The 72,089-nt window shown below is 39.7% G+C and overlaps 1 long non-coding RNA gene across 1 annotated transcript; it reads right to left on the bottom strand.

The window, feature by feature from the left end:
* Positions 1–36,132: 36,132 nt before the first annotated feature.
* LOC309834578 lies at positions 36,133–54,655 on the bottom strand. Its single transcript, XR_014297871.1, has 3 exons — positions 54,577–54,655; positions 54,284–54,379; positions 36,133–36,223 (listed from the first exon to the last, which is right to left on the bottom strand). It is a non-coding gene; the product is annotated as an uncharacterized lncRNA (long non-coding RNA).
* Positions 54,656–72,089: the final 17,434 nt, after the last annotated feature.

Here is a 72,089-nt window from a genome sequence, read left to right as displayed (position 1 = left end):
CCTTTGTTGGAAAATGGTATTTAGAAACCAAGGTCTGGTTGCCAGGTGTGCTCATTGCTTCTGGAGTGTCACTGCTTAGAGACCATCTTAGTAGGTAGAGCTAGGAAATACATGTTTGTACAGTAAACCATGTATATACACATTTACATTTAATTTTGTGTCTACTTATCTGTGGCTTAAAAAGTCCTCAAGTCCATATTGATACCTCTGACTCCAACCCAGCACTGCCACATTCATTCTAGTCCTTGTCATTATCTTATTTGTCACAATTTTCTTTGATAGTGAGAAACCTGGCTCTCATTATCTATCATTACTTAATTGTTCAACACTGGTATTCACGTAAGTAGTTTCAGAAATTCTAACAGTAACCCTGTGAGAAAGTAATTTATCAACTAGAGTACAGTGTTTGTGTTTAGTTCTTTTTAGCTTTAGCCTTACAGTATTTGAGCAAAGTATTATTTTCCAAAGTTACCTGGGTCAACGCCTTCCTTCCCCCTGCTTCATTGTGTTTGTTTGAGTCTGTTGTAATACAGTTCGATTCATTTGTCACCATTGTCTGCATTCTTGCTTTCTAGGACCTTTTCTACAATCTGGTTGATTGTTATTAAAAAATTACCTATATTAAAATTCACTTTGTGCAGTGCAAATTTCTATGGGTTTCGACAAATGCATGGAGTTGTACGTTCACCACCATGGTTGTATCGCCTGTAAAGTTCTGGCTACCCTTTTACAGATAGCTCCTCCCCTCAACAGCAGCCCCTGGGGACTACTAAGCAGTTTCTACCTTATACTTTTCTTTTTCTAAATCATCAAATAGATGGAATCATACAATGTATATAGCCTTTTGGGTCTGGCTTCTTTACTTCGTCAAATGCATTTGTTTCATTCCTGTTGTTAAGTGAACCAATAATTCATTCCTTTTTATTGCTTAGTAGTATTCCATTGCATGGACATATCACCACTTATTTATCTATTTACTGGTTGCAGGGCAAAGCAAGGTTACTTTTGGCTAATACATATAAAGCATCAGTAAACATTCATATACAGGGCTTTGAGTGAAATAAATTTTCAGTTCTCTTAAGTAGATACCTAGGAGTGAGATTGCTTAGGTTATAGGGTAGGTATACGTTTCACTTTATAAGAAACTTCCAAACTGTTTTCCACATGGGTATACCATTTTGCATTCCCACCAACAATATATAAAAATTCCATTTGCTTTGCATTCTTGTCGACACTTGTCATTGCCAGTTTTTTTTTTTTTTTAGATATTCTGATATCTCACTGTGGTTTGAATTTGTATTTCCCTGTTGACTAATGATGTTGAATATCTTATTAGTTGCTTTTTAAAATTTTCTAACCTTGTATCTTTTTTGCTGAAGTATATAGATCTTTGGCTTATTTTTAAACTGAGCTGTTTGTTTTCTTACTGTTGAATTTTGAGCATTCTCAGAATGTTCTAGATACAAGTCCTTTGTCAGATGTGTGATTCACAAATATTTTCTCCTGGTCCATGGCTTTTCTTTTCATTCTCTTAGTAATGTCTCTCACAGCAGGATTTTTTGGAGGTAAATATTGATAATCTAATTCTATTTTTTTAAGTGCAGAAATACAGAGTAATGAGAGTAGCCAAAATAATTTTTAAAAAGAAGAACAAAGTTGGAGGACTTGATTTCAAGACTTATAGTTAAAACAATGTGGCATCAGCAAAAAGATAGACACACAAACAAAATGGAATCGAGAGAGTGGAAATAAGGCCACACGAATATAGTCAACTGATTTTTGGCCAAGGAGCAAAAGCAATTCAATAGTGAGCAACCTTTTTTTAAAAATGGCACTGAAAGACATCTACAGATAATCCTGTCAGGATTTTGATTGGCATTGTATTGAACCTATGAGTTAAGTTGGGGAGAACTGTATTTGAACATTATTGAGTCTTCCAATCCATGAACATGGCATATCTTTCCATTGACTTGGGTCTTCTTTGATTTTTTTGATTAGTGTTGTGTAGTTTTCAACATACAGAACCTGCAGATATTTTGTTAGATTTATAACTGTTTCATTTGCTGTTGTAGATGGTATTTAAAATTTTTTTAAATAATAATTTTTCCAGTTATTCATTAATAGCATGTAGAAATACAATTGGTTTTTGTATGTCAAATTAATAAGTTGCTGAACTCATCTATTATTTCTAGGAGCTTTTTTGTAGATTCTTTGTGTTTTTTGTCCTGTTTTTTTTTTTTTTTTTTACATAGACAATCATGCCATCTCTGAATATAGACAGTTTTTTCCATTTCATCTGGTCCTTTTATTTCTTTTGCTTGCCTTATTGCACTCAGTTTTCCAGGACAGTGTTGAACAAGAGTGGTGAGAGAGAACATCCTTTTCTTGTTTCCTTGGAAGCGTTTCAGTTTTTTACCGTGTTCTCTGGAGGGTTTGTTTGTTTGTTTTTAGATGCTCAGATGCTCTTTATTAGTTTAAGGAAGTGCTCTTTTATAACTAGTTTGCTGAGAGTATTTACCAGGAATATATGTTGCATTTTTTCAAGTGCTTTTTTTTGCATCCATTGAGATGACTGTAGGCGAACTAATCACATTGTTTGCAGTCTTTTATCCTGATTAAGCCTTAATCTTAGATGTGCCCCATGTCCGTGGGTCTCAGGAGTGTGGCTTTCTTGATTCTCCTCCCTCTCTGCTGTAATTGTGGCCACACTGTGTGATCCTGTCCCTCCCTCAGGAGTGGGTTTTTTTCTCATTTCTTTCCCTAACTGCAGATTTTTCACCAATGTCACCGGGGCAGCTTATGCCCCTCCCCAGAAGAATTAAAACTGTTCCTAGTGGAAAAAGAAGAGAAAGATCCTGGAGGAGTTTCTTGTCCCTTTGCATTTCTGCTGTGCTCTTGCCCCAGGTTTGCACCCAGTAGGCATTTTAAAGAGCTTGTTGAGTTCTTTATGTGTGAAGAAAGAGCCTATGAGAAGCTGTGTACACCCTGACACACCATGCAGCCCCCCAGAACTGTCACACTCTTCCACCAGTCTGTGCAAAGACCTCCACCAATCTGTCCCCACAGTGTGGTGGCCCAGGGGGCGGGGTCAGGTTAGCACCTCTTCACTCCCTGCAGACGCTATGCCATCTTAGGTTTTAGCCCAGTACTTGCTCTGTGACCTCTGCTTTCTGATGGGTTCAAAAAGCTTGTGGATTTGAAGTTAGACTGTCTCTTTTTTGTTGAAAGGGTGAGAACAACGTTCCTTCCAGCTCTCTCCAACTCAGGGCAGAAGCTGCAGGTCTCTTTGATTAGAGGTTTTTTTTTTTAAATTATGAATTCATGTAAAATTTTGTCAAATACTTTTTCTGCATCTCTTGAAATAATCATATTCTTTTCTTCTTTATTTTGTTTATGTGATGAATAACACACACAGACACACCAAGAAGTATTGTGTGTTTTTTACCACATAAACAAAGTAAAGGAGAAAATAACATGAGATATATATGTATGTATTTATAATATATTTATCTAAAATTTTGGAACAATTTTGAAACAGTAACAAACACAGAAAACTTGGAAGTAGAGTAAAAGAACTTGCTTTTTCTAAGCCATTTGAGAGTAAGTGGCTGACATGTTCCTCCATCATTCCTGTTTTTAGGGTACATTTCTTTTTTTTTTTTAACATCTTTATTGGAGTATAATTGCTTTACAATGATGTGTTAGTTTCTGCTTTACAATTTAGGGTGTATTTCTATAACAAGGACATTCTTCTATGTAACCGTCCAAATCAAGATACCTGCATTGATACATGATACCATCTAATCCTCAAATCCTATTCAGGGTTTCCCAGTTGTTTCAGCAATACCTTTGTAGCAAAGATTCCTTTCAGAATCACATGCTGCATTTACTGGCCTGTCTCTTTATCATCTCCTTTGGTCTAGAGAGTCCCTGGTCTTCCCTGGACTACATGACTTTGATACTTTTGAAGAGTACCCGCCATTTGTTTTGTGGAGTGTCCTCCAACCTGGATTTGTCTGTTTTCTTACAATTAGATTGAGGTTCTGTCCTTCACACGAGTACTGCTGCGATCTTGTGTTCCATCAGGCAACACATAATTCCAATTTGTTTCATAATTAATGATGTTTACTCTGACTACTTGATTAAGGTGGTGTCTGCCAGGTTTCTCCACTGTAAACTTACTAACTTCTCCTTTGTAATTAACAAGCATTTTTGTGGGGAGGTACTTTGGAACTATGTATATCTTGTTCTCCGTCGAGTTTTACATGAATTCCTTAATTAGTTTCTGAAAGGACTCATGGTTTTTCTACTACTCTCAATGGACCATAATCTGTTATCATCATTATTCACCTCAGTGCTCAAATTGTACCCAGTCTACCCAGTGAGAGCTCACTTACTCTGGCTTGGGTGTCCGTTGGCATGGCCCCTCTTCTCTGAGCACTTTCTTGCCTTCTGGCACAGTGGTTTCAGGCTCACTGTGTGCTTTTCCTGCTCAAGCCGTTTCTCCAGGGACTTCTGGTTTCTCTTAGTGGCAAGTGGTATTTAGAAGCTAAGGTCCGTGGCTTGGTGTGCTCACTGCCGTTGGTGTGTGGCCGCTCCCAGGCCCTCTCAGGCAGAGCTAGGTGACAAATGTATATTGAAGATACATGCACGGGTGTGTGATGTGTGTGTACACACACAAGTATATGTAGATACGTTCATCTGCATTTCTATTTATTTTAATCCGTCTACCTATCCATCATCTATCACCTATATGTCTAATATCTATTGAGCGCCACTGGTTCACACTGGTACCTCCCATTCCAGTCCAACATCACAGTGTTTTGTTTTCTCCACTTCCGTATTTGTAACTCTCTTCTCCAACCCTGTGAGAACCCTTCTTTTTGTTACCCTTATATGCTTCTTCATTTGGTCAATAGGATATAATTGATCTCCCATCTCTGTCACCACTCCCTCCCCTGCATGGATACACCCCTTGCCCTGCCTACACTCCAGGCTGGCCCTCTGTGCAGATCCTCCTCTGACACCCCTGTCTAGCGCACGGCAGGACCCCCTGGCTTCCACCATAGGTGCCCTCCCTGCTCTACCTAATACCTGTAGGACAGAATTGGTCGGGAAGGGAGAGGGGAAGCAGAAGCAGAAACATATCTATTGACTTTAAATCCATGCATTCCTTGAATAGGCCCAAGTTAGACTTCATGCAGTTTCCTTTTGGCATTTTACTGGGTTATTTGTGCTAATATTTTGTTTAGTATTTTTGTGTCTATGTTCATGGGAACCGTTGACCAGTAGTTTTTGTTTCTTATAATGTCTTTGTCAGGTTTTGGTATCAAGGTCAAAGTGGTCTTATAGGATGAGTTGGGAAGTGTTTCATCTTTTCCAGCCTCTGGAAAAACGTCTCTAAGATTGGTGCCATTATACTCCAAAATATTAAAGAGAATTCATTAATGAAACCATCTGGGCCTGGAGATTTTTTTGGGGGGGATTTAAATTAAAAATTAAAAGTGTTTAAATAAATGTAAGACTATTCACATTTCTGTTTCTTTTTTAAAAATCAGTTTCTAAATTGTGTTTTTTAAAGGAATTTTTCTATTTCATAACTTACAAATTGATCTCCATAAAATTATTTATAATATCCTCTCATTCTCTTTTTAACATCTGTAGACTGGGTGGTGATGTTCCATTTTTAATTCTTCATTTTGATAACTGGGCTTCTCTCTCTCTCTCTCTCTCTCTTTTTTCCTAAAGCAATTCTTTTAAAGAGTTTCAGTGTACTTAGATTTTAAAAGAACCATTTTGGCTTTGATTTTTCTCTCCTGTCCATTTGTTTTACATTTTATTTTATTGAAGTATAGTGGGTTTACAATACTATATTAGTTTCAGGTGTACAGCATAGTGATTCAGTGTTTTTTATAGATTATACTCCATTAAAAGTTATTTCAAAATAATGGCCATAGTTCCCTGTGCTGTATAATATATCCTTTTACTTATCCATCTCTTAATTCCCTACCTGTATCTTGTTCCTCCCCATTTCTCTCTCCCTAGTGGTAAACAGTAGTTTGTTTTTCCCCAGTGGTAACTGTGAGTCTGTTTCTGTTTTGTTATATACATTTGTTTGTTTTATTTTTTAGATTCCACATATAAGTGATATCATACAGTTTTTGTCTTTCTCTCTGTGACTTACTTCACTAAGTATAATTCTGTCTAGGTCCCTCCATGTTGTTGCAAATGGCAGAATTTCATTCTTTTTCATGCCCGAGTAATATTCCACTATATATTTATATAGTGGAAAAAATATATATATGACATATTCCGTACCCATTCATCTGTTTGCTGGACACTTGGGTTGTTTCCATATCTTGGCTATTGTAAATAAAACTGCTATGAACATTGGGATGCATGTACCTTTTTGAATTAGTGTTTTCATTTTTGGGGGATATATACCCAGGAATGGAATGGCTGGATCATATGGTAGTCCTATTTTTAGTTTTCTGAGGAAACTTCATACTGTTTTTCATAGTGATTCCACCAATTTACATTCCCACCAACAATGCACAAGTGTTCCCTTTCCTTCACATCTACTCCAACATTTGCCATTTGCAGACTTTTTGAAGATAGGCATTCTGATAGGTATGACAACAATTCTGATAGTGACAACAATTTCATTGTTGTTTTGATTTACATATCTCTAATAATAAGCAATGTTGAGCATCTTTTCACATGCCTGTTAGCCATTGGTATGTCTTGTTTGGAAAAATGTCTATTCAGGTCTTCTGCCCATTTTTTCAGATTGGGTTGTTTGTTTTTGTGATATTGAGTTGTATGAGCTGTTTATATATTTTTGGACATTAACCCCTTATCTTTCATATCATTTGCAAATATTTTCTCCCATTCAGTAAGCTGGGATGTATGCTGAGGCTGTCACAGGAAGCCTCTCTCTGCCCTGCCTTGGGGGCAAGTGAGCATGCTTCCTCCTCACAGGTGGAGTTCAGGCTGCCCACAGCCCTCCTGTTAGTCTCGTGGTCCTCCAAACTGTCCATGGGGGCTTGTCTCTCCCTTCTAGGACTCCAGGACAGGGATGCCCAGTCTGTGTCTGTCACTGCTCACTCAGTTCTCTGCCTGTGTAATTTCCCTCTTCCTCTTATCCCCTCCCAGGGGCACAGGTCCCGACTGGTCACTTTTCTTTCCTTCCTACCAGATTACCTGTGGATCTTTCTAACAGCCTTGATTGTACAGGAGTCTTTCTGCCAGTTTCCAGTGAGAATTGTTCCACATGTAGATGTATTTTTAATGTGTTTGTGGGGTGAGGTGAGTTCCACATCCTCCTATTCCACCATCTTGATTGATGTATCCATTTGTTTTACATTTTAAAGCATTTTTCTTAATTTCTTTTATTTTACTTGGGTTTAATTTACTCTTCTTTTTCTAACTTTCTAAACTAGATAATTCAGTCTTGGATTTTAAGGCTTTTTTATTTCCTTATATAAGCATTTAAGGCTATTAATTTCCTTCTAAGCACGCCTTTAGCTGCATCCCATAAATTGTGTTTTACTGCATTTTTGTTATCCTTTAATAAAAATATTTTATAATTGCCATTATAATTTGTTTTTTGATCCATTGGTTATTTAGAAGTGTATTGCTGAATTTCCAAATACTTGAGGACTTTTTGGTTATATTTTTGTTATTTATTTCTGGTTTACTTTTTCCTATAGTCAGAGAAATCTTTCAGAGTATGATAGTCAGAGTATGAAATCATTCATACTCTGAATGATTCCAATCCTTGTAACTTCGTTGAGATTTGCTTTATTTTCCAGGATATGACCAATCACTGTGTTGCTTATATTTGACTATTTTGGAATTTTAGTTGTGAATGTTGGCTCTTTATTCTCTTGTCTTTATAACTATAGTTTTCTCTGTCATCCTTTTGTTTGTCGTCATCCTTTTCCTCTATTTCTTGTGGAGCTTCTCCAATTTATCCTCCATGATATTCTTCAAATTTTATGCACATTCTGTGCGATTTTTACAGCCTCTAAAGCACCTTTAAATTGAGCTGTTGAATTTTTATTATTTTATTCTCATATCTAGCTCCTTTTTCATTTTCCCATGCTTCCCCCTTTCCTAGCCTGTTGTCTTATCTTGTATATGCCTGTGAAGAATATGAGTGATTTTATTCTAGTTTTCCTAAGTTTTCACATACCTTGTTCTGCACTCAGTCAAAGAAATAGCAATCCTTTTGTGGTTTCTAGATATTTAAAAAATAGAATACATATGAAAGTGCTATAGATAGTAAAGCACTGTTAGTTTTAATGTGATGTTATTAGTAATAATGGTGCTCTGCTGCAAATACTGATTCTTGAACATCTGCAGAATCATGGGAAACTAGCAAAGACTCTAAAACTACAGATGATATATTGCTTTTCTCAGAGACACAAGTATGTCTTACAATAGTACAGATTTTTATACATATTTGCTATTTCAAGAGAGAAACAGAGGGGACTTGAAAAGTTCAGGCTTAAAAATCTAGGTCTTGCTTCCCAGAGTTTAGCGAAGTGGCGTGCTAGGTCACTGGGTAAAGCAGAGGTCGGCACTCCCTCTGAAGGGAGCCTCACTTCTTCCTTTTGTTGTTGTCTTTTCATGGAAAAGTGACTGACAATTGCACAGTTAATTAACACGGGCCAGCAAGATTTCATCATTTTCTGATGGTAAATGCACGCTTACGCTCTTAGGCTGTCTGGTATGTCAGGAGTGCTTACACCTAGAGATAAATGAGTGATTGAAGCAAGAAAGGCGTTGATCTCACAGCTATGAGGTGTTGAAGTGGGGGCTCTACCTTTGCTGGTTTAGCCCAGTGCCACCAGTAAACCCTAATCGTTCTTTCTTTTTGCCCCCCACTCTCAGTGCCCTCCTTACTTAGTGACCTGTGGTTGTTGAGTGGCTGACAGAGGTCCTGGAATCACTTTTGCTTCCAAGGTGGGAAGAGCTGGGGTGGGGCTATCCCAGCAACTACCTGCTTCTCTTATCTGAAAGCAAAATATTTCTCGGTGCCCCTCTCCCTGTCCCTGGCAGCAGCCTTCCTCTACAACTCCTGGCCCATGGGTCTCGAAGACCCCTGCCTGATTGCAAGGGGAGGCTAGCTGTTGGTTGATAGCTGTTCATTAGGGAAACACCACTAGTGGTGGTAAGTTCCTGCTTTCCACGCTTGGTTGGGACCCTTGCTTGTTTGGGTGATTAGTAGGACGCATCTGGTTCATTGTGCTATCGAGTGAAAAGTCGAAGGTCTGACCTCCAAGGGAAAGCTGCCTTCTTGAAAAGGCACACACGGCTGTGCATGTAGTGGATCTTCTGCTCCAGGTGATGGGCGTGGACCCTGCCCTCCGTGCCTGCTTCACAGCCTGCTGCTCTGCACCCTCCATGACAGCTCCCGAGAGGGGGTGCTGGCCAGGCTCTGTGCTCTTACCCATTGCTCCACGCTGCCTCGAAGGTGAAGCGGAGAGGCGGGGGAAGAAAGATTTGGGGTTGTGCCGCCTGCAGCCCCTAACTTCACATGAGAGATGGTGCCCCACCAGACTGGGCGGGAATCAAAGGTCCTGGGGTCTCATGATTTCAACCCCAGCTGGACATCGCAGGAGACCCTTTCAACTTACAGCAATGAAAATTTTTGATTGTTTTCCTCTTATTTCAATCAGTTACATAAAACTCTCCCTTTTAACTGTATTTTCTCCCCAGATTTTCTCATAAAAAATAATACCGTGTCCATTGTCCTGATTACAAAGAAAATTAGGTTGTCAATAAATAAATAAGAGCCCTTGTCATATTGTGTGCAGTTGTCTGATGACCCTTTTCATTATATGATCTAAAACTCTCCTTTCTAAAACTGTTTTGTTTTATGTTTTCTCAATTACTTTCTATTTAAATAAAATCATGTGGATTATCAAGGTCACAAGCAAGGGTAGGTGTTGAATAAATCAGGAAGAATCCTTGTCACATCCTGAGCAGTTGTCTGGTTGTCTCCCTCCCTCCGTCTGGGGAGAAGGACAGAGCTGGAGAGCTGCCATTTCTTATGTACGTCTTGGTCCCCAACATGGAACCTGAGCCTCACACAGTAACTATGTCCAGGCAGCTCTGTGGCGAGGACGTTTGATCAGGCTTTGCCGTATCTCGGGCATTGCATTGTTCCTGCATCCATCCCAGCTTCCCAGAAGTAGGGAAGGTTGGAAAGGAACATGACTGGCACATTTGCCTTCTTTGCTTACACAAGAAACAACGTGGAGACAAACTTTCTTCATGCTTGGAGTGAAACGCTCACTGCACGTTCTCAAACAGGGCCCTACGGCATTTTTGAGTTTGGGAATTAGCAGGAGAAACTGGATAAAGAAGGATTGGGCTGCGCCTTTTACTTCCAAAAACGCCCAGTATTGTCACTAAGAAAGATTCTGGAAGAAGAGCCCCTTTTGAGGTTGTAGCCTTCTGTTGATTCCCAGCTGTCCACTTACAGTCATGGCTGAGTGCTACACTTGAAGCTTTATTGCTTGGCCAGTGACCAGTGATTGTTATGAAATATAAAGGGAAGAGTGGAATGTGATGTCTCACAGAATGAATGGACTGTGATGCCCCAGGCTAGCCCTGGTTAAGATGGGAGCCCTTTGGCTTTCTCGGGCTCACCCCCTGGTTGCCTGTTTGGACTTCTTTCTCTCTAGTGCCTTTCTCTCAACGTGTTGTTCAAATGGAGATTTAACCGATTAATTCCCTTAAACACTTACATGCTTTAAAATATAGCATTTTTTCCAGCGTTATGTATTTTAATGGAGGATAGAAAGTTCTCACATTTCTTAACACTCAAAGGAGTGACTATCAAATGGTGGAATCTCAGGTGGATGGAGTAGAGATTTGGGGGTCATTATTCAATTCCAAACACAAAGCTGTCTAATTCAATCAGGAACCTTCCTTGGGAAAAAAAAAAGCTCATGCCACTTTAGGAATGTGCTTTAGGAACGACGTACATGTGATTTGCTTATTCATTCATGTTTCTACATGAAACATGGATGTGGTTATCATGTAAATGGTTCGAGTTCCTCCTTCAGGAGTTGCCACCAGGGCCCTGGGCTTCTGCAGTGTTTGCAACAGTGGGAATGTCATTTCTGGTGGTGGTTTTAGCTTATGTGTGGAATAGGAGTGGAACTCTCTTTGTCAGAAAATAAGACATCTCACTTCTATATATGTGATACATATTTCAGTCCAACTAGATCCCACAAAGGGGAGGAATCACACTTCTTTTCTTTGGTGTATTCCTCAGGGCAAAGTACAGGGCTTGGCACAGAGGAGATGATAAACCTGTGTGCTCCACCCCTAGACATTATAATTAACATTTATTCTCTTTTTCCCTTGTCTTTTTTTTTGGCTGCACTGCACAGCTTGCGGGATCTTCGTTCCCTGAACCAGGGAAGGAAGCCTGTGCCCTCTGCAGTGGAAGCGCGGAGTCCTAACTACTGGACTGCCAGGGAATTCCCTCCCCTGGTCTTTTTATTAAAGGGATGACTCTGGTTGTATTGTCTCCCTTCCTTCCTTCTTTCCTTCCGTCCTCCCTTCCCTCCTTCCTTCCTTCCTTCCACTCACTCATTCATTCACTTCTTTAATGTATTTGTTACCACTTGATCCTGGGGCCAGTTCCTAGGTTTACTTCCTACTAATTGTGCGCTCATTGGTAAAATAGCTGATAAGAATAGTGGCTACTTTTTAAGCGATAATTATGTACGAGACAGTGAGGTAAATGCTAAACTTGGTTTTTCGATCTTTCAGGCTGTGAGGATAAAATAAAGTGAGCTACATAAAGTGCTTAGCACAGAGCTTAGAACACGGGGAGTGTTTAATAAAAAAGCAGTTATCAAGTTTCACCAAAATCTGAGGGTCTGCTCTGTGCCCAGTACTGTACCCGTATCGCCACCAGGCAGAACTGTCAGTGGGTGTTTTTGATTAAGTTGGCCTGGATCTGGTTCATGGGATGGGAGAATTAATCCATCGCTGTCAGAGTACTACTGAAATCTTCTTCAGAAATGTGTTAAGAAGCTTCTTAGCACCAGGTAATTTCCCCAAGTTGTTGCCAGGGAGTTATAATTTTTCCCCTCTCTTTTTGAAATGAGAAATATACTTGAACTTAATATTCGGCTCTGACCATTAGACAGATTTCCAAGGTGTAGAGAAATTGGTCTGTCTATAAAACGATACTTTTGCCTCCTTGGGTAGGTTTATTCCTAGGTATTTTTTATTTTTAGTATTAGGTATTTGTATCTTTATTTATTTTTTAACATCTTTATTGGAGTATAATTGCCTTACAATGGTGTGTCAGTTTCTGCTGTATAACAAAGTGAATCAGCTATACATATTCATATATCCCCATATCCCCTCCCTCTTGCATTTCCCTCCCACCCTCCCTATCCCACCCCTCTAAGTGGTCACAAAGCACCGAGCTGATCTCCCTGTGCTATGTGGCTGCTTCCCACTAGCTATCTATTTTACGTTTGGTAGTGTATATATGTCCATGCCAATCTCTCACTTCATCCCAGCTTACCCTTCCCTGTCCCCGTTTCCTCAAGTCCATTCTCTATGTCTGCGTCTTTATTCCTGTCCTGCCCCTAGGTTCTTTAGAACCACTTTTTTTTCTTTTTTAGATTCCATATATATGTGTTAGCATACGATATTTGTTTTTCTTTTTCTGACTTACTTCACTCTGTAAGACAGTCTCTAGGTCCATCCACCTCATTACAAATAACTCAATTTCATTTCTTTTTATGGCTGAGTAATATTCCATTGTATATATGTGCCATATCTTCTTTATCCATTCATTGGTCAATGGACAGTTAGGTTGCTTCCATGCCCTAGCTATTGTAAATAGAGCTGCAGTGAACATTGTGGTACATGACTCCTTTTGAATTATGGTTTTCTCAGGGTATATGCCCCGTAGTGGGATTGCTGGGTCATATGGTAGTTCTATTTTTAGTTTTTTAAGGAACCTCCATACTGTTCTCCACAGTGGCTGTATCAATATACATTCTCACCAGCAGTGCAGGAGGATTCCCTTTTCACACCCTCTCCAGCATTTATTGTTTGTAGATTTTTTGATGATGGCCATTCTGACCGGTGTTAGGTGATACCTCATTGCAGTTTTGATTTTCATTTCTCTAATGATTAGTGATGTTGAGCATTCTTTCATGTGTTTGTTGGCCGTCTGTATAGCTTCTTTGGAGAAGTGTCTGTTTAGGTCTTCTGCTCATTTTTGGATTGGGTTGTTTGTTTTTTTGATATTGAGCTGCATGAGCTGCTTGAATATTTTGGAGATTAATCCTTTGTCAGTTGCTCTGTTTGCAAATATTTTCTCCCATTCTAAGGGTAGTCTTTTTATCTTGTTTATGGGTTCCTTTGCTGTGCAAAAGCTTTTAAGTTTCATTAGGTCCCATTTGTTTATTTTTTATTTTATTTCCATTACTCTAGGAGGTGGGTCAAAAAGGATGTTGCTATGATTTATGTCATGGAGTGTGCTGCCTATGTTGTCCTCTAAGAGTGTTATAGTGTCTGGCCTTACATTTAGGTCTTTAATACATTTTGAGTTTATTTTTGTGTATGGTGTTAGGAAGTGTTCTAATTACATTCTTTTACATGTAGCTGTCCAGTTTTCCCAGCACCACTTCTTGAAGAAGCTGTCTTTTCTCCATTGTATATTCTTGCCTCCTTTGTCAAAGATAAGGTGACCATATGTGTGTGGGTTTATCTCTGGGCTTTCTATCCTGTTCCACTGATCTATATTTCTGTTTTTGTGCCAGTCCCATACTGTCTTGATTACTGTGGCTTTGTAGCATAGTCTGAAGTCCGGGAGCCTGATTCCTCCAGCTCTGTTTTTCTTTCTCAAGATTGCTTTAGCTATTTGGGGTCTTTTGTGTTTCCATACAAATTGTGAAAATTTTTGTTCTAGTTCTATGAAAAATACCACTGGTAGCTTGATAGAGATTGCATTGAATCTGTAGATTGCTTTGGGTAGTATAGTCATTTTCACAATGTTGATTCTTCCATTCCAAGAACATGGTATATCTCTCCATCTGTTGGTATCATCTTTAATTTCTTTCATCAGTGTCTTATAGTTTTCTAGATACAGGTCTTTTGTCTCCTTAGGTAGGTTTATTCCTAGGTATTATATTCTTTTTGTTGCAGCGGTAAATGGGAGTGTTTCTTTAATTTCTCTTTCAGATTTTTCATCATTAGTGTATAGGAATGCAAAAGATTTCTGTGCATTAATTTTGCATCCTGCTGCTTTACCAAATTCATTGATTAGCTCTAGTAGTTTTCTGGTAGCCTCTTTAGGATTCTCTATGTATAGTATCATGTCATCTGCAAACAGTGACAGTTTTACTTCTTCTTTTCTGATGTGGATTCCTTTTATTTCTTTTTCTTCTCTGACTGCTGTGGCTAAAACTTCCAAAACTTTGTTGAATAATAGTGGTGAGAGTGGGCACCCTTGTCTTACTCCTGATCTTAGAGGAAATTCTTTCAGTTTTTCACCATTGAGAATGATGTTGACTATTGGTTTGTCATATATGGCTTTTACTGTGTTGAGGTAGATTCCCTCTATGTCCACTTTCTGGAGATTTTTTATCATAAATGGTGTTGAATTTTATCAAAAGCTTTTTCTGCATTTATTGAGATTATCATATAGTTTTTATTCTTCAGTGTGTTAATATGGTGTATCACACTGATTGATTTGCATATACTGAAGAATACTTGCATTCCTGGGATAAACCCCACTTGATCATGGTGTATGATCCTTTCAATGTACTGTTGGATTCTGTTTGCTACCATTTTGTTGAGGATTTTTGCATCTATGTTCATCAGTGATATTGGCCTGAAACTATAAGACACTGATGAAAGAAATCAAAGATGATACAAACAAATGGAAAGATATACCATGTTCTTGGATTGGAAGAATCCACCTTGTGAAAATGACTATACTACCCAAAGCAGTCTACAGGTTAATTGCAATCCCTATCAAACTACCAATGGTATTTTTCCCAGAACTAGAATAAAAAATTGTGCAATTTGTATGGAAACACAAAAGACTCCAAATAGCCAAAGCAATCTTGAGAAAGAAAAATGGAGCTGGAGGAATCAGGCTCCCTGACTTCAGACTATACTACAAAGCTACAGTAATCAAGACAGTATGGGACTGGCACAAAAACAGAAATATAGATCAGTGGAACAGGATAGAAAGCCCAGAGATAAACCCACACACATATGGTCACCTTATCTTTGACAAAGGAGGCAAGAATATACAATGGAGAAAAGACAGCTTCTTCAATAGGCAGTGCTGGGAAAACTGGAACTACATGAAAAAGAATGAAATTAGAACACTTCCTAACACCATACATAAAAATAAACTCAGAATGGATCAAAGACTTAAATGTAAGGCCAGACACTATAAAACTCTTAGAGGACAACATAGGCAGAACACTCCATGACATAAATCACAGCAAGATCCTTTCTGACCCACCTCCTAGAGTAATGGAAATAAAATAAAAAATAAACAAATGGGACCTAATGAAACTTAAAAGCTTTTGCACAGCAAAGGAAACCATAAACAAGATAAAAAGACTACCCTCAGAATGGGAGAAAATATTTGCAAACGGAGCAACTGACAAAGGATTAATCTCCAAAATATTCAAGCAGCTCATGCAGCTCAATATCAAAAAAAACAAACAACCCAATCCGAAAATGGGCAGAAGACCTAAATAGACATTTCTCCAAAGAAGACATACAGATGGCCAACAAACACACGAAAAGATGCTCAACATCACTAATCATTAGAGAAATGCAAATCAAAACCACAATGAGGGATCACCTCACACCAGTCAGAATGGCCATCATCAAAATATCTACAAACAATAAATGCTGGAGAGGGTGTGGAGAAAACGGAACCTTCCTGCACTGTTGGTGGGAATGTAAATTGATACAGCCACTATGGAGAACAGTATGGAGGTTCCTTAAAGAACTAAAAATAGAGCTACCATACAACCCAGCAATCCCACTACAGGGAATATACCCTGAGAAAACCATAATTCAAAAGGAGTCATGTACCACAATGTTCATTGCAGCTCTATTTACAATAGCCAGGACATGGAAGCAACCTAAATGTCCATGGACAGAAGAATGGATAAAGAAGATGTGGCACATGTATAATGGAATATTACTCAGCCATAAAAAGAAATGGAATTGAGTTATTTGTAACGAGGTGGATGGACCCAGAGTCTGTCATACAGAGTGAAGTAAGTCAGAAAGAGAAAAACAAATACCGGATGCTAACGCACATATATGGAATCTAAAAAACCGGTGCTGATGAACCTAGTGGCAGGACAGGAATAAAGACACAGGTGTAGAGAACGGACTTGAGGACATGGCAGGGGATGAGTGAGCTGGGATGAAGTGCGAGAGTGGCATGGACATATATACATTGCCAAATGTAAAATGGATGGCTGGTGAGAATCTGCTGCATAGCACAGGGAGATCAGCTCAGTGCTTTGTGAGGACATAGAGGGGTGGGATAGAGGGGGTGGGAGGGAGGCTCAAGAGGGAGGGCATATGGGGATATATGTATACATATAGCTGATTCACTTTATTGTACTGCAGAAACTAACACAACATTGTAAAGCAATTATACTCCAATAAAGATACATAAAGATAAGAAACTACAAAAAAAAAACCCAAAAATGATTCTTTCTTAATTTTATATGAGATGGAAGAAACATTTGAAATCCCTGAGTAAGTGCCGTTTTGAGCCAGTTGAAGGCAAATGCCCATACTTAATTCTCACGTTTAAGGTTTTCCTGATAGTAATCCTTGTTTTTCTAAATGCTTGTTACTAATGATTTCTTGTTGTGTGAAATCAGAGTTGGACCTTTCTCTGGTCCTTTTTCAAAATCACAATAAAAAATAAGTAAATAGGAGAGAAAATTCTAAGATGTCTGTGAAATAAAGGGCGACTAGCTCAGGGATACCCAGAATTTTTTTTTTTTATTTTTATCATCGTCATTATCTTCAAAACACCTGATTGCTTTGGTCTTTAGATTCCAAAAGGTCTGGCATGCTTCTGAGTCATGTGGCTGTATCGTGATCCTTCTGTAGACTCATGCGGTCTTAAGTCTGATTTATGTCAATCATCCATCCATGATTTGACTCCGCAGCAACAGTTCTGCCCAAGTGCCTCATAGCAGCAGAATGATTACGAACATGGCCACCGGAGCTGGACCGTCCAGGTGGCTTGCTAGTTGGGTGCCTTTAGGAACTTTGCATGATCTCTGTGTGTTTAATTTTTCTCATCTGTAAAATGGGGTCATAAAAGGGTCCTCACCTCGTATGGCTTTATAAAAATTAAGTACATTAATGTTTGTAAAGAACCAGGACAATGCTTGAGAAACACCATGTGCTGTGTCCAGCCTTCATCTGAACGTCTCCATCTGCAAACGCCTGCTCTCTTGAAAGGAAATCTTGGATGCTAGAAATTTCCCTTTGGTACTCAACAAAAGGGTCTTTGCTTTTATTTCTCCTCATTTGCCCTGGTTCTACTCTATGAGGCCACAGATCAAATTTAGTTGGTCTTCTCCATGCCAACCTTTTTTTCATATAAAGATGAAACAGGTATGAAGATAGGAAGCTTCCCTTTAAGCACATGGATCACATTCTCAGGTGCCTTCAGTTTGTGACGGTCCTAATGGGTGGTGCTGGTTGCAACATGGTCCTGGAGATGCAGTCTGATGGGGGTAGCACAGAATAGAGCCATCCCCACCCTCATCCTGCCCTCTGGCTTTCTTTAGGGTAGCTTTACAGCACATTAGTTTTGCAGCACTACAGTTTTTTTTTTTTTTCTTCATCAGACTTTCCATTTATTCATTTTATCATAGGTCTCATGGGGTGCTCTTTTTCTAGAATGAGAAGCACAGTGAACAGTTAGAACAAAGCAAATATTTCACCATCATATATTTTAAAGATTATTTTTACCGTCATCATCTGTGAGATGATTTCTTACGGAATCCCTGAGAATCATCACCCTATTTTCCTTTTGTCCTCCATTTTCCAATCTCAAATATTACACACTGATAAAAACATCAAAATTAAAAAAATTGAATTATAGTTGATTTACAATATTGTGCTGGTTTTAGGTGTACAGCAGAGTGATTCATATATATATATATATATATATGTATATATAGATATGTATGTATGCTTTTTCAGATTCTTTTCCATTATATGTATTATAAGATGTTGAGTATAGTTCCCTGCATTGTACAGTAGGTCCTTGTTGGTTATCTATTTTATATATAATAGTTTGTATCTGTTAATCCCATACTCCTAATTTATCCCTTCCCCCCTTCCCTTTTGATAAACATAAATTTGTTTTCTATGTCAAAAAAAAAAGAATTATGAGACAATAGTTTAAACTGCATGAGTTCACGTCTCTTAAATTCTTTACCAGTTATCTACCTATACATATATTTATAATTATGTATGTATATATACAATTAACTACATTTATTAGTTATATACTTATTTTATAATTCTATGTTTACAACTATCACTGAAATAAAGCACAAATTATATTACTTACTTTGAGTTAAGGTTCAGTTCAATCCTAAGTAGATTTGCAGAGTTGTGGATTATAAGGAGTTAAGACCCTGAGCTGAAAAGAATTTGCTTAAGGACGGGGACTGGGCAATGTGGTCTATCCACCTCGTCATCAAGGCCTGCCTGCCCTGGCTTTCTAGAATGTCGTGGATCCATTCCTCCGGTTCCATGTTACTGCTTTCATCCTAGTTAGGGTCCTCATTCCTTCCTTCTTAATAACTGTCAGCTCACATGCCACCTCTTTCATGCAACTGTCCCTTGTGGTCCAGATGGGATTAATCTCTCTTGGCTTTTTGTATTTCTTTAGTATTTTGTTTCTCTATTGTATTAGATTTCTTTTTCTGCTTTGTTATAGTTATTACCATCTGTTCGCCCCAGTTGGGTGGTAAGATTCTTGGAGATGGGAACAAAGTCCCCTTGTTCTTTCTGTGTCCCCTCCCGGCTCCTGGCACAATGACTGCTCAGTGAGGGAACAGTTGAAGGGACTCCAGGAGGCCCCAGGTCCAGCCCTGCCTTTGGGTATCAGGGGTGCGATTCATAGATGAGCCACCTGAGCCGCTCTGAGAAGCTGAGTGACCTGCCCGTTGCAGGGTTAACAAGCAGTAGGACCGTGGGCAAGTTTAGAGTAACCTCATTTATCTTCTATTTGCACATTTTAAGCTAATTTTCAATTATCAAGTCTCTGTGGCTCCCAGATGTTAGAGCTGCCGCCATGTAGACCTACTGCTTGTGCATCTGGTAAAAAAAAATGACGTGTACTTGGTGTTGGACTTCTCATCTATAATAACTCACTGGGACACAACAGCATAATCACCGTGGACCCAACGTGAATGACAGCAGCATTGGGAATGTTGTCGCCAGTGGTGGGTGAAGATACCTGTGGTCTTGCTGATTATTAACTTGTGTTTGACACACTTGAAAAATAAGAGCTCCCAGTTTGTACTCCCTTCAACCATCGAGGCTGTAATTCCATCATTTCAGGCCTCTTCTCGGCGAGGATATTCTTGGTACGTCACTCCTAGTCACTCAGGCGCTCTCATTAGCGCATGACTGCCACCAGGCCTTCTGGGAGGACCCATTGCCTTGTCTGCTGTGCTCTTTTCTTTCTTCTGATGGCTTTGATCATGGCACGTGTCACCTGTCCAGGAATGTGCAGACATTCTGATAGTTCAGACCATATCACGTACTGCTGGGCAAGGGCCGTGTAGACCCCAACGGCCCAGCTGTGTGCGTAGCTCTCTTTTCTGTGAGGAGCTTTCTGGGATGAGTGGTAGATCTGGAAATTGCAGTAATGACTCATTTTGGTGAAGTCCGTTCTGGCTCCAGCCCTCTTTGCTTTGGCCACGTTATCTGTAGCTTCAGAACTCCCACGAAAGGAGCAGAATTATCTAAATTTCCATTTGACATTTTCCTTTACAATTGTTTTGACATCTCCATTTATAAATTTCTTTTCTTGTTAAAGCTAGATTGGAAAAGCGGATTTCTAAGCAAGGCTTGCCTGGCTCGAAGCCTGAGGGTGGGTGCTCAGCTCGTTTAATTGGGGAGCATCTAATCCAGTTATCATCCATCAGTAAGGACAACCCAATGTTTTCTGTATTCCAAAGGGCTCTCTCCCAGGCTCCAGAGTCCTTCTCTGCTGATTTCCCTGGGTGACCAGGTTAGGTCATACGCCTGAGTTCCACATGGTCCTAAACTCCCCTCTCCCCTCAAGACTCAGGGAAAACTTCTGTTTGTGTGATGAGCACTCACTTACAGGGCAGGTCAGAAACACCCACGTGTCTACACGGGGCACAAGGGGGGGCGCTCTGTTTACGTACCAGGGACAGAAAAAAATCAATGCACTTCTGTCCAGGTCACAGAGACCTTGATTCCAATGAGCAACTAGTAACAACTTTATCTCCTGGTTTAATTTTCTTCCAGTGAATCAATTACATTTAAGACTTGCTGATACCACCTGGGCGACTGGTTTACTCTTTGTATTGTGTAGCTTGGAGGCTGTTTTGCTTCATTTTAAGTGTGTTCTCCTCTGCTATGATAGGATAATTGTATTCTCCTAAAAAATTGTTCTTATAAAAATTTACATTACAGGAATAAATATTTCGGCTTACAGTGACAAAATTCTATTTCCTGCAGGAATTTTAACAATAAAATTGATTCCTATTGCTGTAAGTATATTTAGACAAAACAAAGGTAAAAAAGGGCTTATTTTTTTCAATCTTAACATGTGAAAGTCTCCCATTTTCCTCTATCAGCTTATAAATTTGCTTGCAGCTAGCACGGTCTGGAGCCATTCCTTAATGATTCTTTAAAGCCCTGAATTACTCAGAAGAAACAATTGTGTGCTTTTGTGTTTCCAGAGGTTTTTGTTGGCTGCCTGCTGATCGTTTATCTTCAGGTAATAATACATTATATCCCTAATTAATAATATTGAGTCTGCCTGCTCCCTGACTTCAGACTATACTACAAAGATACAGTAATCGAAACAGCATGGTACTGGCACCAAAACAGACACATAGATCAATGGAACAGAATAGAGAGCCCAGAAATAAACCCACTCACCTATGATTAATTAGTCTAACAAAGGAGGCAAGAATATAAAATAGGGAAAAGACAGTCTCTTCAATAAGTGGTGCTGGGAAAACTGGACAGCTACATGTAAAACAATGAGATTAGAACTTTCCCTCACACCATATACAAACAAACAGATGGATTAAACAAATGGATTAAAGACTTAAATTTAAGATCTGTAAAACTCCTAGAAGAGAACATAGGCAGAACATCTTTGACATAAATTGTAGCTATATTTTATGGATCTGTCTCCAAAATAAGTAAAATAAATAAAAGCAAAAAATAAACAAATGAGACATAATTAAATTTGAAAGCTTTTGCACAGCAATGGAAACCATTAACAATAACAAAAAAGACAACCTACTGAGTGGGAGAACATACTTGCAAATGATATGACAGATACGGGGTTAATAACCAAAATATATAAACAGCTGATACGACTCAACATCAAACAAACAAACAAAAAAACAAAAAACAAAGAAACAAACAATCCCCCCCCAAACAACCCAATCCAAAAAAATGGGCAGAAGACCTGAATAGACATTTTTCCAAACAAGACATACAGATGGCTAACAGGCATGTGAAAAGATGATCAACACTGCTTATTATTAGAGAATGCAAATCAAAATCACAATGAGATATCACCTCACACCTGTCAGAGTGGCTAATCAAAAAGTCTACAAGTAACAAATGTTGGAGAGAATGTGGAGAAAAGGGAAAGGGAACCCTTGCACACTGTTGTTGGAAATGTAAATTGGTGCAGCCACTGTGGAAAACCTCCATATGGAGGTTCCTTAAAAAACTTAAAATAAAACTATCATATGATCCAGCAATTCCACTGCTGGAAATATATCTGAAGAAAATGAAAGCACTAATTCAAAAAGATACATTCACCCCAATGTTGATAGCCAAGATATGGAAGCAACCCAAGTGTCCAGCAAAAGATAAATGGATAAAGAAGATGTAGCATACACACACACACACACACACACACACACACACAGAGGAATATTGCTCAGCCATAAAAAAGAATGAAATTCTGCTATTTGCAACAATGTGGATGGGTCTAGACAGCATTATGCTTTGTGAAATAAATCAGAGAAAGACAAATACTGTATGTTATCACTTATATATGGGACAACAACAACAAAAGAAACGAATGTATAATGAAACAGTAACAGACTCACAGATATAGGTAACAAACTAGCGGTTACCCATTGGGAGAGGGGAGGGAGAAGGGGCAAAATAGGGGAAGGGGATGAAGAGATGCAAACTACTATGTATAAAGTAGATAAGAAACAAGGATATATTGTACAGCACAGGGAAATATAGCCATTATTTCATAATAACTTTAAAGGGAGTATAACTGATAAAAATATTGAATCACTATGCTGTATACCTGAAACTAATGTGATATTGTAAAACAACTGTATTTCGATAAAATAAAAAAATAATATTGAGTCTTCCCCTAACATGTGCAGTTGCTTCAATGGATTCTCTAATTTTCACAATAATTGTGTGTGGTAGGCGCTATGATTTTTTCTAATTTGACAGGTGAGGGAATTACTTAGAGTAACTGGTACCCCCAAGGACAGTGGCAGAGCCAGAACTTGAACCCTTTCCCCCAGGTCCCCAGTTACTAGGACACATGACACCAAGACCTGTGCCATGACCCTGACTCTTCTCTGCTAATTATAGGAGTGCGCATGTTTGCTCTATGTTGTATATGTGTCTCTATATACATAATCATGTGTGGTGTGGTAATCTTCCAAGAAGTATCTTGCTGGGTGACTTACCAACTGGTTTTAAAAGTTTCAAATGCTTTTTATTATTTTTGCGGTACGTGAGCCTCTCACTGTTGTGGCCTCCCCCGCTGCGGAGCACAGGCTCCGGACGCGCAGGCCTAGCGGCCATGGCTCATGGGCCCAGCCGCTCCGCGGCATGTGGGATCCTTCCGGACCGGGGCACAAACCCGCGTCCCCTGCATCGGCAGGTGGACTCCCAACCACTGCTCCCCCAGGGAAGGGAAGCCCTCAAATTCTTTTTAAAATCTCTAACATTATCCCTGGACTATTATAAGATAATTATTTTGAAAGCCAACCTGAATTTTTTCTTAATAGTTTTTAATTTAGTGGAAAATTCCAAATACATGTAAACAGAATAATACAATGGACTTTGACATACCCATCACCCACCTTCAATGATTATGAACTTTCTGCCATTCTTTTTTCACCCATACCTCTATTCGCTCCCTAACCTTACTTTATTCTTTTCATTATTTACCGTTCTTCCCCGCCCCCAGCTTTAATGAGATATGATTGACATTTAACATTGTATAAGTTTAAGGTGTACAATGTGATCATTTGATACATGTACATATTGTGAACTGTTTACCACAATAGGGTTAGTTAACACATCCTTCATCTCATCTAATTACCATTTTGTGGTTACAGCGAGAACATTTTTGATCTACTCTCACAGCAGCTTTTAAGTACACAGTACAGTATTGTTAACTATAGTCACCATGCTGTATACTATCCAACTTATAACTGAGTATTTGTACCCTTTGACCAACATCTCCACAGTTCCTCCCCCCACAGCCCCTGGTAACCATCAAATCTACTCTCCGTTTCCACGACTTCATCCTTTTTAGATTCTCTGTGGGAGGATGGAGGCTGGGGTCTCCTACCCCACCATCTTGGTGACCTCCAAATCTTATATTTCTTTTTTAAGTTGACATTTACACACATTGAAACACACACACAAACACTAACTGTACAATTTTGACAAAGGGATGCAGTCATGTAATTCACATCCCTGTCACCATAGAGAACATTTCAGTCCCCTCTCTTCCCAGTCAGTTCCTACTCTGCCACCATCCCACACTCCTGCCCAGAACACCACTCTTTTGACTTTTTCCATCTTATATTAGTTTCGTCTGTTCTAGAACTTCCTGTAAATGAAACCTCAGGGTGTGAATTTCTTTGTGTCTGGCTCCTTTCACTCAGTGTTTCATCTGGGAGATGTATCCACGTGCAGGAGTCAGTAGCTCCTTTCTCTCTACTGCTGCCTAGTGTCCCATGTCACACATTGTTCATTCATGCTCCCAGTGATAGACAGTTGGGGGTTGAAGCTGCTATGAATACTCTTCTGCACTTTTTGGGGACATATATTTTAATTTCTCTGAGACAAATACACAGCGTAGGTTTAACTTTAAATGAAACTGTTAAAACTTTTCCAAAGTGGTTGTAACATTTTATGTTTCATCCAGAGCTACATGAGAGTTCATGTTGCTCCATTTCCTTGCCAACATTTGGTTTTGTCAATCTTATTAATTTTCGCCATTCTAGGGTGTGTAGTGATATCACACTGTGGTTTTAATTTGCATTTCCTTGACAACAAGGGATGCTGAGTACTGGTTTGTGTGGTTATTGATCATTCATGCTGCTTCATTTGTGAAATGTCTGTTCAATTATTATTGCCCATATTTTAATTTAGTTGGGCTGTCTTTCTATTATTGAATTGTAGGAGTCACTGTATAATTTGAATATGTCCCTTGTCAGGCAAATGTTTTGTAAATATTTGCGGTTTGCTTATTCATTTTAATGGTGTCTTTTGATGAGCATGGGTTTTCAATTTAGGTAAGTCTAATTCACCATTTTTTCGTCATGGTTATTGCTTTTTGGGTTCTGTCTAATAACTCTTTGCCTGTAGGTTGCAACAATATTATCTTATATTTTCTTCTAAAAGCTTTATAGATCTGTGATTTATAAAGATATATAGATCTATGATTCCTTTTGAATTTTTTTTTTGGTATGATGTGCAGAAGTATGGGGGTCCAAAATTACTTTTTTCCATGTGGATGTCAGTTGTTCCAGTAAAATTTGCTGAATTCAGTTTTCCTTTTGAATTGTTTGGTGTGTTTGTGAAAAGTTTATTGACCGTATAAGTGTCAGTCTATCTCTGTATCCTATTCCCTCAATCTGTTTGTCTACTCTTGTGCCGGTACTACACTGTCAGGGTTCCTGAAACTTCACAGTAAATCTAGAACTCAGATAGTGAAGCCCTGAGCTTGGTTTTGCTTTTTCAACGTTGTTTTGACTTTTCTAGGCCCTTTGCATTTCCATACACATTTTAGAATCAGCTTGTCAACTTCTATAAAAAAGACTAGGAGAACATGAATCGGATTGCATTGAATCTGTAAATGAATTTGCAGAGAATATATGTCTTAATGATATCGATTCTTCTCATCCGTGACCATGATGTATTTTACTAATTATTTGGGTCTTTAAAAAATTCCTCACAGCAGAATTTTGTAGTTTTAAGTATGTCTTTTGTTAAACTTACTCCTAAATATTAAGTATTTTTGAGGTTATTGTAAATGGAATTATATTTTTAAGTTTCAGTTGCTAATTGTTCCTGCTAAAATGTAGAAATAGTTAATTGATTGAAAAACTTTATGGAGTTGTAAATGACATATATCATACTGCTTATATTGAAATTTGAAAACTTTTGACACACGTATACTGCTGTGAAGCCAGCACCCATCATAATCAAGATAACGAGCACACCCATCATTCCCAAGGGTTTCGTTGTGCACATTTGTAACTCTTTCTTCCTCCTTGCTGCTCCTGGACTTACACATCCCTACCCCGTCTCAGGCAACGAGTGATCTGCTTTCTGTCACTATACCTTAGTAGGCATTTCCTAAAATTTTATATATATGGACTAATAGGTGCCTATACTTTTTTTGTGTGTTCTCTCACAGCATACTTATTTTGAGATTCATCCATATTGTTATGTATAGCAATGGTTTGTTCCTTTAAATTGCTGAGTAGTTCCCCACAGTACAGGTATCTCAGTGTTTCCTTATCTACTCACCTGTTGATAGACATCTGTGTTGTTTCCAATGTTTGGCTTTTACAAATATCGCTGTTATAAACCTTTATTCAGAAATCTTTCTGTGGACATACATTTGCATTTCTTTTGGGTCAACAATTATGAGTGGATTGACTGAGCCATATGGTAGGTGTATGCTTACTTTTTGAAGAAATGACAAACTCTTTTTCCATGCCGTACCATTTGACATTTCCACCAGCTGTGAGAGTCCAGTTGTTTCCAGAACTTTGCCAACATTTGAATGCTCGGTCGTTTAACCGTTTTAGGAGGCGGGTAACAGTGTATCACCATAGTTTTAATTTATGTTTCCCTAATGCCAAACGATGTTGAACATCTTTTAATGTGTTTAATTGCGCCCTCTATATTTTCTTTGGTGAAATGTCTGTTAAAATCTTTTGTCCATTTTTTACTGGGTTGTTTGTTTTCTTATGATTGAGTTTTGAGAGTCCTTTATTTATTCTCGATATAGGTCCATCATTAGATAGGTGATTTGAAAATGTTTTCTCCCAGCATGTGGCTTGGGTTATCACCATCTTAACAATGTCACTCACAGAACAAAATTTTTTCATATTTGAAGTCTGAGTTATCAATTTTTTTTTCTTCCAGGGATCTTGATTTTGGTCTTGCATATAAGAAATCTTTACCTAACCCAAGGCCACAAAGATTTTCTTCTATTTTTTTCCCGTTTTATAGTTTTAGGATTTTTTTTAGGTCTATGATCCATTTTGAGTTAATTTTTGTATATAATAAGAGATATAGATCAAAGTTTATTTTTTGATTCTGGGTAGCCAATTGTTTCAGCACCATTTGCAAAGTTTCTTTGGCTATATTAAGGCCTTTACATTTCCATGTGAATTTTAAAATTGGCTTGTTAATTTCCACAGAAAAGCATTCTGGGGTTTGGATTGGGATTTGCTTTGAATCTAAAGATCCGTTTAGGAAGAATGGACATATTAACAATATGGAGGTTTCTAAACTAGGAACATGGTATACTTATCTGCTTATTTAGGTTAATTTTCTTTGTAAACTATTAGTAGTTCTTATTGTGCATGTCTTGTGTATCTTTTGTTAAAATTTTCACTAAGTATTTCATTTGTTCTTATACTATTGTTTTATACTTCTAATTTGCAATGGTTTGTCACTAATATATAGAGTAAAACTGATTTTCATATATTGATCTTATATACTGAAACTTTGTTAAATAAAATTATTAGTTCTAGTATCTTTTTAAAATTGGTATTTTTAATGAGGTCTTCTAAATAAACAATTATATCATGTATGATTAATATAGCTTTATTCTTACCTTTGTAATCTGCATGCCTTTAATTCTTTATTTCTGGTCTGATTTCACTGGTTAGAAAATCCTACAAAACATTGAATAGAATTGATAAGAATGAACATTCTTGTGTCATTTCTGATCTTAGCAGGAAAACATTCAGTTTTTCATCAGTAAGTATGATGTAAGGTTTATGTTTTTCATAGATGTCTTTTTTCAATTGAGAAAGTTTTCTTCTATTCCTTGTTGCCAAAAGTTTTAATCACAAATATAAGGTGGATTTTGTCAAATGTTTTTCTGCATCCTTGAGATGATTATAATTTTTATTTTAGTCTGTTATTATAGTTAATTACATTTTAATATCGATTTCTAAATGTTAAACCAACCTTCCCTTTCTGGGATAAACTCCATTAGGTCATAATACAGTATTCATTTATGTAATATTATATTCGACTTGCTAAAATTTTAAGAACTTCTCCTATTTATTAATGAGGGATATTGGCTCATAATTTACTTTGTGATGTCTTTGTCTCATTTTCTTTTTAGGGAGTTTTATTAATATGAATTCAATTTCTTTGATTGAAACAGATGCTTCAGAATTTCTGTTTCATTTAGTGTCAGTTTAAGTATTGGCAAAAAAGTTGTTTATACCATTTCCTTATTATTCCTTTAATGTCTGCAGAATTTTTATCATGTTGCTTCTTTTTATTACTGATAAGGCTAAGCAGTTTTCTCTTTTTTCTTTCCTTGATCAATCTTGTGATGGGTTTATAAATATTACTAACCTTTTCAAAGAATCAACTTTTGTTAGTTCTCTTCGTTGTTTTTTCTGTTTTCCATTTTATTGATTTCTGCTCTTTCGATTTTTTTTCTTTTAACTTATTTAATTTCAGGTTACTCAACTTTTGGTAGCTTTTTAACATAGAAACTTGATTTAAATCCTATTTAAATTTTTTCTAATATCAACATTTAAAGCTAGAAATGGGTTTCTTATTTCTGCCTTGGCTATAAACCACAAATTTGATATGTTGCATTTTCATTATCATTTAGTTTGAAATATGTTCTAATTTTCTCTTTGATTTCTTCCTTTCTCCTTCCTGTCTTCCTTTTGTAAAACCTGTTACACAGGTTTTGTAAAAGTATACTGTTCAATTTCCACATATTTGAGGCTTTGAAGAGATGTATTAATGTTACACTTTTTGAATGTAATTCCACTGTGTTTAAACAATATACGATATGTGGTTTCTGTCTTTTCATATGTGTCAAGACTTGTTTGTACCCTAGTGTGTGGTCTCTCTTGATGAGCATTCTATATGCAGTTGAAAAACTTACTGTTCATAGATGTCATTCTATAGTCTAAGCTTGTGACATCTATTATTTACTGACATTTTGTTTAGCTGTTCTGTGGATCACTGATAGGAGGTTATTGATATCTTCAACGGCGATTGTTGACTTGCCTATTTTTCTCTTTTTTCTGTCAGTTTTTGTTTAATGTATTTTAAAGTGCTGTCATTGGGAGCATACAAATTTTTTTCTTTTCTTTTTTGCGGTACGTGGGCCTCTCACTGTTGTGGCCTCTCCCGTTGCGGAGCACAGGCTCTGGACACGCAGGCTCAGCGGCCATGGCTCACGGGCCCAGTGGCTCTGCTGCATGTGGGATCTTCCCGGACTGGGGCACGAACCCGTGTCCCCTGCATCAGCAGGCGGACTCTCAACCACTGCGCCACCAGGGAAGCCCGGGAGCATACAAATTTATAATTGTTATGTCTTCCTGATATGCTGACACTTTTATCATTATAAAATGTTCTCCTGGGCTTCCCTGGTGGTGCAGTGGTTAAGAATCTGCCTGCCAATGGAGGGGACTCGGGTTTGAGCCCTGGTCTGGGAAGATCCCACATGCCGCGGAGCAACTAAACCCGTGCGCCACAACTACTGAGCCTGTGCTCTAGAGCCCACAAGCCACAACTACTGAGCCCATATGCCACAACTACTGAAGCTTGTGTGCCTAGATCCCATGCTCCGCAACAAGAGAAGCCACCACAATGAGAAGCCCACACATGCTGCAACCAGAGAAAGCCTGCGTGCAGCAACAAAGACCCAAGGCAGCCAAAAAAAAAAAAAAAAGTTCTCCTTAGTCTCTGGTAATATTACTTTTCTTAAAGTCTATTTGCTGATGTTACTAAGTAACATATAGTAAAAGATATTTTGTCTTATATAGTTGGTTCATCTTTTTTATGTTTTACTATCGTATGGTTTATGTTTTCCTATTTTTTCTTTTAGTTACTTGTATCTTTATATTTATAGCACATCTATTCTAGATATAATATAGTTGAGTCTTGGTGCTTTTTCATCCCCAGTCTTTTTTTTTAAAATTAATTAATTAATTTATGGCTGCATTGGGACTTTGTTGCTGCGCACGGGCTTTTTTTCTAGTTGTGGCGAGTGGGGGCTCCTCTTCGTTGCGGTGCATGGGCTTCTCATTGCAGTGGCTTCTCTTGTTGCAGACCATAGTCTCTAGGCACGCGGGCTTCAGCAGTTGTGGCTCGTGGGCTGTAGAGTGCAGGCTCGGTATTTGTGGCACATGGTCTCAATTGCTCCATGGCATGTGGGATCTTTCCGGACCAGGGAATGAACCTGTGTCCCCTGCATTGACAGGCGGATTCCTAACCACTGTGCGACCAGGGAAATCCCCATCCCCAGTCTTACAGTATCTGCTTTTTAGTTGGAGTTTTCAGTCCATTTACATTTATTGTAACTATTATGTGGTTGGATTTAGGTCTGCCATTATGCTATTTTTTTTCCTGTTTGTTCTATTTGTTTTGAGGAACAGGTGGGTGCAAATGTTTACTGGATTATAAGAGTGGTGGTGGGAAGGTGACAGAGTTGGTTTTGGCTCCTGTATTTTCCATGAAGCATGTGGTAAGGTCATCAGGGGAGGGAGACAGTGGAGGAAAAAAATGTCAGAAGCTTGAAGAGAGAAAAGAAGGTATGAAATTTATTGTGATGAGTGAGAAAGTGAGCCTTCTAGAGGACAAAGTAGGTTGTGGGATATATTTATTGCCCATTCATTTATTCTTTTGTCATGCATTAATTCAATAAATATTTGCGTGTCTCCTTTGTGGGGAAAAATGGGCATGACCATACTCCTGTGAGACTTTTGGTGTCAATACATATTGGTGAAATAATTTCAGTAATATATGGAATAAGATTGTAAGCTAAAAACAAGTGCAGTGAGATAATAGAAATGATTGATTCTACAGGACGGTATAGCAGAAGAACTTGACCTTGAGTAGGTGTAAGGAATAGTTTGTTAGAGCCAGTGGCCCTTGAGTTGAGATCTAAAGTCAGTGTAGGTTAAACCAGGCAGTGGCTGGGGGTGGCGTGATCAGGCGAAGAAGCAGTGCTGGCTGGTCCTCTGTCAGGGGAGAGAGAATGAGTGTTGAAGGAGCTGACTGTGCCGGCACGGCTAGAGTGTAGAGAGCAGGATAGGGCATGGAGGTGGGGGGAGAGAGGGGCAGCTCGGGGCCACACGTGCCAAGGCCCTACATGTTGTGATTAAGGTGCCGTCTAACAGGAATGACTTTGAAATGATACCAGTCAGCTTGTTCTGTGATGTGTTTCTCCTTAAATCATCAAAACTTTATTTGATACAAGTTAAATAGAACTGATGAGATTGGGCTAAAATGAATTATCAGAGCAATATACAAAATGAGTCATTGCCAAGTTTTCTTACACTCCATTTTGTTCCTATTTGAGGGGGAAAAAGTTAATTACAGAACATCAGGCATTGCTTCCAGGTTCCAAAGTGGCTTCCATCCAGCCATGGGAAGGCTCACAGCAGAAAACCAGATGTTCAAATAAAGACCTAAGTGGACAAATATGGACCATGTGCATTACACAAATACATGATGGAAATCTTTCATGGTGTTTAGGCTTCAAAGTATTTGTATGAGTCCCTCCATTCTTCCAGAAGCACTGAAGGGAGGAGTTTAAATGCATTTGTTAGGCCTGTTTGTACCTTCCTACCTAATGTTAGCCAATGCATGTGGAAAATTAGAATAATGGGATTATTGACTCAAGACATTTGCTGAGTGCCTTCCAGGGGTACCCATTGTACTTGGTACCACAGACTTGGCAGTGAGGGATGTGGAGATGAAGCCAACAAAGAAGCTCCCCTCTGTGCAGGAAGGTCAGACTTCATAACAGGCAATATTGATGCTGGTGAGAAGGTGTGGGAGCCAGCAGGGACGTTCAGGTAGACTGTGGGCAACAGGGAGAGAAAAGTGCTTCTTAGGGGCTGGGGATTTCTACTTCCTCTCTTTTCTTTCCATAATTAAAATTTCTTTTTAAAATGTGTTTGTGTTTTTCTTATGAACAAGAAAATTCGATTAATTCTAAAAGGCAAGCACACAACAGAAGATTTACCCTCTTCACAAAGTTTTTAGTATACGATATCATGTTATCTCCAAATAACATTAAATACCTACAGCTTTTTTACGTCAATCATACCTCAGTAAAGCAGTGAAAAAAATGGCAAGCACAACTTGTTATCTCTGGCTCTTATATGTTTTTGGTTCAACAAATATTTTTTGAACTTCTATTATGTGCAGTGTCCTGTCCTACAGGATGGCGCTCATTCCTGTTAACGGGAAGGAACAGGTCATGGAGATTTGGGGGAAAGAAAATTGTGCCCATCGCAGTTGTTTCCGTTGTTTTGAATCATCTCAGAGAAAAACCTGAGTGCAGTGCCCTTGGACACACGATCCACTTCTTTGCTCAGAGACTGCCACAGAAACACGGCTATCTCCCAGAGCCCGTTCTGTTTGGATTTCTTTGTTAAGAGTTAAAACTTGGAGGAGCAGTCCATGCCTGGGAAACTCTGCAGATGAATTCTTAAGTTGGAAATGCATATTACTGAATTCTTTAATACAAAACCATAATGCTTTAAGTTGTACTTTGGACATGATGTCCACTTTTTTGGCTCAACAAACAAACCCGAAATTGTTTTTAGCTTTCTGCTCTGGCATTCACAAAGTTTTGCCTAAAACCCTTGGAGATTTGCTGAAAAAAGATTTATTTATGTGCGTTCTGAGGAGCGTGCCAAAATTCTGCTGCTTCGTGTTTTTCAAGATTCTTCTAAATTAAAAAGTGAGTGCGTGCATGAGGGTAAAACACGGGTTTAGTTCGTGTGCTAAGTAAACGGGTTTCTTCCAGGAGGAGGGGAGAGGTGGTGTGACAAGGTGTGTGCTCGTCAGTGAGATCTGCTCTGCACGGTGGAGACGTTCATTTGACTTCGTGTAAAGTCACTGTCTTTATTTAATGAAAGACCATACAGACATAAGAATCCATCAGTTTGGGTGCTGCCTTTAATTGATTTTTGCACTAAATCCTATCAGTTGATTAAAAATAGCCCAAACCACCTAACTCAGCCACAAGTGAAACACTGAAATCACACACACACACACACACACACACACACACACACACACACACACACACACACACACACACACACACACAAAAGGGACGCCTTATTCATGAAGGAACTTCCAGATATTTTGCCGTGCAGCTGAATACTCAGGATCAAAAGAGTGAATGTTTGCTCAGAAACATTAAAAAACACACTAAAAGCCTTAAGTGCTGGTTTTTTTTAGAAGAAACATGTTCATTAAAATAAAATTTACACAGACATACAACACAATATATACATCTTTAGGCATTGTTTACAGATTAAAATACTATTTATACTGTGATACAGATTAGCATTAAATACCTATACTGCATTTGGGTCTAGAAAAAACTTATATAAATAATTTTCTAAAGTGCGGACAAAAAGAAAAAAATAATAACTTTTGTTTAGTTTCATTGTAATCCCAGCGACAGATCCTTGGACTGTTTTGCATCCACATTTGCTTCCAGCAAAGTTGAAATCCCTCGTACCCTCCCCAGAGCCCTGAGCTGATGCCCCACCACCATGACTCATATAAGTTCCTTTGGTAACAAAATTTCCCTCGTGTTTATCTGATATAACCACTCGCCTCATCACAGCACTTTATTTATTTATTTACATGTGCTTATGAATATATATCACAGCTGAATGAAATGGGTGGAAGAAAAAGAAGTTTTCAGAGTGTGGAGAAACCAACAACTGCTTGTTTTCCTTCTTTGTTTTGATCTTTGCCCTGTGGCAGGCGAATAGGAGCCCGTGGGCTAAGGATCAGTGGCAGGACCAGAGGCAGTGCCAGAAGCATAGGATGTTTTCCTTGAGTTACTGTATCAACTGAGGTAGTGCATTTAAAGGCTTCTTACAAAGTGTGATGCAAACAACGTAGTAAACCAGAACAGGCTGGCTCAGTGGTAAAATGACTCTGAATATTTAAAGTGGCCAAAGAGTTGGGAACAGGTGAAAATGACTCTCTGAAAAACCTTCTCTGCGGCTGTTACGTATCCCTGACCCCATAATAAGAGCATTAATACGCATCCTTCCCATCCAAGGCTCTGGGTCAAATCTTTTCTACTTTCTCAGTAAAAGCACATACTTAATCCTTCCTTTTTGTTTCTTCAACCCTCTCTACTAGATCCTTCCCATCAATACTCAAACACACTCTATTTCCTCCCATTTAAAAGACTGCCTCTCCCATCCATACATCCACGTATTAAAACAAAACAAAATAACCCTTCTTGAACCCTGCATCCTTTTCCTGCCCTCTTTGCAGCCAGTCTTGGGACCTCTCACACATTCCAATCTTTTTTTCCCTTTTCTTTAAACCATTTTTAAAAATGGAAGTATATTTGACTTACAATGTTGTGTTAGTTTCAGGAGTACAGCAAAGTGATTTAGTTATCTATCTATCATCCACCTATCTATCTATCTATGTATCTATCTATCTAATCTAACTATCAGCTATCTATTCTTTTCAGATTCTTTTCCATGATAGGTTATTATGACATATTGAGTAGAGTTCCCTGTGCTGTACAGTAGGTCCTTGTGGTTTATCTATTTTATATATAGTAGTGTGGATATGTTAATCCCAAACTCCTAATATAACTCTCCCCCTCCCCCTCCCGCCTCCCCCCATCCCTTTTGGTAACCATAAGTTTGTTTCCTATGTCTGTGAGTCAGTTTTGTAAATAAGTTTATTTATATCATTTTTTAGATGCCACATATAAGTGATATCATATGGTATTTGTCTTTCTCTATCTGACTTACTTCACTTAGTATGATCATCTCTAGGTCCATCCATGTTGCTGCACGTGGCATTATTTTGTTCTTTTTTATGGCTGAGTAGTATTCCATGGCTGGTACGTGTATGTACGTAGCACGTCTTCTTTATTTATCTACTTGTCTGTTGAAGGACACGTAGGTTGCTTCCACGTCTTTACACATTCCAATCTGATTCCCACCTCCACCCCTCCCTGGCTGTCCCTCCCGGGGAGTCCTCAGTCTCTCTTGCTGACTCAAGTGGACAGCCAGTGGACATCCTCAGCTCCACTCTTCTCCAACACTCTGCCTCCGAGCCTCTTTCCTGGACCTTCCCTAACTCTCTCAGTCTCTTTACTAGATCACTAAAGGTGCTCAGGCCTGTTTCCTCTTTCCTCTCTACAAATGTTCGCAAGTGACCTCACCCAAGCCCAGGGCTTCATTTGTCTACAAGCCTTGGCCCCCACTTCAGCGTCCAAGACTCAGACTGGCATGTCAGCATCCCACCCGCCTTGCCTGGCGATGCCTCACAGATGCTTGAAGATGTCAGGACAGAACTCATGACCTTCCCCAGCCAACTTGGTTTCTCCTGAGTCCCTCGTCTCAGCTCAGGTTCACCCTCTTCCTGGGAATCACACTTGCCACATTCTGCTGCCTCCCCAGGCAGTGAGAGGCTGAAAGGCTGAACGCCTCCACCCCCAGCATGTTTCCAGGCGTCTGCATTTTGCCTGCCCCGTTGCCGTCACGCTCACCCGGGCCACCAGCACCTGTCACCTCCTGACTGCCGCCCACGTGAGCTGTCCTTGTGACAGCTTGGCCACACTCCTGTCTTCTCAAAATGCCTCTTATGCCCTGACATGGTTCCCATCTGTACTGGTAACTACCAGTAGCTCCTTTTATCTTGAATGCCTTTCTCACTTGCCCTTAGTTCCAGGTTCATTTCTACCCACTCTTTATATATCTGACCCTCCTCCCCACAAAAAAGGAGGTGACGCTTCCCATCACACAACTTCCGGTGTTTTTCCTTGTAGAGCTGATCACATTTATCACTTAATAATTTATTTAAATCAGATTTACCTTTTAGACTTACTTTTTTCCTTTAGGAAAAAAGGGACCCTGTCCATCTCCAAGATGACAGAGAATTCTGCTGTAATATAGTAAATACTTGTTGAATGAATGGACAAACCCATTCGTTAAGCAAACAATGTTTTAATTGAAGGTGGGCCGTGAGAAAGCATAGGAAACAATTTGAAATGAAGAATCAGCAAAGTTAAGAACAAAAATTCAAGTCTGGTGTATAAAGAGCAGCCTAACAAAAGTCACGTTATAAAATTGCAAATCTGTGTAAGTGCAAAATGCAGCGGAGAATCAGAGTTGGTGGATAACAGCATTTTGTGTTATTAGGATTCTCTTTTATGGGTAAGGCGACTTGACTTAGAGTCATTAGAAAGGGCATTTGTTGGCTTGAATGAGTAGGTCCCACTCGTCATGTGGATGCCCATGCAGCTGGGTGCAGGTCCCCACTAGAACCATCAGACTGTCCATGAGAAGTGGGGCAGGGGTGGGGCAGGTCCCCACTAGAACCATCAGACTGTCCATGAGAAGTGGGGCAGGCTGCTGACCTGACGGAAGAAAAAATATCTACTATGAGTTTCTCGGTTAGGCAATCTAATAGACATTTAACTCTTGGTGGCATGCCCTACCTATGGTAGCCTTTTAATTTATTATCCACACCAGACATTTGGAGAGTGAGAGAGGCTCTATTTGTAACAATACTGGAATACTGGGTAAAAAGCAAGAGTGCCTTTCGCAAATCAGGGCATAGGGTCACCCTAGCTGGGAGGAAGACAGAGAGGGGGATTTCTGTCCAGGGAGGAGCAACAGGGCTGAATTATGACCTGAAAGGAACAAGGGGTCATGACTACGATGAGAAGAGGGAAGAGGTCCATGGAAAGGGACCCAGGCTCCTTTTCCCAAGCCAACCATTGTGGGCGACCGCGATATTAATTTAAAGGGTCGTTGTAAGGAAATGGAAGGCAGTTCCCTATGGACCCAGTTATATCTTTAGAGATTGCTCTTGTCCAAAAATAACGATTTCCTTCTTTGTGAATTACATACCACCAAGAGGTTCTGCCTTCTCGACTTCCTCAGAAAAATTTCCAAATCGCCTTACAATAATTCTCAAATAACACATGCTGGTCGCCCCAAACAAGAGATAGAATGGTACAAGGGGAAAGAGCCCTGGAGCAGGGGTTGGTATCCTTGCTGCCACTAACTAATTGAGTATCTTTGGTTTAGCTCTGCTTCCTTTATAAAATGGGCTTAATGCAAAAAATTGGCATGGTCCCTCCTCCGAGCTCTGACATGACTGGGTTCTGATGCTAAGTGTGAGACCCCATCTTTGCAAGCCAGGAGACCATAGGCTACTTGGGGAAATATGGCAAAGACACGAAGTAACAACACAAACAGCAAATATGATAGAGGGCTGTGCTTTGTGTGTGGACAACAAACCCGGAAGAGGCTCAGGGAGTCCAGTGTCCGGGGCCTCTGGGGAGGGCTGTGGACACTGCCCGCGGACTTTTCTGTGCAGGTGACGTCAGTGACATCCCCTCCTCCCCTGAGTCCTCTGGAGCTCTGCTCAGCGCATTTCCACCCAGGTGTCAGGCTGTCTCTTCAGATTCAGCGCGTCGCACCCAACCCCTCATCTCCTTCCAGGCAAGCCAGCCCCCCGGGTCCCCTCAGAGGCGCCATCGTTTATTTCCAAGTCACCTGTGTTGGAATCTTGGGTCACTTCCCCTGCTGGCCTCCTCCACCCCCCGTCAGCCTGGCCTCGTGGTGCTGCGTTCTGCGTGCACACCTTGCACACCTGCCTCTCCTTCCTGTCCAGCGACTGCCGCGGCCGAGGTTAGGTCTCAGTCACCTGTTGCTGAAATTCTTAGAAGGTTGTCACAGTCGGTTTCCTCTCCCCAAACTTCCTTCTCATTCAGTTCATCTCACACATCATTGTCAGATCCATAGTGCTAAAATGTTGCTTAAAAATGTTAAATATCCCTTTTTAAAACAATTCCTGATTAACTACAAGATCAAATAAAAACTCGAGCCTACAATTCTTGGCTTTTCACAATCTGGCCCAATCTATGGGCACTTACATTCTTTATGACCCATTTTGCTCCACTTGGACGAGGCTGTGCTCTTACCTGCAGAGGCCCAGCACCTTCTTGCCTGGAGGTTCCCCCTGCAGCTCCCGTTACCTGCAGCGCGGGCACCTTCCCTGCAGTCACCTTCCCCGCTTGCTTTCTCTGAACAACAGTCATCAGAGTTCGGGTCAGCCAGCAAGGACTTCTCCACTCATCCAGGCCATAGGGATTTCTCCTTCGGAGGAAGGCTTCTAGGCTTTCCCTTCATCACTTAGTCCTATTCATTGTCGTGTTTTGTTAGTTTCCATTTTAAGAGCATTTTGTTTTCCCTATTAGATTGTAAATATTTTGCAGATAGGCGTTCTGTCTTAATTCTTTAACCACAATGCCTATTGTAATTCTAAGGAAAGCATTTCTCTGACTCCTTCAAGGCCAGCAGTTATGCTTGGGATAACAGCAAAAAATGCATTGTCATTTCCATGGACGTAGAGATTTATAAAATAGAGGGCTGTATAAAATGGTTATAGGACATAGGTTATTAGCACTTAAATGTATGGATAACATGGGGCTATTGAAGGATTTGTAAAACATTCTCATGGAAAGTTCTGGAAAACAGATTTGTTTTATAAAATTCTTGACTTTCAATATGTATGTTCATTTATCTCCAGGCATATAAAGCTTTCCATGTTCCAGAAAGAACACATCACTTGGATGGGATAACATGTGCGAGTGTTTTGAAATCTTAAAGCACTATAAACAGATGCAGGTTTATTTTTATTAATGACAAAATTTCCTTAAGTAATAACCTAAGAAAGAAGGATAGAGTGAACAGTTTTATAATGTCATTCAAACAGCAAGAGCTCATCTCTCCTGGCTGGAGAATACTGTGATCTCTCTTTTCTTCCTAATTCTCCTCCCTTCTGGCAAAGGTGAATCTTGCCAAAAATCATGATTTGTGTGAGAGCAGTGAATTAGTTATCACGGCCCCGTTGCATGTCTATGGGAGACTGGAATGCATTTCCATCGCTGTTGGCAGCCCTCTCTTTAATGGTTATGTTTTGGGAAGTTAGTTGTATATTGCCTTAAACTGACAAAATAAATTGTTGGGGCCTCCCTATATTTTATTCATTGTTGAAAAAGTTGAAGTTAGTTGTTCACTTAATACTCCAGGCTGATGGGGCATTTCATTATCTTACCACTAATACACTCTAGAAAATGGAATCATTAGAGAACAGAAACCATTGAAGTGTAAACATGTGAATAATTTACACTTTCAACCAGTGTTAAATAAAAGGTTTTCATCCAGATAGAGATCTGAGAATAAATATTCATTTCTAATTTCCAATGAGTAAACTTTTATCTCATTTTAAAAGTCTTTCCATTTGATTTTTTTTTCCCCCCTGGAAGATAATGGCAAATTTGACATGGACACATTTGGGAATAAAATTTCCCTCTGGTCAACACAACCATGAAGAGTTATTATGAAAATCAAAATTTGAAATAATTGCAAACATTGTAATGAGTAGCCATCTTAGGATACTTGCCCCCTCTTACCCTCAGAGGGTTACCTTCCTGGTGTCGTTTTCCTGGGGGATGGGAACAGGAAGCAGAGGAGAGAAATTGCCTCTCAATGTGGACAGTTTGTTGGATGCTTGCCAGCCTGGGTAGAGGCCTGGCTCACAGACAGAAGTCAGCTTCTATCTCACCAGCCAGTGTCTCCATAGGCCTTGACATAGAGGGAGAGAGTGTGGCTTAAGAAATGTTTGGGAGATGCCAAGCCACCACTGAATCAGGGGACCTGCTGGTACTACTCAGGTTGGGACGGGTCCAGGACCATCCCCAGTGGAATCCTCTGCTGTCACACCCAGCTCCCCAACCTGCCTTTCTTGTTTACCCTTCTGGAAGCATTGTAGAGTTAGGCCTAGCTGCTCTGTTTTTTCTTTTTCTTTTTAAAAGGGATTTCTTGAGACATAACTTACATGCTATAAAACTGACTCATTTTAAGCACCCAATTCAATTATTTGTTAGTGGTGCCGCCATCACCATCGTCTAAGTTTAGAACATTTCCGTCTCCCCAGAAAGAAACCTTGTGCCCATTTGCAGCCCCCCCACATTTCTGTTTACTCTACCCCCATTGGCTCGCATACCGCCTAGGTTGTTGTTTGCACTCAGTATGTAATTGTCGGGTGAATGCATTTGACGACGTGGACTCGCTTTATGGGTTTCAGAGCCTTATGGAATGTCTGAGTGGAAATGAGCTATTTTTTGTAAATTAGGCAGTGTACCTCAAAATATATAGTTACTGGTAACTGTTTTTTATTGGAGTATAATTGCTTTACAGTGCTGTATTAGTCTCTGCTATACAGCGAAGTGAACCAGCTCTGTGTATACCTATATCCCCTTCCTCTTGGACCTCCCGCCCACCCCACCCCCATCCCACCCATCTAGGTCACCACAGAGCACCGAGCTGAGCTCCCTGTGTCATACAGCAGGTTCCCACTAGCTGTTTTACACATGGTAGTGTATGTACATCAGTCCTAATCTCCCATTCATCCCACCCTCCCCTTCCCCGCCTGTGTCCACATGTCCGTTCTCTACGTCTGTCTCTATTCCTGCCCCGGAAATAGGTTCATCTGTACCATTTTTCTAGATTCCACATATATGCGTTAATCTACGATATTTGAAATGAGGTAGGAAAGCTCATGTGGTCTAAACTTTTCATTTTATAGTCGAGGAAGCTAGCTAACTGTCCACTCCATGGTTGATGAGGGTCAGTGAGGGTCTGGGATTCAAGGTTCGGTGACCGTGGTCTTAGCCTAAGAGGAGGCACACGTGCCAGCAGAGACCTTTCGAGCTGCTCTGGAGTCAAGATGATCTGTGAGAGCCAGACCCGCCGGTGGTTTACTGTATTGTCCGTACGGCCTTAATCACTCCGTATGGCCTAATGTCCCCACGGAGGCAGAGGGGGGCTGTGGCTGGTTGAGGTGTCCCTGCCTGACTGGTCTCGCAGCTGACTTTATATACAAAGTTGGGACCCAATGTTGCTTTGTTTTTGTCTCCTCCCTGGTCCTCTCTCTTTTCTCTTGAAAACCCCTTGTTTTTTCCTTCTACCCCAGAATCAGCTGTCTCTCTGCCTGGGAACTGGCCCTTCTCAGGCCTCCCGTACTTCCCCGATGACAAGCCTGCACTGTAAGCAGCATCCGTGATCCCTGGACTGTTCTCGGAAAATAGGAGAAAGAGAGGTACGTGCATCTTCTCTGGGTCTTTTCTATTTAAGCAGATGGTGGTTGCTCAGATGGTCCAAAGTGTGTTTTTTTCTTTTCTTTCTGTTTTTTTTTTTTTTGCGGTATGCGGGCCTCTCACTGTTGTGGCCTCTCCCGTTGCGGAGCACAGGCTCCGGACGCGCAGGCTCAGCGGCCATGGCTCACGGGCCCAGCCGCTCCGCGGCATGTGGGATCTTCCTGGACCGGGGCACGAACCCGTGTCCCCTGCATCGGCAGGTGGACTCTCAACCACTGCGCCACCAGGGAAGCCCCCTGTTTTCATTATTTGATTCACAGAATTTTTGTAATCAAAACTATGCAGAGTGAGTTTTCCAAAGAATTTCTTTTTCTAATATGCAAACTTCTGTTCAAATTCCAAAACCAGATTATAAACAGATACAATTTCTCAGAACATCTCCAAAGGGGCCATTTACAAGAGCTTGCTCAAAGAACAATGCATTATTACAAAGAATTATGTCATTTTCAAAGATATTTCAGACCAGTGGATCAAATTCTCACATATCTCTCCTGATTAAATTCTACTGATTAAATCAGTTGTGATTTATCTGATGATTATGACCATAAACCATAAAATGAAAAAGATCTTTTGATTTGAAAATTGGTCATTAAAATAATATTCTCTAAATTCCCCGTTGATATTTCATTTCAACAAATAAACATGTTTGATCTTTATATTTGTGCTAAAAATCTAGTTTATCTTTTATCTAGGAAATATAAAAGGAAATATAAATGTATGTTTTTCCTAAAAATATATAGAAATCAATAGCAATCTTACATATGATCTGTAAGCAGTTAGCACATTAGTGGAAAACATAATTAGTGTTCCTATTCACAAAAGCATCCTAGAATAAAATACTGACCTAGGAAAAAATATTAAGAAGATGACTATTGAAACAAAAGAAGAAAACTACAAGATTTTGCCAAGAAATATAAAAATAAGGTTTGAATGAATAAAAGGACATACTAGGTTCTGGATGTAAAGACTCAATACGGTTATTACGATATGTAAGTTTTCGGTATTTTCTTAGGTAAACTATGAAATATTAAAAGACTTTTTAGACCATAATTCATTCTATCAACATTAAAAAAAATCTATTAGACTGTGGCATTGGAGTCATAGCCTCAGTGTGGTTTTGAATCTCCCCAAGATGCTTTCTGCAACCCAAGGAAACAAAATAGGGTAGTGAAGGACGTAAGATTGCAGACTACAAAAACTAGGTGACAAAGAAACTCCAGCTGAACCCCAGAACACGGAAGGGGCTGGCCAAACCACCCCCAGCCAAGGCAGCGAGGCATCAATTGTGTGCTGCCGATGGGCTGAGGGCGTGCCTCTGTCGTCAGTCAAGCATCTCACACTGAATGTGCAAACGTAGTCACAGTTGGCCAGGCTGGGAGACGTTCTCAGATCATGTTGCAGGGAGAGCAGAAATGGTTGTACAGGTAGGCTCTGGGCCACAAAGCTGCTTCAGCAGCCTAGCCCTTGGGCCTCTCAGTGAGCAGGAGATGCGCTGAGAGGAACAGAGCCTCACTCTGAGGGAGAACGCGGGATCAGAAGCCAAGCTGAGCAGGGCAGGCACAGTGGGGTCCGGAGGGCAGAGAGGCGCAGGCAGTGAGCAGGGAGGCCTAGAGGGAGCCTCCCGGTGAACGTTCCAACAACCAAACCCAAAACCAACAGGTGACAAGACTGTCCTGAGGGTAAGACCTGCCGTAGGAAACCCAGAACCAGACTGAGACACATTCCAGTACCAGACTCGACCTGGAGACAGAGCAGTGGCCACACGGAGTCCACGTTTTCAGCCATTCATGGCTTCCTGAGATAGAGTTCGACTTTAGTCTACATACCGAAAAGGGTGCTGCATACGTGAGCAAATTGACCCAGGATGGAAGAGCCCTAGATGTGTCCCAGGAAAGCTATTGGGCTTTGAAAAATAAGGAAAACGTTCTTTGAGAATCCAGGCAACATGTCAAAATAACTTGTAAGAGAAAGAAAATGAGAGTGGTGTCAACCTTCTCAACAGAAACACTTTATGCAAGAAAGCAACGTTTTAAAGATTGTCAAGAAAAGAAAGTGTGATGGGAGGATTTCACAAGCCACGCGGCTTTCCTTCAAGTGCAAAGGCCACAGAGAAACTGCAGCGGACATTCAAGAACTCAAGGACAGCGTTCCTGTGCGTCCTTCCTGGGAAGAGTCTGTGCGAGAGAGGGTGTCTGGCAACCACAAAGTAATTAGGAAAGACTCGGCATAAAGCGTTTCAGAAGGTGTTGAATATACTTAACTGCAGGACTAAGGCTGAAAGATACAAATAAGGATGACAAGTTAGTCCTGTGCTGTGTGCTCTGACGATGCTGAAACGACGTAAGAAAAAACACGAGGAGAAAGAGGAGAGTAGACAGACTCGCTGCTCGGTTACCCGGTAGGTATTAGCTAAGAGTAAAATGTCAGTTGCAACTGATAAATCAAGTAGTAACATCTTACGTATATTAGGAGTATGAAGATTAACACTGCTGCTAGCTTCTAACAATTTGGTGGTTGGGGGAAGAGGAACAGAAAAGGGACAGAATTACTAGTTACCAGTTAAAGTCTGTTGCCATAATTGAAAACGATTTTTAATCAGGATTCTGGGAGAAATTCAGCCATATGGAAAATGATTTGATTTTCTCCCTTCTCCCATGATGGAACTAACTATGCATCATTTTAGGTGCTTAAGAGATATCTTTTTTTAAAAATCTAAAATAGATGCCTTCGAGTCTAATTCTCTTGCAAAATCGGATATTCAGCTTTGTTTATACCTGGCTATATTGAGATTGTCTGATTAATCTAGAGAGGAGACGGGGGCTATCATGCAAAGTTATTAGTAACAAGAGAAACACTAGAAGAAAAATATAAGCCTTCATAAATACCAAGTCTGGTAAATAATACCAGAATAGTAGAGAACAGGACTGTATAGTGACAGGCTTTGAATATGCATCTGTGTGAATCATGATATACATAATATACCTACACATACATACGTACATATAAACGTGTATATATTACATGAGACTACGTGAAAGAACCAAACTCAACATATTGTTATATCAGTAAACGTAACTCACGCATTTAAAGAATTATGTCAGATTGGCTCACAAAGCAGCAACTCAAAGCTGTATCCAGGAGATGTGCCTAATACAAAGGAATTGAGCAAAATAAATAAAATGCTGGTAAGGATGCAAATACTAATTGAAAGAAAGCAGGTGTTGCAATTTGATAATAGACAAGGTAGAATTCAGCCCCATAAGACTTAAATGTAAAAAAAAGGATATATTATAATGCTAAAAGCCACACTTCACAATGAAGATATAAATATTATTCGTATGTATGCATTAGATTACACAGATGCGACCCTCATATAACAGAAACCACAGGAAAGGAAAGAAGACATGAACAGGGGCTCACTGGCGTAGGAGCTGTAGACAGGCACATACAGTAGGGCAATTTACCCTTTCAGTCCTAGACAGATCAAGATGGCAAAAAAATCAGTGTGGATAATACTCACCTACCTTATTCATTATGTAGAAGACCAAACAACACAGAAAATAAGGTAGACTCTGTGGATATACTTCAAATTTTGTACCCCCATCATAGAGAGCATACCTGCTTTCCAAGTACACATTCACCAAAAAAATTACCATATATTAGGCCATAAAGAAAACCTCAGTAAATTCCAAAAAATATAAATAATACACACCACCCTCACTGACTAAATGCAATAAAACCAGGAATTAATAAGAAAATAAAAAACAAAAGTCACTTTCACCTGGAAAAACAAAACCATCTATTAACAACTCTTGGGTCAAAGGGGAAATAAACAAACTTGCAGAATTTCTAAAACTGTTCTAAGGAAAACTTAGTGTATCAGGATCTATGGGATACAGCTAAACAAAACTCACAGGAAGATCTATCACCAAAAATGGAAACAAACGAGTTATATTAGAACTCAAAAGGCTGGAAAAGAACAAACAATTCCAAGAGGAATTTGTAAAAATACATGTATCAGACATATACCTCCTCTGTCCAAGGGGCAACTTAAATAGTGCAGGAAATCTCTGTACCTGGGAGATTAGGTCCTGTGGGGGAGGTGGGGTACATGTGTGGTTACTTTTTGATTTCTTTTGTAGATATTGGTGTATTCTGGTTTTCTACATTTCTTTAGTCAATTGTGGAGCACTCAGAATTTTGTAAAACACTGTCCATTTAATCAACATTTAAAATTTATTGGTCCAAAGTTATGCATTGTAGTATATTAAGAATTGGTACCATGAATGTAGGTGTGTACATTTATGATTCTAAGATTCTCTGTCTCCTGAGCTTGGGCTACCTCTCTGAGATCTCTTTCCGTAGATTTTGGGCTGGTATTTCCTTACAATATTGATGTGGGTTTTTTTGTTTGTCCATTACAGGATGCAAAAGATCTCTTTGTTTTATTTTTTATAACTGCATGTGCATCTACATATTTTATTTTTAGTTATTTTTTGCACTAAGGTTAAATTTTTTAATTTTACTTAAAATAAATTGAGGTATAGTTGATTTACAATATTATATAAGTTTAAGGTGTACAAATAGTGATTCACAGTTTTTACAGTTTATGCTCTGTTTATATTATTGTAAAATATTGGTTATATTCCCTGTGCTGTACAATATATCCTTGTAACTTCTTTTATACATAGCACTTTGTAACTTTTAATCCCCATTCCTATTTTGCCCCTCCCCACTGCTAACCACTTATTTGTTCTCTGTATCTGTGAATCAGTTTCTTTTTTGTTGTACTCGCTAGTTTGTTTTATTTCTTTTGGATTCCACATATAAGTGATATCATACAGTATTTGTCTCTCTCAGTCTGACCTATTTCACTAAGCATAATACCCTCTAAGTCCATCCATGCCATTACAAAAAGCAGAATTTCATTATCTTTTATGGCTGAGTAATATTCCATTATATAAAATATATATATATATATATATATATATATATACCCACACACCACATCTTCTTTATCCATTCTTCTGTTGATGGACACTTAGATTGCTTCCATATTTTCACAATTGTAAACGATGCCACCATGAACATTGGGGTGCATGTATCTTTTAAAATTAGTGTTTTTGTTTTCTTCAGATATATACCCAGGAGTGGGATTGCTGGGTCATATGGTAGTTCTATTTTTAGTGTTTTGAGGACCCTCCATATTGTTTTCCTCAGTGGCTGCACCAATTTAAATTCCACCAACAGTGTGCAGGGTTCCCTTTACTCCACATCCTTGCCAACACTTTCTATTTGTCGTCTTTTTGATATTAGCCATTGTGACAGGTTTGAGGTAATATTGCATTGTGGTTTTGATTTACATTTCTCTGATTCTTAGTGTTGTAGAGCATATTTTCACGTGCCCATTGACCATCTGTCTTACAATACCGACAAGTTTTTCAGGCATTTAAGGAGTACTAAAATTACTCACTGTTTTTAGCTGTTTTCAATGGAAGTATGTGACACTAGAAATGGGCAGTTCTGTTTTTTGTCAGCAATTATTTCCTCATATTTACTTGAGTGTTGTGGTTTTTTTAAAATTATTTTTCTAACTCCTTGAATTGAATGCTTAGCTAATTTACTTTTAGTCTTCCTTATTTTCTGAAAATCCATTAAAGCTCTATATTTTCCTCTGAGGACTGCTTTGCCTGTGCTCTTGGGTTTCAACATGGAATACTCTCATTAAACAGTTTTAATTTCAGTTTTTATTTTCCCTTGCATTCACAAGTTACTCAGAGGTTCTGGTCCACGTTTTTGTGTAGTGATGTTTTAGGGCCTTTCTTTGGTTATTGCTTTCTAGTTTTATTGCTTTGGATTCAGAGAATGTGGTCCCTGTGATTTCTACTTTTGTGGAATCTACTGAATTTTCTTTAAGCACTAAAACTAGGGCAAAATTTTAAAATAAATATTCCACAAGTGTTTGAAAAATGTATGGATTCTCTATTCGTTGTGGGCAAAGCTCTCTTTATGCCTTTTCGAGCATGCTTTTAAGTTGATATTTTAATCTCCTGTCTATTCATTTTTCACTTTGTAATTTTTAAGAGGTACCTTAAAATCTCCCTCTGTTTCTGTGAACAAGCCAGTTTTTTCTGTTTTTTTAATATATTTCATATATTCTGTTATAGATATATATACTGTTTTCTACATTCTGTGTTATATGTGTGTGTATACACACACACATGTGTATATTATATACATATATACTGTTTTCTACATTCTGTGTTATATATATGTGTATATACACACACACATATTATATACATATATACTGTTATCTACATTCTGTGTTATATGTATGTGTGTGTACCCACACACGTATATGTTATATACATATATACTCTTCTGTGTATTCTGATGTTACGTTCAATGTGTGGGAGTTTATACTATTAACCAAAAGGACTGTGATTTTATATAAAATATAATTTCTTGTCTTAAATATCCTTTCTGTCTTGATCGTTTGGGTCTAGTATTAAATTTCAGCTTCCTCAAATATGACTAGACACTCTTTTATGATCTCGATTCCTCCACCTCCTATACTTTGTTGCTGTAATTTAGAATTTTAGGTTCATATTAATTGTTATTAGCATTTTGCTTTTACTTTTTCAAAACCATACCATCTATGGCTGTATTATTAAAATAATTCTTTTCTAAAGTTGTAACATTTTGGTTATTTTTCTCACTGTTATATCTTATATCCAGTATCTTCATCTTTATTAGATTCATTTTTCAAAGTTTGCAGCGTAAATGTTCAAGTAACTCTTCTAAAAAGTTGGGAAAGTGTCCCAGTTGCCTAACGTAAGTATCTCTATTTTGCCTTACACATGACTGACATTTAGGCTAGGTATGAAATGCTAGGTACAAAATTCTTATTCCTTGTCCTTGAAACATTGCTTTGTTACCTTCTCAGGCCTTTATTGAAAATGAGACAGCTGATGCCAACTTGATTTTTTGCTTCTTGTGGATAACCTGCTCTTTTCTTTCTGGACACTTTTAGGGTAAATCTAGGAATGGGTCATTTTTCATTCTTTTTGTACAGTTCTTGGTAAATGCTCTCAATAAGGCAAAACAAAAGAAAAAAATCCCCCAAACTCAAGACACTTTTCAACACAGGGGGAATTACTTTATTAACATTTTGCTTATTTTTTCCCTTCCAACATCTTTGTTTTCCCTTGAAAACCCTATTAGACAGACATTGGAGCTTCTGAGTCAGTCCTGGCCCTCTTTTAAATTTCCTCTCGTATGTTTCCCCTCTGTCCTTTTGGACTGAGTTTTGAGATACCCTCTTAACCTTCCACTTTCCTAATCTGATATTCAGCTTTGCCTAATTATTCTTTTTTTTGAGTTTTTCATCCTGGAAATCATATTTTTAATATCCACAAATTTTATTAGATCCTATTTTATATTAATAGGTATTCTTTCATATTCTTTTAAGCTCATTCATTTGACATATTTTAACTTTTTCTTCTGCTTTCATTCTTATTCTTTTCTCACTCCTCTGTGAGTGGAACTGTTCTTTCATGCTGCTTCCCCCAATGTGTGATGGTACTTAATTATTCATTTCCTATATGAGGTTGTAAGCCAAAGGGTATTGATGGCTGTGCTGTGTTACCCGTGTCACCTTGGCAGTGAATGCAAATTCTGATCTTAGAAGCCCTGGCTCTGGGCAGCTTAGGAAGTCCAAAAGGTGCACATTTCAAAAGGGAAGAAACAGACGCAGCCAGTTCTCTTAAAGGCTAGACTCAGATCTTGTGCCCTGTCCTCCCCAACCCCCATCCTACCATTTAATGCAAGTCACAGGCCACCCAGATTGGATGAGGGAGGTGCCCACACAAGGACGTGAACACTGGGAGGTGTGGCTCATCGCAGTACTTTGGGGACTAGCCTTTAAATAATTTCTAGGCTGAACCGTCCATGGCCTGATCTTTTTACTCCTCTGATCTTGGGGTGTTATGGGGGTTCTCCTGGAAAGCTTACTTTCATGAAGGCCCTCTTTTTTGTCTGTCTGGAATTGTTGGCGCTCTAACTTATTGGAATTTGCCATTGATCAATTTCCATGTGCTCTGTAACCTCCAGAATTTCTTCTCTGTTTTGATCTATTGAGGGGTACAGTTCTAGTACTATAATGGATTAAAAAATATTCTTTTAGTGATTTAAACTGGGTTTGGATAGGGATGAGAGAATAATATGTCTTCAGTCAGCCATAGTAATCGGAATCCTGTTTTCTAACTTTTAAATTAAGAGCATCTATTCTGCTAGTAAATCAGAAATACAGAACAAGTTCTAAGACATATTTTCCCCCTTATACTTTGTGCCATTACATTATTTTATCTTTTTAAAGGAGAACAATTGAGTTTTTGCCTTTTAATCCATTTCTTTGTATATTTTTCCCTAAAATTTGCCTGTAAATTAGTCAATTTAATTTTTTATTGTCGCCTGTCTCCCTTCCATCATTAATTTTCATTAACTCTTGAGTGGCTTTATCTTCCTTCTAGATGCTTGGAGACAAAGGTTATGAACACCCATGAACAGAGTATCCGGTTTTGAGAAGTCAGATTGCGTGTTTGGCTTCCTGTATAATGTGTGTGTGCGCATGTGTGTTTGGAAGCTTTTGCAACGGAAGAGTTTTTCTTAATTTTCCTAAACCACAAAAATTGATGATTGAATAGATTTTTATCATCCTTGCAGAGTAATGTTTTATGTACGTGTAAGATAAATTGACTAATTCTCACAGAAAAATGAAACTTTTCTATTTTATTTTTGTGAGCCAAGTTAGCACGAAATTCTAACTTTTCTTTTTGGTAACGATTTTATCAAACCTCAGCCTAGCAAAAAGTGACTGGAAGTGTATCTCTATCTAGGAATCTTGGTAAAGCAACACCATCCCTAGATAATGATGATGTCAAAGTATTGAAAGTGTATTTAGATCGATGCTTCTGTGTCTGGGCTGCCCAAATGAAGGCTAGTGTAAATTTATGTCACCAACCACAGCAGGCCCTCAGAGCCGCAGGACAGTCACAGTGTGGGTCTCTCCTGATGCTCCCAAACCACAATTTGAAATGTTCTCCACTTTTCTCAACTTGTCTTTTTCTTATTGACTAATAAAATCTCTCTATATTAAGAACTTGATCATGTTATTTGCAATCTTTTCCCAGATTTATTTGCCTTCTATTTTGAAAAGGTGTTTTAAATTATCACAGCAATCCATATTTTCTTTGTGTTTTTCCCCCACTGTTTTCGTGTTTTCTCATTTATTCATTTATTTGGAAAGGCAGACATGATTCTCCCTTCATGGAATTTACAGCATATATATATATTTTTTTATAGTGTTACTTAAATTTTTTTGCATTTTTTTAGTATTTTCTTAGTGAGTTAATTTAAACCCATCTGGAATTTATTTTGTTGTATCATATGAGGTGTGCCTATAACTTACGTCAATTTTTTTTACACATGTGGGCATTTTTTCTGACCCTATTTATTAAATGTCCCTTTCCCATGGTTTTTAATTTTCCCTTTTAAATGAAAAAGTCATTAGTTAAATGAGTCTTTCTGACAGGGAGAATTTCCCCACATTGTTCTTCTTCTCCCCCCGTAATTTCTTACTGCTTCTTATTTATTTTTGATATAAATTTTAGAATGATTCTGTCGGGAGCCGTAACAATATTCACTGGGATTACGACTGCATTTGTCCTCTTTTAAATTAATTGGGGAAAATATCCATCTTTACTGTTTTCAGTCTTCCCATCAATGACCATGATCTAGTTCTATAAAATGTTTTAATGTCTCTCAGGAAATACTTGTGGTTTTCCTGTTGCAAATTCTGTACAATTCTTGTTGGGATTTGTCCTTGAATTTTATATTTTTGTTTGCTATTAGGAAATTAATTTTCTTCCATTCTGTTTTCTAATAACTTAGGGATTAATTCTTCTATATTTAACTTGTTTCTGGCTACTTTACTTAAAACTTGAATTAATTCTAAGGGTTTCTGTGTATGTGGTATATTTCTTGCAAAGAATTTTGTCATTTCATTTATAATAGTTCATTTTTTTAATATTTCACATGTCACTGCATTGGGAAAATCTATCAGAACAATGTTAAAAAACCATAGTGATAATAGACATCTTTGCTCTATTTCCAGTTTTAACAGGAATAACATCAATATTTTTGCATAGCTTCAGTTTTATCATCTAAAATGACGATGATAATGTCTACCTTTGTTCACATGGTTAAGAAGCAGAAATAAGGAAATGACTGTCAAACAATATATAAATATAAGGTGGTAATGTGATTTATTTCTAAGATAGACTAGATTAATAGTCTTAACAGTGTGAGACTCAGAAGGCATTCGTTTCTCTAGAAACCACCCATTTCCTGTTTTCACAGATAAACTAAAGACTAACACCGACTTCCCAGATAGAGTTCTTTCCTTCCCTGTTAACTGTTTACAAGTGGTGGAGTCCTTCTTAGATGGGCACAGAAAACCAGCATAAGAGCTTATTAAAACATCCACTGGTCTTGTCCAAATTCAAGTTCACCTTAGATTCCAAGCCCAATCATCTTTGAGATGCCTGTTCTACTTGGTGGTAACAACAAAAGGAGTGACTTCAGATCTTATCCTGTGTTCAGTTTCTGCAGAGCGGTTTCTGTCTTTGAAATTGACAGTTGGGAAATTGGGGTTGCACAGGAGTGAATCCGCTGTCTCCACCCTATTTCATGCGGGGGGAGATCCTGGAAGGAGATGCTGTGTGGCTGTAACTGACCTTCCCTGTTTATTTCATCTGCACAGGCACCACGCCCAGGGTGGAGGCTACCCTGCTCTACCAAGTGAACCATCACAGTGGAGGTGGGTGGGCAGTGCGTCCTCCTGGGACCCACTCACACCTAGAATCCATCCATGGGCAACTGAACTGTTCGCCGGAATTGCCTGCAACTTCCCCTGTGATTAGGCTTCTAAGCCACTAGTTAGATTGCTGTGCTCTTCTTAATGTGGTTTTTCAGCAACTCAACATATTTGTTCTTAAGCAATTTAGACACCAGTCGGTGTTTGTAAAGACAATATTTCCAGGAAAAGTCTCTGGAGAGGCATGTAGTGTGGGACCATTTCATGATAAAGTGGGGATGGTGGCCATCAAGAGCTCATGCATTTGCTTCCCTGCCACCATTGCAATCTCGTCGGATGCCACTTTCCACATTGGTAAGTGGGTTGCTCTCTGCTTAAAAATGACGACCTGGCTCCCCTACTTCTTAGTGGAGCCAGTAAAGCTGGTGACAGTAAAAAGAAACAATGCATAATGTTCATGATACTGCTGTGTGGGAGTCTGCTTAAGACTTGGGCCCTAAATGGTTTTTAATCCCAGGATGCACTGATTGTGATAATGTGAGAGAGGCCAACCGGCTGTTATAAAATCATTGCCGATATGAGCAGAATAAAAAATGGTTAAAGGGATCTTGTTACAGCTTCTATTTATTCCATAAGGGCTTGAGGAAAGCAAAGAGGCAATGATTCTGTTTGGGTCTTGTTCTTGAAAGATGACCTTTTACGTAGGTAAGTCAAAAGTTTAAAGAAGTAAACAGCTTAAATACAGCCAGTTTTAGTAATTTTTCCATTGTTTGACTTAACTGCTTCATAACGTGATACAAAAACAACCTGCGGTACCTGACCAAGGACAAAGAATCCTTAAGATAAAAAAGCTGTAAAACCTTCTGAGGGCTCGTCTCTAAAATATCATTTTGATTTTGGGTCTAGAGAAGGGCTCTACATCTCAAATTACAATAAATCTCTAAAAGTCCGATAGTGATTTATGCCAGCTTGTGCTCTAATGGACAACATTGCGCCATCCCACGAAGTTATGATTCAGGAATTGGGGGAAGAGAGTGAGTGTCATTCTGGGCTTTATTTTGGCACCTTGCAGAGCTCAGTGTTACCACAATTATTGGTTTTCTGAAATACGTCCCTATGCATTATTCTGATCAGATTACTTGCATTGCACAATCCTCTGGTGAATAACAGGACAACAGCGCAAAATAAATCTCTCTCTGAAATTTAATCTCCGTGTCTGTACACTGTTAAGAGGAACATCTACAGTCCTCCGATAAGGAGCTGTATATCTTCCCTAACTGAACTGGGGTTTGTTCTTCAATTATCTGCAATGGAAATTCACAAACAGGCAAATGACCGCATGGCTGATGTTTATGTTACGAACACGGTGTTGAAACATAGCTGATGTTCTCACAAGCCCCGTGTGATGAAATTCTAATTTCTTTTGTAAAAATGCCACAGCAGATCGGGTTGGATGGTTGTCCCCAGTGCGTTACCCTTTCACCTCCAAGAAGTTTCTGGGCTAATTCTTTGAAAATCTTCCTCCCCAGTGAGGGGTGGCTGTGTACGTGGGACCATCCCTTAAAATTTTGCACCTTTTCCTTTGAAGCTCTGTGAGGCTCCCCTCATTTAAAGGGGATAAACTGTTTTGTCTTTAGTTGTAGAATTCCTCCCAGGGAGTGGAGAGTGCACCAATCGGGAAAACACAGGATACTTGTGCCCTGTGACCCTGCCTCTTGTTTCTTGAGCTGGGGGGCATGTTCTTGCTGAAATGAGTGATGGGAGTGGGAGAGGTCTGGCACACACCCTGTAAAAATAGGACCTGTGCTCCCAGCTGAAGCCCTGGGAGCAGTCTGCTTCCTATGCACCGCTGTATCACAGCCAGAACCAATGCTGTGGGCCTGGGCCAATAGCAAGGCAGGAGCACAGCTCTCGTTGCCCCTTGTTGATGAGGAAACATCACATCTTGAAGTCATTTTTTCCTCTCTTTCTAGAAATCCTATTGTCAGAATGTTACCAGACCTGATTTGGGTGTGGACCTCTTGGAACAGACTCATATCCTGGGGAAGTATCCAGGAAATGTTTATTCTTTATTTCAAAATTAGTTTTTGAAAAAAAATTATAAAAGAAAGACACGTTCACTATAAAAGGAAGCAAAGAGTACAAAATAGGCTAAATTAAAAGTGCGCCCCCTGCCCCCTGCCACCAGCCCACTTCCCATGTGTCTGGGTCCTCTCCCCCGAGGGTGTGTGACAAGGACTTTCTTCTATCCTGTCACAAGCGTGTGCAGGGCACGTACACAAGAGGAACCGCATTTTACGTACCCTGCGCCTTCTTGTTCTCACCTGATATATCCCGGACAATTTTTTTTTCATATCTACACGTACCTTCAAGCTGATGGAAATGAATCCTGCTTAGTATTCCAGAAACAACTTTAATTTGTCCTCTACTCATAGATGTTGAAGCTGTTTCCAGTCTTCCTCCTTTACAGACAAAAGGAAAGCAAGAAAAAGGATAGTGCTTTAGACCAAGTTTGGTATAAAAAAGACTCAGTTCAAATCCTAACTTTATCACCCTCCGGCCATGCCACCCATCTCCTGTAAGCCAGTCTCCTCATCTGTAAAATTGGAGTAAAAGACACCCATGTCACGTAGTTGTTGTGAGAATTAAAATAACTCACGTAGAGGGCAAAGACCAGGGCATTGAGTACAGAAAGCTTTCTCTGTATCTCATCTGGAATAAACACGCCTGTGTGTGTGTGTGTGTGTGTGTGTGTGTGTGTGTGTGTGTGAGAGAGAGAGAGAGAGAGAGAGAGAGAGAGAGGCAGAGAGAATCTTTGTGAGATTCAATGAAGTGAGTGCATGGTAAGATTCAGTCTCCCTTGTGGAATTGCTGGGTCAAAGCCCAGGTGCGTTTTAAATTTGGGGGACTGTTGCCACATCGCCCTTCTCAAAGGAGCACCAAGTCCAGCTATCACTAGGAAGTACCAGTGCCTCCTTCCCATACTACTGCCAGAACTGGATGATTCACGGGCTGGTAAGCCTTTGCAAATCTGTAAGTAAAAATGGTGCTTTTTGCTATGATGTGCATTTCTTGACTTACGGTTGTTTCATACTTTTGTGGTATTTCTTCTCTCGACAGCCCATCCATATTTGTGGACATTTTCCTTTTGGGTTGATGGAATTTAAACAAACAAACAAGATGTGTTTGTTCTTCTTACATTCTGGGAAACCCCCTTTCACCCGTCATAGGTGTTGTGTGCATTTCCCCCAGATTTTCATTTCTTTACTTAGTATATGGAAGTTTACTCAGTATATGGAAATTTTGCTTCAGTGAATTTGACAAATTTTATTTAGGCATCACTATCAGTCTTCTTTATTTTATCTGGGTTTGGGGGCACAGTTATAACCACTTAGCTATTTCTAGCTTATTAGGAAAGCCCATGCTTCTTTTAGAACTATCATGCTTCCATTGAGAAAGTTAAGTATTGTAGGTCTCTGGAACATATTCATTCTATTCATGTTCATCCTAACTGAAACTTTACCCCCACTGAATATCTCCCCGTTTCCACTCTCCTCCCAGGCCCTGACAACCACCATTCTACTCTCTAGTTAACAAATCAGTATCGTCCACCTATAAATTGATTAAGAGGGTGAATCTCATGTTGTGTTCTTACTACATATAGCCCCTGTAGTCAAACCAAACCAAACCAACAATAACAAAACCCAAAGGGGCAAGAGGAAGCTTTTGCAGGTGGTGGATATGTTTAGTGCTCTAATCGTGGTGATGGTTTCACAGGTGTACGCGTATGTTCAAGCTCATCAAATTGAATACATTAAGTATGTCCAAGTTTTTGTGTATAGCAATTATATCTCAATAAAGCCCACACACACATGAGTATTTGGCCCAAGTGAAGTTAATTTTGGTGTAAAGTGTTGAAGTAGGGATTCATTTTCCCTTTCCCGAAATTGCTAGTCAGTCGTCCTGACACAATTTGTTGACCTGTCCATCCTTCTCCACTGTTTGAATGGTAGCATTAGAACATGAACATTTCCATACGTTTTATTCATTTTTGGAGACTCTATTCTGTTGCCTGGATTTACATAACCATTTTTATTTCTGTATCATATTGCCTTTTCTTTTTAAAATTAATCATTCAGGAAAATTGATTTTTTTCTTTTAGTTCTAGTAGCTTCTTTTTCATTTTTCTTTTTAGTTCTATTTATTTTCTTTTAGTTCTACAGTTCTATGAATTTTAGCACATGGTGTGTGTATTAAGCTGCTTTAACTAACGTAGCTTTATCATATGTTTGTTAATGCAATTACTCTTCTTGTACGAAAGTTGTTGGCTCTTTCCATATGACCATTTTAGATTTTGGCCAATTAAAAAAAAATTCCTGATTTTTAAAATCTGTGAATTTTAGGAGAATTGATGTCTTTTCACTCTGGAGGTATGTCCTTCTACTTACTTAAGGCTTTTTTTATGTCCCTTCATTTAGTTAAATGTGTTTCCAATGTGCTTCTGTTTGCTTCTTACGTTTATACCTAAGACTCTCGTCTGATTTCTTGCTCTTGTGAATGAGAAATCCCCTTCCAGTACATTTTGAAATCTATTTATTATAAAGAAAAGTTATTGATTTTTCAATAACAATTTCATGACCAACAATATGAGTAATATTTTATTATTTCTGGTAGCTTTTTGGTATCTTGACTTTTTTTTCCTGGAGATACACTATATTCTCTGCTTTCCTAATTTGTGTTATCTTTGCACGCTCTTCCTCCCACCTGTGTTTGGTTCATTCTCTTCTTTTTTTTTTTTTTTTTTTTTTAACATCTTTATTGGGGTATAATTACTTTACAATGGTGTGTTAGTTTATGCTTTATAACAAAGTGAATCAGTTATACATATACATATGTTCCCATATCTCTTCCCTCTTGCGTCTCCCTCCCTCCCACCCTCCCTATCCCACCCCTCCAGGCTGTCACAAAGCACCGAGCCAATATCCCTGTGCCATGCGGCTGCTTCCCACTAGCTATCTACCTTACTACCTTTGTTAGTGTGTATATGTCCATGACTCTCTCTCGCCCCGTCACAGCTCACCCTTCCCCCTCCCCATAACCTCAAGTCCGTTCTCTAGGAGGTCTGCGTCTTTATTCCTGCCTTACCCCTAGGTTCTTCATGACATTTTTTTTTCCTTAAATTCCATATATATGTGTTAGCATACTGTATTTGTCTTTTTCTTTCTGACTTACTTCACTGTGTATGACAGACTCTAGGTCTATCCACCTCATTACAAATAGCTCAATTTCGTTTCTTTTTATGGCTGAGTAATATTCCATTGTATATATGTGCCACATCTTCTTTATCCATTCATCCGATGATGGGCACTTAGGTTGTTTCCATCTCCGGGCTATTGTAAATAGAGCTGCGATGAACATTTTGGTACATGACTCTTTTTGAATTTCGGTTTTCTCAGGGTATATGCCCAGTAGTGGGATTGCTGGGTCATACGGTAGTTCTATTTGTAGTTTTTTAAGGAACCTCCATACTGTTCTCCATAGTGGCTGAACCAATTCACATTCCCACCAGCAGTGCAAGAGGGTTCCCTTTTCTCCACACCCTCTCCAGCATTTATTGTTTCTAGATTTTTTGATAATGGCCATTCTGACTGGTGTGAGATGATATCTCATTGTAGTTTTGATTTGCATTTCTCTAATGATTAATGATGTTGAGCATTCTTTCATGTGTTTGTTGGCAGTCTGTATATCTTCTTTGGAGAAATGTCTATTCAGGTCTTCTGCCCATTTTTGGATTGGGTTGTTTGTTTTTTTGTTGTTGAGCTGCATGAGCTGCTTGTAAATTTTGGAGATTAATCCTTTGTCGGTTGCTTCATTTGCAAATATTTTCTCCCATTCTGAGGGTTGTCTTTTGGTCTTGTTTATGGTTTCCTTTGCTGTGCAAAAGCTTTGAAGTTTCATTAGGTCCCATTTGTTTATTTTTGTTTTTATTTGCATTACTCTAGGGGGTGGGTCAGAAAGAATCTTGCTGTGATTTATGTCATAGAGTGTTCTGCCTATGTTTTCCTCTAAGAGCTTGATAGTTTCTGGCCTTAAATTTAGGTCTTTAATCCATTTTGAGCTTATTTTTGTGTATGGTGTTAGGGAGTGTTCTAATTTCATTCTTTTACATGTACCTGTCCAGTTTTCCCAGCACCACTTATTGAAGAGGCTGTCCTTTTTCCACTGTACATTCCTGCCACCTTTATCAAAGATAAGGTGTCCATATGTGCATGGGTTTATCTCTGGGCTTTCTATCCTGTTCCATTGATCTATCTTTCTGTTTTTGTGCCAGTACCATACCGTCTTGATAACTGTAGCTTTGTAGTATAGTCTGAAGTCAGGGAGCCTGATTCCTCCAGTTCCTTTTTTTGTTCTCAAGATTGCTTTGGCTATTCGGGGTCTTTTGTGTTTCCATACAAATTGCGAAATTTTTTGTTCTAGTTCTGTGAAAAATGCCAGTGGTAGTTTGATAGGGATTGCATTGAATCTATAGATTGCTTTGGGTAGTAGAGTCATTTTCACAATGTTGATTCTTCCAATCCAAGAACATGGTATATGTCTCCATCTATTTGTATCATCTTTAATTTCTTTCATCAGTGTCTTATAGTTTTCTGCATACAGGTCTTTTGTCTCCTTAGGTAGGTTTATTCCTAGATATTTTATTCTTTTTGTTGCAATGGTAAATGGGAGTGTTTTCTTGATTTCACTTTCAGATTTTTCATCATTAGTATATAGGAATGCCAGAGATTTCTGTGCATTAATTTTGTATCCTGCTACTTTACCAAATTCATTGATTAGCTCTAGTAGTTTTCTGGTAGCATCTTTAGGATTCTCTATGTATAGGATCATGTCATCTGCAAACAGTGACAGCTTTACTTCTTCTTTTCCGATTTGGATTCCTTTTATTTCCTTCTCTTCTCTGATTGCTGTGGCTAAAACTTCCAAAACTATGTTGAATAAGAGTGGTGAGAGTGGGCACCCTTGTCTTGTTCCTGATCTTAGTGGAAATGCTTTCAGTTTTTCACCATTGAGGATGATGTTTGCTGTGGGCTTGTCGTATATGGCCTTTATTATGTTGAGGAAAGTTCCCTCTATGCCTACTTTCTGCAGGGTTTTTATCATAAATGGGTGTTGAATTTTGTCAAAAGCTTTCTCTGCATCTATTGAGATGATCATATGGTTTTTCTCCTTCAATTTGTTAATATGGTTTATCACATTGATAGATTTGCGTATATTGAAGAATCCTTGCATTCCTGGAATAAACCCCACTTGATCATGGTGTATGATCCTTTTAATGTGCTGTTGGATTCTGTTTGCTAGTATTTTGTTGAGGATTTTTGCGTCTATGTTCATCAGTGATATTGGTCTGTAGTTTTCTTTCTTTGTGACATCCTTGCCTGGTTTTGGTATCAAGGTGATGGTGGCCTCGTAGAATGAGTTTGGGAGTGTTCCTCCCTCTGCTATATTTTGGAAGAGTTTGAGAAGGATAGGTGTTAGCTCTTCTCTAAATGTTTGATAGAATTCGCCTGTGAAGCCATCTGGTCCTGGGCTTTTCTTTGTTGGAAGATTTTTAATCACAGTTTCAATTTCAGTGCTTGTGATTGGTCTGTTCATATTTTCTATTTCTTCCTGATTCAGTCTTGGTAGGTTGTGCATTTCTAAGAATTTGTCCATTTCTTCCAGATTGTCCATTTTATTGGCATAGAGTTGCTTGTAGTAATCTCTCATGATCTCTTTTATTTCTGCAGTGTCAGTTGTTACCTCTCCTTTTTCATTTCTAATTCTATTGATTTGAGTCTTCTCCCTTTTTTTCTTGATGAGTCTGGCTAGTGGTTTATCTATTTTGTTTATCTTCTCAAAGAACCAGCTTTTAGTTTTATTGATCTTTGCTATTGTTTCCTTCATTTCTTTTTCATTTATTTCTGATCTGATTTTTATGATTTCTTTCCTTCTGTTAGCTTTGGGGTTTTTTTGTTCTTCTTTCTCTAATTGCTTGAGGTGCAAGGTTAGGTTGTTTATTCGAGATGTTTCCTGCTTCTTAAGGTGGGCTTGTATTGCTATAAACTTCCCCCTTAGAACTGCTTTTGCTGCATCCCACAGGTTTTGGGTCGTTGTGTCTCCATTGTCATTTGTTTCTAGGTATTTTTTGATTTCCTCTTTGATTTCTTCAGTGATCACTTCATTATTAAGTAGTGTATTGTTTAGCCTCCATGTGTTTGTATTTTTTACAGATCTTTTCCTGTAATTGATATCTAGTCTCATGGCGTTGTGGTCAGAAAAGATACTTGATACAATTTCAATTTTCTTAAATTTGCCAAGGCTTGATTTGTGACCCAAGATGTGATCTATCCTGGAGAATGTTCCATGAGCACTTGAGAAAAATGTGTATTCTGTTGTTTTTGGATGGAGTGTCCTATAAATATCAATTAAGTCCATCTTGTTTAATGTATCATTTAAAGCTTGTGTTTCCTTATTTATTTTCATTTTGGATGATCTGTCCTTGGGTGAAAGTGGGGTGTTTAAGTCCCCTACTATGAATGTGTTACTGTCGATTTCCCCTTTTATGGCTGTTAGTATTTGCCTTATGTATTGAGGTGCTCCTATGTTGGGTGCATAAATATTTACAATTGTTATATCTTCTTCTTGGATCGATCCCTTGATCATTATGTAGTGTCCTTCTTTGTCTCTTTTAATAGTCCTTATTTTAAAGTCTATTTTGTCTGATATGAGAATTGCTACTCCAGCTTTCTTTTGGTTTCCATTTGCATGGAATATCTTTTTCCATCCCCTTACTTTTAGTCTGTATGTGTCTCTAGGTCTGAAGTGGGTCTCTTGTAGACAGCATATGTAAGGGTCTTGTTTTTGTATCCATTCAGCTAATCTGTGTCTTTTGGTGGGAGCATTTAGTCCATTTACATTTAAGGTAATTATCGATATGTATGTTCCTATTCCCATTTTCTATATTGTTTTGGGTTCGTTATTATAGGTCTTTTCCTTCTCTTGTGTTTCTTGCCTAGAGAAGATCCTTTAGCATTTGTTGTAAAGCTGGTTTGGTGGTGCTGAACTCTCTCAGCTTTTGCTTGTCTGTAAAGGTTTTAATTTCTCCATCAAATCTGAATGAGATCCTTGCTGGGTAGAGTAGTCTTGGTTGCAGGTTTTTCTCCTTCATCACTTTCAGTATGTCCTGCCACTCCCTTCTGGCTTGTAGGGTTTCTGCTGAGAGATCAGCTGTTAACCTTATGGGGATTCCCTTATGTGTTATTTGTTGTTTTTCCCTTGCTGCTTTTAATATGCTTTCTTTGTATTTAATTTTTGACAGTTTGATTAATATGTGTCTTGGCGTATTTCTCCTTGTATTTATCCTGTATGGGACTCTCTGTGCTTCCTGGACTTGATTAACTATTTCCTTTCCCATATTAGGGAAGTTTTCAACTATAATCTCTTCAAATATTTTCTCAGTCCCTTTCTTTTTCTCTTCTTCTTCTGGAACCCCTATAATTCGAATGTTGGTGCGTTTAATGTTGTCCCAGAGGTCTCTGAGACTGTCCTCAGTTCTTTTCATTCTTTTTTCTTTATTCTGCTCTGCAGTAGTTATTTCCACTATTTTATCTTCCAGGTCACTTATCCGTTCTTCTGCCTCAGTTATTCTGCTATTGATCCCATCTAGAGTATTTTTAATTTCATTTATTGTGTTGTTCATCGTTGCTTGTTTCATCTTTAGTTCTTCTAGGTCCTTGTTAACTGATTCTTGCATTTTGTCCATTCTATTGTCCATTCTATCTCCAAGATTTCGGATCAACCTTACTATCATTATTCTGAATTCTTTTTCAGGTAGACTGCCTATTTCCTCTTCATTTGTTAGGTCTGGTGCATTTTTATATTGCTCCTTTATCTGCTGTGTGTTTTTCTGTTTTCTCATTTTGCTTATCTTACTGTGTTTGGGGTCTCCTTTTTGCAGGCTGCAGGTTCGTAGTTCCTCCTGTTTTTGATGTCTGTCTCCAGTGGCTAAGGTTGGTTCAGTGGGTTGTGTAGGCTTCCTGGTGGAGGGGACTAGTGCCTGTGTTGTGGTGGATGAGGCTGGATCTTGTCTCTCTAGTGGGCAGGTTCACGTCTGGTGGTGTGTTTTGGGGTGTCTGTGGCCTTATTATGATTTTAGGCAGCCTCTCTGCTAATGGGTGGGGTTGTGTTCCTGTTTTGCTAGTTGTTTGGCACAGGTTGTCCAGCACTGTGGCTTGCTGGTCGTTGAGTGAAGCTGGGTGCTGGTGTTAAGATGGAGGTCTCTGGGAGATTTTCGCCGTTTGATATTATGTGGAGCTGGGAGGTCTCTTGTGGACCAGTGTCCTGAAGTTGGCTCTCCTACCTCAGAGGCAGAGCCCTAACTCCTGGCTGGAGCACCAAGAGCCTTTCATCCACACGGCTCAGAATAAAAGGGAGAAAAAGTAGAGGGAATTAGTAGAAGTATGAGGAAAGAAAGAAGGAAAGGAGGGAAGGAAGGAAGAAAGAAAGAAAGAACCAAAGAAAGAAAGAAGGCAAGAAGGAACGAAAGGAGGGAGGGAGGGAGGGAGGAAGGAAGGAGGGAAAGAAGGAAAAACAGAAAGAAAGAAGATACAGTAAAAATAAAATAAAGTATAATAAAGTTATTGAATTAAAAAATTCTTAATTAGAAAGAAAAAAAAAAAAAAAAGGGACGGGTAGAACCTTAGGACAAATGTTGGAAGCAAAGCTATACAGACAAAGTCTTACACAGAAGCGTACACATATACCCTCACAAAAAGAGGTAAAGGGGGAAAAATCACAAATCTTGCTGTCAGAGACCACCTCCTCAATTTGGGATGATTCGTTGTCTAAAGGAGGGAAGGAAGGAAGGAAGGAAGAAAGAAAGAAAGAAGCAAAGAAGGAAAGAAGGCAAAAAGGAACAAAAGGAGGGAGGGAGGGAGGAAGGAAGGAAGGAGGGAAAGAAGGAAAAACAGAAAGAAAGAAGATACAGTAAAAATAAAATAAAGTATAATAAAGTTATTGAATTTAAAAAATTCTTAATTAGGAAAAAAAAAAAGGGACGGATAGAACCTTAGGACAAATGTTGGAAGCAAAGCTATACAGACAAAATCTTACACAGAAGCATACACATACACCCTCACAAAAAGAGGTAAAGGGGGAAAAATCATAAATCTTGCTGTCAGAGACCACCTCCTCAATTTGGGATGATTCGTTGTCTAAAGGAGGGAAGGAAGGAAGGAAAGAAAGAAAGAAAGAAAGAAAGAAAGAAAGAAAGAAAGAAAGAAAGAAAGGACGAAGGTAAAGTATAATAACGATCTTAAAATTAAAATTGATTATTAAGAAAAAAATTTTAAGAAAAAACCATGGACGGATAGAACCCTAGGACAAATGGTGGAAGCAAGACTATACAGACAAGATCTCACACAGAAGCATACACATACACATTCACAAAAAGAGGAATGGGGAAAAAAATCATAGATCTTGCTCCCAAAGTCCACCTCCTCAGTTTGGGATGACTTGTTGTCTATTCATGTATTCCCCAAACGCAGGTGCATCAAGTTGATTGTGGAGCTTTAATCCGCTGCTCCTGAGGCTGCTGGGAGAGATTTCCCTTTCTCTTCTTTGTTCTCACAGCTCCCAGGGGCTCAGCTTTGGATTTGGCCCCGCCTCTGCGTGTAGGTCGCTGGAGGGCGTCTGTTTTTTGCTCAGACAGGACGGGGTTAAAGGAGCCGCTGATTCGGGGGTTCTGGCGTTCTGAGGCCGGCGGGGAGGGAGGGGCACGGAATGCGGGGCGGGCCTGCGGCGGTAAAGTCCGGCGTGACCCTGCACCAGCCCGAGGCCCGCCGTGCGCTCTCCCGGGGAAGTCGTCCCCGGATCCCGGGAACCCGGCAGTGGCGGGCTGCACAGGCTCCGCGGAAGAGGGGAGTGGAGAGCGACCTGCGCTCGCAGACAGGCCCCTTGGTGGCGGCAGCAGCAGCCCCAACGTCTCCCGTCCGCCTCTGGGTTCCGCGCCTCCAGCCGCGGCTTGCACCCGTCTCTGGAGTCCGCGCCCCCAGCCGCGGCTCGCGCCCGTCTCTGGGGTCCGCGCCCTCAGCCGCGGCTCGCGCCCGTCTCTGGCGTCCGCGCCCTCAGCCGCGGCTCGCGCCCGTCTCTGGGGTCCGCGGTTTCAGCCGCGGCTCGCGCCCGTCTCTGGAGTCTGCGCCCTCAGCCGCGGCTCGCGCCCGTCTCTGGCGTCCGCGCCCTCAGCCGCGGCTCGCGCCCGTCTCTGGGGTCCGCGCTTTCAGCCGCGGCTCGCGCCCGTCTCTGGGGTTCGCGCTTTTAGCCGCGGCTCGCGCCCGTCTCTGGAGTTCCTTTAAGCAGCGTTCTTAAACCCTTCTCCTTACGCACCAGGAAACAAAGAGGGAAGAAAAGTTCATTCTCTTCTTATCCAAGTTCTTGAGTTGGAGATTTAGATTATTTTTCTTCAGCTTTTTAATATGCGGTCAAGGCTTTCTTTTTTTCTCCCAATACTGCTGTAGCTATATCCCCAATGATTTCATGTGTTGTTTCTTATTGGTCAGTTTTAAATATTTTTATTTTTATAGTTTATAATAAACAATATACTAAGTAGTAATAAGTAAGTAAACATTTATAATTACAATTTCTTTTGACTTTTTCTTTCTCATTCTTTGCCTTCTGTTTGGTTTTTTAAGTTTTTTCCTCTGCTCTCTTGGTTTGTAAACATTCTGTTATTTTGATGACTGCTTCACTTTTTAACCTGTATATTTCTGTCCTCCTCTAGAAAAATACAAGGACTTAAGAACACGTTAGTCATTTCTTATGTTGAATGAGTAACACTGGCCTCCAAAATGTCACCGTTAAGTATTATGTTGCCTTTTGGGTGTGTGTGTGTGTGTGGACATGTGCATGTGTGTGTGTGTGCACATTTGCACCATTTAAGGATGAATCTAACCTATTAAGTCTTTTCTTAAATCAGAAAAGAACTTTCAATTTTATAAACTTTATGAATCTGTTTCTCACATTCTTGTCTTTGATCTACTGATCAAAGATGAACAGATTTTCTTGTGTCAAATCATCTAAATGGTAATTGAAATCACATCTATTCTTTATTCATTTTTGCAAAAAATACTTCCTGGCCATCACTCATGTGCTGTTCTAGGCAACAAGGATGAGAAAGGAAGACCATCACCCTCTCCCAGCTTGCTTTTGTACATGTCACAGACAAGAAGCCACAACTAAGCAAGACGTTTGACAATTCACCGAGGTCAATAGCACTTTGAAGGAAGTGAAGAGGGGAACGTGACGGAGACTCAGGCATTGCTGAGAGCATCTTGAGGCTGTGAGTGTTCAGCACGAGGTGAAGGCTTTCAGGCGTCTTGCTTTGAAAGCTGCTTTACTCATCATGAATATTCTTTTTGTTTGCACACTTTTACTTCCAATCTTTCTGTTTCTTAACAGCATATATTTGAATTTTAATTTAATATACTTTTTAGGTGGTGAATTTATCCAGTTTACATCTATTGTGACAGATGTATTTTTAGAAGGTGTTATGCATGATTTTATGTTATTGTTTCCATTTTTTATGCTTCCTTTGTATTCTTTTTTTTGCTCACACAATCTGAGTGTGTGAGAGAGCCACAGAGGGAAAATTGGACCAGTGAGTGAGTCTGTCTAGTAAATATTTGGGAAGATTAGGTTTCATTTTAGTTTTTTTTAGGGGTTACTTTTATAATGCTAAAAAATTGCTTATGCTTCTATTTCTTGATTGACCAACTTCAAATAATACCGATTTGTCCCAACCCATGAAAGATGGGGAAATATGTGGCTTTATATCCTCTTTTTTCCTCCCCATCTCTGGATTATTGTTAGTTTGTTACAATTTTAGTATTTTTGATTAAAATAAAACAGTATTGACTTTCTGCTTTATCCCCATAATTCTTACAATCTCTTTATCTTGATTCCATATTTAAATACATGCAATGCTCACCACCAGTTCATATTCTCATTCCTAATTTCCTTATTTATTTTCCTAGATTGCATCTAGCCTTTTTGCCACGAAGGGCTCATGGATGCTATAACTGAGAAAAAGTTTTCTATTCAGCGTGGACACAAACAAATTGGCTGGGTGTGAAACCCTGGAGTCATACTTCTTCCCCCCAGTCTTTGGAGAATAGTGTTTCTCAAAGTGTGGTTTTCTGGGACCCCAGCAACCTCAGAATTATCAGAGATTATCATACGGACCAGCAATTCCATTCTAGTGAGTCAGAGGTTCTGAATGTGGGTTTGGGAATACTGCTCTTTAAAGAGGCACCAGAGGCCCCCCCATCCGCAGCTGAGGTTCAAGCATCAGTGCAGCCTGAATTGTTCTGTGGGCCCCTGGCTCTGAACCGTGTGCACAAAATCTCGGGTCATCCAGGAATTTACCTTTGTTAGTTGATTTCCTTGTTCTGGTTCCTGTCCTTAAAGGTTTTTTAAAAAAAATATTTGAAATTCAGTCACTTCCTCCGGATATATCTTAGTGTTTATAGTCTTGTATCATTTTTTTCCACTGGATTTGGGGATCAGGTCTTTCCTTAGTTTAGGAAAGTTCCTTCCATGATATCTGGGAAGGATTTTATGTTCTGCACCATGTCCTCTCCCTTTGGGGACCCCTCCTCCCAGCCCCTCTCTCTATCCTTACTCTGATTAGTTTTCGTCATAGCAGTTGAGAGTATCTGAACTTGGTTCATTTCCTTGCTTCTTCCCCATCTTTATGATAAAGTCAGCTTTAGGGAGCTGGCGGCTTCCTCACTGCTTCTGTCTGGGGTCCTGGAACAGCACCTGCACGTAGTCAGAACTCAATTATTCAAGAATTTTAGAAGGAACAAATGACTGCGTGGAGAATGAATGAAGTAGCTGCATCTGTGTTAGAACTGACTGAGTCTAAATTGGAACCTGATGTCTTTCTCTCATGTGTAACCCTTCATCTTTCCGTTCATTCTGTGAAGCTTCCATAGGCTTGGCATTGTCTGTTCAGATTCCTGCTGCTTTAATTGAGGTTTCGTTTGTGTAACAGTTTTGTTATCTTAAATTTTATCCCCTTCTGCTATTCTTCGCTTTTATCTCTATTTTGTGATGTTCTCTGTTTTGTCTCTTATAGTTCTTCTCTCAGGTATTTCTTCCATATTCCGTTTTCTCTTAAATTTATCTGAGAATATAAAGAAGCATTTGCCTGGAAGATATTTTCCCCTGTCTTTGGAACAATTCTTTGAAAGCGTGTCCTTTGTCAGCCTTTTTCCTGACTGTTCTATTTTCACTTGGGTCATGTCTTTGTCAGACCTTTCCTGAGGAGCAGCGCTCATCTTGCAGTGGGAACGATCTTAATGGGCCCTGCTAGTTACTCAAGGGTAGTCTGAGCCACAGCACGGCGAGGGGGTGAGCTAGTGAAATAGTCACCTTGGTTTCTCATCTGTTCTGCATCATCGTCTAACTTAGGAGCAGGTTTTCCTCATTTTCCTGTTTTTCACTTTGGCATGCCCTTGGAATGCATCCCAGTAAACTCATATTTTTAGTGGGTATTTTGTTGTTGTTGTTGTTGAATTCGGGTTAAATGGTAAATAGTCACAAAACTGCCTGTCATTTTTCCTTCTCTCCTGTTTTTCTCCAAGTTGGAATTCAAAAGCCGAGAGTGTTTCCACAGAGGACCCATCTTCAGCAATGCCTTCCTTCCCATTCTGCTTCCTCCCAGTTTCTTCAAGCCCCTCTCATTTTCAGTGACATCAGTTTGCTGTCCTGGCTCTGCAGAGAGATGCAGGGTCCACCCTAGATGTGGTTCTGTGTGGCTGTCCACCATCACGTGTTATTTGAGGTTGCCATCATTTACTACCTTCACTGAAGCGGGAGCTCATTTTCCATCATTTTTGCTTTCACTGGTGGGTTTTAGAAAAGAAAGCCTGACTTTACCCACTTTTTACTGGAGCAACTTTGAAAAAGTGGAGTGAAGTCCAGCTGGCTTTGGGTGGGGTCCTGTGATGCAACGGCTCCCAGCTCAGCTGTCCCTATTGCTTGATCCAAATGTCCCCGTGTGGTTCTTATATGGTTTTGCTAAAACTGGAAAGAAGTTACAGCCAGCGCGAGTATAGTGTTTATAACGATTGGTTTTGAGTAACTCGTTGGTATTTCAGGATTCAGCAAATGCTGATAATTTGTGAGTAACTGCTGGAGCAGAGAAAGCTAACATTTAATGGCTACCTACTAGGTGATGATTGCTCTACATCTGTTATCCTTCAATTTAATCTGCACAACAGCCCTACCGGCTGGTATTATTCCCTCCATTTTGTGCGCCGGGAGACTTGCTGGAGGTCGCCTTCCTACTGGGATCTGATTCTGAAGCAGGTGCGCGTTCCCTTGAGCCCTGAGGTCCTCTGTGTGGCGATGTCTCCATTACTGTTTCATTTGGCCTTATCAGGGCCTAAGTGAATAAAAGTTTTGTCATCGTGTCGTCTTTATGAATGTCAACGCAGAGGGTACCCAGTGATCTTACCCGTGGGTTAAGGCTGTGAAGTCGAAAGGATGAAGACAGCAGTTAAAAACAGGTAGTGTGTCCCCAGCTGCCTGCTACATAGTAGTTACAGCTGCTGGGCTACAAGGGCGCTGAGGAGGAACACAGGCGGCTTTTGCCTCTTGGAGCCCCTAGTCCACATTCATGTCTCCCCACAGGCTGCTTCGTGAATGACTGTCCCCTTACCTGACTGTCTCACCTCCTTGGCACACGTAGTGTCTGCGCCAGGTTGTGGGTGCTCAGTAAACGTTGGATGGATGGATGGATGATGGGGAAGTCGGTGCAGGCTCCGAACTCACAGCGCTCACCCCTGAAGGCCCACTTACACTCCCAAGACTCTCCCACCCTTAACCCTACAGTTGGAGATTCATTCTTTCTGCTGAACACTTGGTTCCAGGCGTCCATCGTAAGTGTGTTGCTATGTCTCTCTGTGAAGAACAGACACTCCGAGGAGGGACTCAAACCTGCTTTGCCAGGTGTTTCTTAGGTGTCAGACTTTCTCCCTGAGAAGAGCTCTTACTTGAGGAGGCATCATGGGGGGAGGAAGAATTGAAGGAGGTGGGTAAATTCTAGGAGGTGGTGTCACGGCCCCAAAGATGGACCCCGGGAATACGCCATGTCACATGGTGGAGGGGAATTAAAGTTGCAGATGGAATTAAGGTTGCTAGTCAGCTGACCTTAAGATAGGGACGTTATCTTGGCTTATCCAGGTGGACCCAAATAATCACAGGGTCTTTAAAATTGGAAGAGAGAGGCAGAAGAGATGGTCAGAGTGATGCAGCAGGACAAGGACTCCATCCACATTTGCCGGCCCTGAAGACGGAGGGAGGGGCCATGAGCTAAGGAATGCGAGCGGCTTCTAGAAGCTGGAAAAGACAAAGGCAATGGTTTCTTCCCCCAGAGCCTCCAGAAGGAGCTCAGCCCTGCAGACATCCTGATTGTAGCTCAGCAAGACCCGTGTGAGGCTTCTGAGCTGCAGAACTATAAAATAATACATTTGTGTTGTTTTAAGCCATTATGTTTGTGTAATTTATTACAGCAGCAGCGGGAGACCAATATGTAAGAGAACACAGTTTGAAAAAGCTGGGATTGCAGTTGAATCGCCCACCTCCACTTACCATCTGGAACAAAGATTGGCCTGAACTGTGAGTGAATTATTTGGACCTGCGTTTGGGTTTAGGAGGCTTCCTAGTGGTCTCCTTGGTGACCCCATCTGCTGGAGACTTGGTGGGAGAGTCACCAGGCCTCCTTGAGAAGATGGGGAAGAAAACACGGTTCAGCTCATTTCTGCCGATTTAGTCTCCAGTGAAATCACCCAAGAACTGTTTGGGTGAGTTTGACAAAGTGGCAGTGGGATAAGGATTCAGAAAACACCTCCCTTGGTCCTCCGTTTGAGAGATTTCAGGCATTTTAAAGTCCTCTCTGAAAGGGGAACACATTTTATTCAAATTCCTGGCACAGCTGCAGAAGTGTATTAGCATTTTTGTTTTGGTTTCAAAGTTTCTTCTTGATTGATAATGGTAGCAGCTCAGCTGGAGAAAAATGCACACATGCACACACATGCACACACTCAATCACATGTGCATACACACACACACATGCACACCCTCATACACATGTGCATACACATGCATACATGCACACATGCACACACACACACACACGTGCATACACAGAGTTCTAACAGCTCCCAACGTTCTGTTCAGCAGAAAATGAATTGGATGGGTGTCCATATATGTAGGTTTGCCTATGCTCAGTATTTTAGGGGACTGAGAGTGGCCTGTTATAAATATTAAAACAAAATTCAAACATTTTTTAGTTCTTATATGCTAGGTGAAGTGCTAATCAGGTTACATGTGCATCTTATTTAATCCATAAAATTGTGTAAAATAGATAACGTTCCTATGCCCATTTTATAGATGAGAAAGGAGGTTATAGTCTAAATGAGGTCACGCAGCTTGTGTGCTGCAGACCTGGCCCTCCACCCTGGTCTGTGTGACTCCAGATATGAGCTTGTGGTGCTTACATGCTCATAATGGCCAGGTCGCTGAGTTTGCACCCTGGCTCTGTGTTCACCAACTTTGTGACTGAGGGCAAGTTGCTTAATATTGTTGTGTCTTAATCCTTCATGGAAAATAGATGCAATAATAATACCTACCTCAAAGGGTTGTTTGTGGACTAAATGGGTCAGTAGTAGTTAAGCACTTTGAACATTGGGTGACGCCTAGGATGTCCTCATATAACGATAGCTATTGTTGTCACCTTAGGGCTGATTTTTTTCTGTAAATTGTCATGTCGCCAGTGGCTTGGATTAAGCGCGCTAGTGAATCGTTTGTGAACGATGGACAGAGCCTATAGTTCACATCAGCCAAAGTTTAAATAAAACAAAACAAGAAAGGAAATTAAGCCAATGGATAAATGTATATCTCAATAATCCCTTTCTTTTTATTAATATCATTCTTATAATAACCTCAAATGTTCAGTGGGGCAGTAATTATTGTATTTTTTTTTTGTTAAAATTGGGGAAACTGAAGCTCAGAGAGCAAAAATGACTTGAGCAATGTTATACGACGATCAAACAGGAGAGGCCCATCTGCTTCCAGATGTAGTGATGATTCTGCATCATCTTCCTCCCTTCCTTTCTTCCATCCTTCCATTCACTCATCATCCACCTAACCATCGATCCATCCATTGACCCATCCATCCTTCTTTCCTTCCTTCTATCCATCCTTCTATCATTTATTACTCAGAGTGTGCAAAGGAATGCAGTGACCAAATCCATTACAAATAAATGTGGAAATGGACATATTTCTTGAATCTTGGCTCAGTGGATTCTTTCTAATAAGACTGTAATGGCTTCATTAGGTTTTCTTCTCCTGGGGTCATCTTTATCTCTGTCTGTGACCTGGCTACTCCTGAATATTTTTCTTGCACTTATTCGGGAAGCATGAATATTTTAATGAGATACTGTGAGGACTTGATGCTCACCGCTGATGGTATGAAATGGATTTTAGCATGTGAAGAACTCAAAAGATATGTTAATAGTCCTATGTATTGTAACGAATTTAGAAAAAAACGTGTAATGAGCATATTTCAGGGATGGTGTTTTGGTGATTTCCACTTGGGATGAGGCTCCTGTAGGGACCCCCCTTAGATGCCGTGTGCAGGTCTCAGCCCTCTCCCTGACACACAGATGCAGAACGGATGCTCTGGGTGTGACACCTCCTCCCTGAAGCCCACGGGGAAACCCCCGACAGGAGCCGGGACTGGAGAGGAGAGTGCAGCAAAGCAATTGAACTGTCAGTCATGGTACAAGGAGGCCACCGGCGAGATGGCACTGACTACAGACAACTTCTCTTTAGCACTGAGGCTTCTTGGCCTTAGCTTGAAAAAGTTTTCACTCTATTTGTGTTTCAAGAGCTTTCTGGATGAAACCTCCCAATTGCGAGATCGTATGCACGATTACAGCTGGCTTTGCAAATTAGCAAATCTTGCAGACGTATTAGCTCATTTGAACAACGTACACTCATCCCTAGAAGGCAGCTTAAGCCACCGTCAGTACTCCACGCGCGGGACAGGAGAAGGTGGCGACCGTG

The sequence above is a fragment of the Grampus griseus genome (assembly GCF_964374135.1).
Source record: "Grampus griseus genome assembly, chromosome: 16".
In the NCBI taxonomy this organism is placed as follows: Eukaryota; Metazoa; Chordata; class Mammalia; order Artiodactyla; family Delphinidae; genus Grampus; species Grampus griseus.
The sequence above is the reverse complement of the archived record's forward strand: the minus strand, read 5'-3'. Positions and strand labels throughout refer to the sequence as shown.